General features: G+C 43.4%; 1 pseudogene; it reads left to right on the top strand.

Moving 5' to 3' along the window:
- Positions 1 to 42,385: 42,385 nt before the first annotated feature.
- Positions 42,386 to 45,668, top strand: LOC119271285 (annotated as a pseudogene).
- The last annotated feature ends 16,774 nt before the right edge of the window (positions 45,669 to 62,442 follow it).

The raw sequence follows: 62,442 nt of genomic DNA on the forward strand, positions 1-62,442 counted from the left end.
GTCCGACCAAGTTTAACCATTCGGTCCCACCGAGTTTGGCAAGTTGTGTGTAACGGTTAGATTTTGTGTGGAGGCTATATATACCCCTCCACCACCTCTTCATTCGTGGAGAGGGCCATCAGAACGAACCTACACTTCCAACTTACTTTTTCTGAGAGAGAACCACCTACACTTGTGTTGAGACCAAGATATCCCACTCCAACCACATGAATCTTGATCTCTAGGCTCCCCAAGTTGCTTTCCACTCAAATCTTCTTTCCACCAAATCCAAATCCTATGAGCGAGAGTTGAGTGTTGGGGAGACTATAATTTGAAGCACAAGATCAAGGAGTTCATCATCAACACACCATTTGTTACTTCTTGGAGAGTGGTGTCTCCTAGATTGGCTAGGTGTCACTTGGGAGCCTCTGACAAGATTGTGGAGTTGAACCAAGGAGTTTGTAAGGGCAAGGAGATCGCCTACTCCGTGAAGATCTACCGCTAGTGAGGCAAGTCCTTCGTGGGCGATGGCCATGGTGGGATAGACAAGGTTGCTTCTTCGTGGACCCTTCGTGGGTGGATCCCTCCGTGCACTCGCGCAACCATTACCCTTCGTGGGTTGAAGTCTCCATCAACATGGATGTACGATAGCACCACCTATCGGAACCACGACAAAACATCCGTGTCTCCAATTGCGTTTGAATCCTCCAAACCCTTCCCTTTACATTCTTGCAAGTTGCATGCTTTACTTTCTGCTGCTCATATACTCTTTGCATGCTTGCTTGAATTGCATTAAGATTGCTTGACTTGTCCAAAATTGCTAAAATCTGCCAAGAACGAAAATTGGGAAAAGGCTAGATTTTTATTTGGTTAAGTAGTCTAATCACCCCCCTCTAGACATACTTTTGATCCTACAAGTGGTATCAGAGCTTTGGTCTCCATTTGCTTTGATTTCCGTAGCTTTTGGTGGTCATAGCCTTGGTTTCACAACCTAGGAGAGTATGGCGTCTAGCGAGGGAAATTACCGCCGTAGAGGTCCTTGCTTTGATGGCACTAATTTTGCTAGTTGGAAGCATAAGATGAAAATGCATATTCTTGGACATAACCCCGCCATTTGGGCTATTATGTGTATTGGCTTGCAAGGTGAATTCTTTGATGGGAGAGAACCGAACTGTGAAGCTACCGCGGAAGAGTTGAAGATGCTACAATACAATGCTCAAGCTTGTGATATCCTCTTCAACAAATTGTGCCCCGAAGAATTCAACAAAATCAACCGTCTTGAGAATGCAAAGGAAATTTGGGATACTTTGATTGATATGCACGAAGGTACCGACTCCGTCAAGGAATCCAAGTTGGATGTGCTTCAAAGTCAACTTGACAAGTTCAAAATGAAGTATGGTGAAGGTGTCGCTGGAATGTACTCTAGGCTTGCTCTTATCACAAATGAGATTGCCGGCTTAGGAAGTGAAGAGATGACCGACAAATTCATCATCAAGAAGATCCTAAGATCCTTGGATGGAAAATATGATACTGTATGCACATTGATCCAAATGATGCCAAATTACAAAGATCTCAAGCCAACGGAAGTCATTGGAAGAATTGTTGCTCATGAGATGTCACTCAAGGATAAGGAGGAGCTCCATAACAAGTCAAATGGTGCTTACAAAGCCTCATGTGAAGCTCCCACATCATCAAGTGAGAAACAAACCTTCAATGAAGAATTGAGCCTAATGGTGAAGAACTTCAACAAGTTCTACAAGAGTAGAAGCAAAGAGAGAAGTTCCAAGTCAAGGTCCTACAATGACAAAAGATCTTCTAGTCGAGAGCGAAACTATTACAATTGTGGAAGACCCGGACACTACTCCAATGAGTGTACGGGCCCCTACAAGAGAAGAGAAGATTCTCCCAAAAGAAGAAGTAGAAGAGAAGAATCACCATAGAGGGAGAGAAGGAGTAGGGATGATCGTTATGAACGAAGACCCTCTCGGAGAAGCAAGGATTCGGAAAGGAAGGACAAGTCATCAATGAGCTACACAAAACAAAGACATCAAGCTCATGTTGGTGAATGGGTATCCGGCTCCGACTCCGACAATCACTCTGAGAAAAGCTATCACTCCAACTCCGAATATACTCAAGATGAAGGTGTTGCCGGTCTAGCACTTGTGTCAACCAACTCCTACGACATATTTGATTCACCAAATGAAGGAATTGGAAGATGCTTCATGGCCAAAGGTCCAAAGGTATCACACCCCGAGTATGTTGATTTCAATAGTGATGAAGATGACATGTTAGGTGATGATGATTTACTTATTAATCATGCTAATCAAGATGAAACGAATGACAATGATAAGGAGAAGATTGAGTCTCTAACTAAAGAACTAAACACTCTTAAGTTAGCTCATGAAACTATCTTAGGAGATCATCAAGAACTTTTAAGGACTCATGAGAAATTACGTTTTGAGAAGCTCAATCTTGAGCAAGAGCATGAGTTCTTAAAGGAAATCAATGATGATCTTCGCAAGAAAAGTTCTTCTTACATTGCCAAGCGTTTACTCTTATCCACTTAGATGCCTCAAGTCAAGTCTAGTAACAAGAACAAGAAGGATTCTTCCTCTAGTAGTAACAATAATCATGCTAAATCCAATATTATTGCTTCTAGTAGTTCTCTTGATTGCACTAATCATTCTCTTAGCCAAGTTACACTTGAGCAAGAAAATAGCTTATTGAAGGGAATCATAGAGAAAGGTGTTTACAAGAGCCTTGCCGGGAGTAAGCAATTCGAGTAAATTGTACGCAAGAAAGGAAGGCACCGGAAGAATCAAGGTATTGGTTTTGAACGAAAGTTCAATGCCAATGGAGTTGAGTGGGAAGAAGATAAATACCCCAAGACGAAGTTTGTTCCTCAACAAGAGAAGTATGATCCTACTTCTTTCAAAGGGACACAAGCTCAAGATGATCTTCCACCACAAGACCACAAGGAAAAAAGGCAAGGACAAGCTTCAAGAGGAAATTGATGCATTTGAAGAAGCTCCTAAGGCCTTGGTCAAGTGGGTTCCCAAGACTACATCAAGTTCCACTTCATCAAGTACAACTACAACTCCGAGGATTCCCATCAAGATGGTGTGGATCCCGAAGAAGAAGAAGAAGAAGAAGAACTAGAGAGTTCTTGAGGGTGACTCCGCCAACATACTTCACTCTTATCATTTTGGCAAGAACAAGTGCAATCAACTTCCACATCTTGCACTAGCTCAAGGAGTCACAAACCCTCTTGTTGGTAAGAGAAGGGACAAAGTAACCTAATGCTCTCATAGACATCATCTTGTGTGTGCATCACTCTATGACTATGGATATCCTTGTTTGTTCCTTGTGGGACTAACCCGTGTAAGTATTAAAGTGCAACTCACTCCAAAGGATAGCTCCGAATGATCTACATCAACTTAGAGAATCCACATCTTCAACACCTACATGAAGTCATCATTGACAAAACCCAAGGTTAGTTCATCCCTCTTAGGGGGGATCTCACATCTAGGGGGAGCTTTACACTAAGAATTGAGCTAAAGCAACTCTAATGGTGTGAACACAACAACGCTTTATGTAAAAGTGGTAACCCCACTTGTGCTTAAACAATGAGTATGACCTATGATCAAATGTTCTCATTTGACTCCTAAGTCAAAATATACTCATATATAGATGACCTAGTCATCGCCAATTGCTTGATAGATGCTAGAATTGTTTGTGCATGCTTTGCCACATATTTCATTTGTCATTTTATTGTGTGAGCATGTTGGTTGCATAATTTACTCATTCGAGGACATCCACTTGTTGTTTTGATTGGTTGGTTTCTTTTTCTCTTTCCAAGTGGATGGACAAGAATGCCTAAGAACCTTCTCTAGCTATCTATGCTCTTCTCGCCTCAAACTCTATTCATGCTGCATCACAAAGTTTGATCAAGTCAGATTCGAACCACTCTGTGTGAGGAGCACTCAGAGTCCCCGATTCGTCATAGACTTAAACTTCCAAAACTTCTTTGTGTGTTTCGGTCTGACCGATTCATCCATTTCGGTCATACCGAGATCACTAAGTCGATCTAGGTTTTTAATCTCGGTGCAACCGATTTGAACTTTTCGGTCACACCGAGTTGCAGTAACTGCTCGCAGTTATGCATCTCGGTGCCACCGAGTTGTTTCAGTCGGTCACACCGACAGGGTCAGGCTATATATACCCACGGGCCAAAATTTGGAAAACTTTCCGAACCTCTTCACACGCGCTTAGCCTGCTCTGCCTCCCTGGGTCTCCGGATTGTCCTCCTCATCGCCAGCCGCCTTCAGTCGCTGGTCTCCGCCGCTGTCAACGGGATCGTCTCCGCTGTTGCCGCCGTAGCAAGTCCATCACCGAACTAGGGTATGGACTTGATCTTTGTGTTGTTCTCACTCCGATTCCCCAACATATTGTTTTGCCATGTATCTTGCCACGATTGAGATCACTCTATCCAATGAAAACACTCCGTAGTTTAGTTGTGGATTGAAAATTTAGGGTTAGGTTTCCGCCGAAACCATCTCGGACCGACCGAGTTGTTGAAATCGGTTCCACCGATTTGGCTCGGGCCATTGCACATGTGATTCTCAGTCTGACCGAGAATTGCAAATCGGTGTGACCGAGTTCGAGTCTTTGTGAAACCCTAGTAGTCTCGGTGCCACTGAGTTGTGACTCTGTCTGGCCGAGTTCACTAGTTTAGGTTCCAACAGCTGCTTCGGTATCACCAAGATTTCAAATCGGTAGATCCGAAATGCTTTCTGTGGAAAACTAAAACTAAGTTTTTGATTCATTCTTTTGCAAAAACCTCTGCACTTTGTGATGCTCATCCACTCTACCTCATCCATAATCTATTCACAAGGACTGATGTCAGTGTTTGCATCATGTCAGATCAGAGTGGCAGTCAGAACAAGTCTGAGGAGCAAGTGAACTTGAGTGAGGGCACTAGTCCCTCTAGCAGCTTTGATGAAGGAAGCAGAAGTACCCCCAGCAACTTGCCTAAGGCAGCCACCAGGACCAGAAAGAAGAAAACCTCATATTCAGAGGATGAGGACTATGTGGCTGCTGAGGGAGAGGCTACCTCAAAGAGGAAAGTCCTGAAAAAGGAATATGGAATAGCTGCTGCCACTAAGCCAGGGATGAAGCAAAAGGTTCCTGCCAAGACAGCTCCCATGTCAAAAGCCAGAACATCCACTCAAGAGACTTTGGGATCTGCACCCAAAGAGTAGGTTGTGGCAGAAAAGAAAAGACATGAAAGGGTCAAGAAGACCACTGCCAGAGTGCTTGGGAGATCTTCAATAATGAAAGACTCTGAAGAAGAGGAAGAGGAAGAGGATGCAGCACCAGCACCCAAAGCATAAAAGCTTATGGGAGATGCTATAAGGGTAGGGGCTATTCCATCTAAGCCTAAGACTGCTCCTAAGACTGTTGCTCCAGCTCCAAAGCCAAAACCAAAGAGGAGCATCAGGAACATCCCTGTTGAGGAGAAGAACAAGGCCCCAGTGCCTCAAGCTGCCGAAGAAGAAGATGATTCTGTCGTGTTAAGGAAGTTGAAGCCCAAAATTCCAGACCACAATGATGCTCATCTAGTTGCAGAGAACATGAAAATCAGGAAGGATTTCGGTCTAAGGCTATGGAGAGAATCTGATCCATATGCCACCAGGAGAAGGACTGCTGTGGACTACAGGTTCCATACAAAGGAACAACAGGACTTTTGTGATACTATCTTACTTGACAAGAAGCCCATAGTGTGTGACATGAGATGGGTCGATTGGACATTCATTGAGGAAAATGAGGATCACTTCCCTGGTGTATATGACAGCTTCAAGGCTTGTGGAGTTGATGAGTTTGTGGCTCAGAAGCTCACAAAGTGGAATGATGAGCTCATCATGCATTTCTACTCCACAGCTCATTTCTACCGAGATGGAAGAATTGTCTGGATGTCTGAAGGTACTAGGTACCAGTCAATGGTTGCTGAATGGGCGAAATTGATCAATGCTCCCGAGGAGAGTGAAGATGACTTGGATGTCTACGCCAAGAAGAAGAAGGATCACAACACCATGGCACACATGTACAAAGAGATCCTAGATGCTGCTCTTGAGACACACAAGTTTGGATCGGTACATTACCTTCTGTTAGGCTTGCCAACAATCAACTGGATCCTCAGGCACACTCTCTTTCCAAAGTCAGGTGATCACAAGATGATCAGAGGCCATGCAATTAACTTGCTTCACATATTTGATGTGCCTCAAAAGTTCAAAGTCATGAGCCTAATTGTGGAAACCATTAAGAGAACAGCTGCAGATCAGAAGAGGAGTTGTGGGTATGCCCCATAGATCCAGGAGCTAATCAACTCCAAGATGGGCACTGGCACATATCTCCTGGACAAGGAACACATGCCCATCTACCAGACTTTAGGGACAACACCGTGGTGATGGATGAGAATGAACCATCTTCTATGCACGCACAAGCCAAGAAGGAGAAGGCAAGGGCTGAAAAGGCTGCAAAGATGCCAACCACTGAAGAGGCATCTCAGTATCTTCTGAAGAGCAAGCAAGATCAGCTTGGCTACTTGATTGCCTCCACTCTGAGGATTGAGAAGGGATTGGTTACCCTGAATTAAAACCAGGAGAGCTTGGAGAGGATCATGGAGCAGAAGTTCTATGACTTAGATGTGAAGGTCACTGAAATACAGTCTGTTGTTGAGCAACTTCAGGAGGAAGTGCAGGTGAAGAAGGGCAAGACAACCACTGATGCTTTTTCTAGAGTGCCCAGAGGTCAGAGGTCTGCTGCTATACCTGTCACAGACACCAGAGCAACTTCATCTGCACCAGCTACAGCTTCAATGCCACCAGCTCCAGCACCTACTCAACCAACTCCATCTACATCAACTAACGCCTTCGCCCTTGGAGTTCTGTCTACACCACCACCTGAAGACCAAGCCTGAGAGTCGATCTAGCACTATGCATTTTATGAACTTTTTGGTAACTTGTTGCCAAAGGGGGAGAAAATGTATAGATCATAGGCTTCGAGAGAGAGTGTTACTTTTGTTCTCTCTTGCATTTCTCCTTGGTGGTTGAGCTTTATTATCTGCTCGTTTGAGATACTTTATAATTTATGCTTGTGTGTGATACTTGGATGATCATGTGTTTGATCATATACTACCTTTATGCTTGTTGGATGACATTATCCTTTTATATTCCATAAGATCACTTACTTTGCTTGGTGATGAGTGCATGTATTTTAATTACACTACTAGGAAAAGGGCTATAGACGAAATGGATACTAATGGCGCACCTGACATGTGGTGCGCCACTACAATATAGCAGTGGCGCACCATGTGCAGGTGCGCCATTAGTGTGGAAGACACTAATGGCACACCGGATACATGGTGTGCCATTAGTAACAAATTTTTTTCATTTTTCCAAACATACTAATGGCGCATCATGTAGACAGTGCGACATTACTAGTTAAAACTAGTAATGGCGCACTGTCCACAGGTGCGCCATTACTAAGTTTTTCCCCCTAGCTAATGGCGCACCGCCAGGGGGTGCGCCATTAGTAATCTTCGCCCTAGCTAATTCGCCCGATCCCCTTCGTCCCTCCCACCACTTCAACCCTTGCTCCACACCCGCTCCGACGACCCCCGCGCCCCGCCTCGCCGTCTCGGGCCTCGCCGCCGACCCACTGCACTGCCGCCCCACCCACTGCGCCGCCGCCCCACCCACTGTGCCGCCGCCTGGTCTCCTCCGCCCGTAAGCCCCTCTCCGCCTCCGCCCGTCCATCGCCTTCGGCCTCATGCCCCACCCGTTGCCGCCCCACCCGTTGCGCCGCCGCCCAGTCCCCTACGCCTCCACGATCTCCGCGGTGAGTCCCTCAACCGTTCCCCCCTTCGATCCGCCTCCATAGGCCACCGTAAGCCGCCGACATCGACCTCGCGCTCACCCTATAGCCGGCCCGTGTGCCCCCGGGCTGCTCCTGCCCTTGGGCACGCATCCGCCTACGCGCCCCTGGCCATCCCTCGCCCGTGCTCGTCTGCCCGTTGTCGCTCGCGCGCGCCCGTGCTGACTGTTGTCGCGCCGCCCCCGCTGCTGCTGTTGCTCTGCTGACTGCACTACTGCTGTTGTTGATGTTCGCTGCTTGGCCGCTGCTTGCTGCTGCCTTGGCATTGCTCTTTCCCACTGCTGATCATGCTGCTGCTGCTAGGAAGAAGAGTAGGAGCCATTGTTGTTGTTGTGCCTTTGGTCAGCGCCGAGCATGTGGTCCATGGAGTAGCAGGGTGGTGAGCTTGCTGCTTGTAGGTGGTGCTGGAAGGAGTAATCCTGTCCATTAGCCTATTAATCCTGCGGGCGGGCGTGCGGCGGCGGCTAAGTCAGAGAGTCGGGCCAGATGGTTGGATTACCTTCTACATAGGCAGCAGCATGCATAGGGAGTTGACATGTTCTCAGCTGTTGCTTCAATCCAGTGCTCCTCATAGGATTAAGAAAAGCCAATTAAGCAAAAAGACAGCACCATCATAGATCACACATCCCTCAAGGAAGAACCACTTTCGGCTATCCATGAAGAACCACTTTCCTGCTTGTCTGTAAAGTGGTTGTTGGAGTCCAGAACACTTAAATAGTTAGTCAAATGAATTGCTTGCTTGCTAATTTTTTTAGCTACTGTTTTTATTAAAAAATTATTGGAGTTTATATCATATATATTGCTGGCATGTATTTCATATGTTCTGTAGCATTAAGGCTACATAGCATGCCATTTTTGTGCCTTGTATTAATTGCTTTCCCTACATGTTTGCATGTTTAAGTGAGAAAAGAGGAAGAAAGGAGAATCAGGGTAGGGTTTCATGGCTAGAAAATATATTGCTGGGTTTTGTCTCCGACCATCGTGTCGTGATGATATTGGGGGGTTTTGTCTCCGACCATCATGTCATGATGATATTGTGGGGTGTTGTGGGGTTGCAGCGGGGCAGGGGTGGGATAATGATTTTGCAGGTACCCCGAGAGGCCCTTGAGTTTGCCGGAATGTCGATTAACTTCCGTTTCGGCAAATTCGGGTACTCCATATGTCCTATTTTCAGCAAAGGTCATGCTGAAATTTTCCGTGAATTTTAGCATGACTTTGCTAACAATAGGACATATGGGGTACTTGCGACTAATGCGTGGGCCTAGGTATCTTAGTACTTAATTAAGTAGGATCAACTGCCTCTTGTGTTATACATATAGAAGTGTGATATCAACTCATAGTTATTACTAATGTCAAGAGATGATGTAGTTTTGATGAGGGTATGCTTATCACCATGGATCTTGGTAATCCTGACATCGACCAAGACAATATGGACATTTGGGTCCTTGTTGATATGCCTCTAGTTCTACCGCTATGTGAGTTTCTCAAACATAGTTATTAGCTAATTTATATTGTTTATTTCAAAATAGTTGACAGCTTATTTCCATTCACAGCTTATTTTTATTGTTCAAAGAATGTGCGGGAGATGGTAGACAAAACCCACTACACCGATGGCTCCGAATTAACAACTTACAAGGAGAAAAATCATCTGGTCGGATTTTGTACTGACATTGAGAATTACAGTATCCACAATCAAACTCCTCAAAATTATGGTCAATATGTGCCACTAGTGCATGTGTTCAACTACGGTAACTACCATGGAGATACCCTGGTAAGATTTTTACTATTACGACATCTGTGCATCTTTTACATACTTCTAAAACTAGTACATCATTGCTAACTATGAAGTTATTACTATGTTTTTCAACAGATAATCCCAGAGAATTGTGTGCCTCATTTGATGTATTAGAAAGGTAGTCTAAATGTTTTGAACATACAGCCAGGTCATCCTACGAATCTCAACTATCCATACAATATTTCTAAAAGAAGTGGAGACATGAAAATCAAAGGATGGAAAAATGTATGGACAGTCGTAAGGAGGTTCTTGGAAGCAAAAGGAAGCGAAGCGCAAGAGTTGGAGACAGGATGTTCTCCATTCTCCATAATGGAGAGTCAGGGTCTATATTGTTTTATGCTATTTAACCTTAAATAGGGTATTTAGGTCCTGCATAATACTGATGATCATGTGCTAAGAACAATTAAGTAGGGTTGGTTCGATGACTATCAAGATGATGATTGTTTGACTTGTTATTAATAACGAGTAGAAGTTGTATGATGATGATTAGTAGGACTTGTTAGGATTAGTATTACTTCCGACAAACTCGCTACTCGCGGTCTCGAGACTTGTAATGTTCTATATTTGTTCGGTCTTTTGAATTCGGAGACTAATATGATGAATTGTATTCGGAGAGTAATCTTCTATTGTATTCGATGAATCTGCTCTTGCTGTGTGGTGCTGTCTATATTCTGTCCAATAATATATTTTGTAACCTGTGCAAAAATCAGAAAAGTAAAAAAACCTAATATTCATACTAATGGCGCATCACCCCACAGTGCACCATTAGTATGCCAGATACTAATGGCGCATGTTGGTCTATATTAATGGCCCACGGCGTGGTGCGCCATTAGTATACCAGATACTAATGGCGCACCTGTGGTGCGCCATTAGTATATAATACTAGTGGCGTGGTACTAGTGGCGCACCAGTAGTGCGCCATTAGTAGGCAAAACTGGTGCGCCACTAGTAGGCCTTTTCCTAGTAGTGTTATTATCATTTTGAGTGCTCCACCAAGATGTATGTGACATGGAAGAGTAACCCATGATCCTAACTCTTTGTGCATTTGCAGTCCAAAGCAAATCTTAAACTATGCACAAATTTAGGGGGAGCTCTTGCTTTTCACATACTTCTCAAAGCGACAATGTTTTTCACTCTTATTATCATTTGTCGAAGCTTTGATCTATATGTTGTCATCAATTACCAAAAAGGGGGAGATTGAAAGTGCAACTATCCCTAGGTGGTTTTGGTAATTCCTAACAACATATAGCTCATTGAGCTAATGCTATTTCAAGATTAATATCTCAGGAAAGCTCAATTATTGGCATGGCATGGATGAGAAAAGTGGACCCCTCAAAATGCTAAGGACAAAGGATTGGCTCAAGCTCAAAGCTCAAGACTCTACATTTTCCATTTTAGTGATCCAATATCACATTGAGTCTATAGGAAAAGCCAATACTATCAAGGAGGGATGAGGTGTTGCTTAATGAGGTTCTTGCTCAAAATGCTTAGTGATATGCTCCAAAAACCCCAACTACTTTCTCACATCCACATATGACCTAAACCAAAAGTAAAACTCGGCCCCACCGATTCTTCCTATCCGGTGCCACCGAGTATCAAATGCCATAGCCACTGCCACAAACCCAAGGCAAATCGGTCTCACTGATAGTGATCTCGGTCTCACTGAGATGGGGTTGTAATCTCTCTGTTTCCCTTCGTAACATTTTGGTCTCACCGAGATGAGCGATCGGTCCCACCAAGATTACAATGTAACAATCTGTTTTCCCTTCGTAACATTTCGGTCTCACCGAAATGAGTGATCGGACCCACCGAGTTTACCTGACCAACTCTCTGGTTAGCTTGTTACCAAAATCGGTCTCACCGAGTTTGTGTAATCAGTCTCACCGAGATTACATTATGCCCTAACCCTAATCATATCGGTCCTACCGAGTTGCATGTCGGTCCCACCGAAAATCTTAACGGTCACTAGCTTTGCTGAATCGGTCCGACCGAGTTTAACCATTTGGTCCCACCGAGTTTGGCAAGTTGTGTGTAATGGTTAGATTTTGTGTGGAGGCTATATATACCCCTCCACCACCTCTTCATTCGTGGAGAGAGCCATCAGAACGAACCTACACTTCCAACTTACTTTTTCTAAGAGAGAGAACCACCTACACTTGTGTTGAGACCAAGATATCCCACTCCGACCATATGAATCTTGATCTCTAGCCTTCCCCAAGTTGCTTTCCACTCAAATCTTCTTTCCACCAAATCCAAATCCTATGAGAGAGAGTTGAGTGTTGGGGAGACTATCATTTGAAGCACAAGAGCAAGGAGTTCATCATCAACACACCATTTGTTACTTCTTGGAGAGTGGTGTCTCCTAGATTGGCTAGGTGTCACTTGGGAGCCTCCGACAAGATTGTGGAGTTTAACCAAGGAGTTTGTAAGGGCAAGGAGATCGCCTACTCCGTGAAGATCTACCGCTAGTGAGGCAAGTCCTTCGTGGGCGATGGCCATGGTGGGATACACAAGGTTGCTTCTTCGTGGACCCTTCATGTGTGGAGCCCTCCGTGGACTCGCGCAAATGTTACCATTCGTGGGTTGAAGTCTCCATCAACGTGGATATACGATAGCACCACCTATCGGAACCACGACAAAACATCTGTGTCTCTAATTGCGTTTGAATCCTCCAAACCCTTCCCTTTACATTCTTGCAAGTTGCATGCTTTACTTTCCGCTGCTCATATACTCTTTGCATGCTTGCTTGAATTGTATTAAGATTGCTTCACTTGTCCAAAGTTGCTAAAATCTGCCAAGAACTAAAATTGGGAAAAGGCTAGATTTTTATTTGGTCAATTAGTCTAATCATGCCCCCCCCTCTAGACATACTTTCGATCCTACAACGTCTCCAACGTATCTATAATTTTTTATTGTTCCATGCTATTATATTATCAACCTTGGATGTTTTATATGCTATTTTATATGAATTTTGGGACTAACCATTAACCTAGAGCCTTGTGACAGTTCCTGTTTTTTCCTTGTTTTAGAGTATCATAGAAAAGGAAATCAAACGTAGTCCAATTGACCTGAAACTTCACGGAACTTATTTTTGGAACGGAAGCAATCCAGGAGACTTTGAGTAGACGTCTGGGAAGCCTCGAGGGAGGCACGAGGCAGGGAGGCGCGCCCCCCACCCTCGTGGGCCCCTCGTGGCTCCCTGGCCGACTTCTTTTGCCTATATATCCATATACCCTAAAAACTTCGAGGAGCACAATAGATCGGGAGTTCCGCCGCCAGAAGCCTCTGTATCCACCAAAAACCAATCTAGACCCGTTTCGGCACCCAGCTAGAGGGGGAACCCCTCTCCGATGGCCATCTTTATCATCCCGGTGCTCTCCATGACGAGGAGGGAGTAGTTCTCCCTCGGGGCTGAGGGTATGTACCAGTAGCTATGTGTTTGATCTCTCTCTCTCGTGTTCTTGAGGAGATACTATCTTGATGTATCGCGAGCTTTGCTATTATAGTTGGATCTTATGATGTTTCTCCCCCTCTACTCTCTTGTGATTAATTGAGTTTTCCCTTTGAAGTTATCTTATCGGATTGAGTCTTTAAGGATTTGAGAACACTTAATGTATGTCTTGCACGTGCTTATCTATGGTGATAGTGGGATATCATGTGATCCACTTGATGTATGTTTTGGTGATCAACTTGCGAGTTCCGTGACCTCATGAACTTATGCATAGGGGTTAGCACACGTTTTCGTCTTGACTCTCTAGTAGAAACTTTGGGGCACTCTTTGAAGTTCTTTGTGTTGGTTGAATAGATGAATCTGGGATTGTGTGATGCATATCGTATAATCATACCCATGGATACTTGAGGTGACATTGGAGTATCTAGGTGACATTAGGGTGTTGGTTGATTTGTGTCTTAAGTTGTTATTCTAGTATGAACTCTATGATAGATCGAACGGAGAGAATAGCATCATGTTATTTTACAACGGACTCTTGAATAGATCGATCAGAAAGGATAACTTTGAGGTGGTTTCGTACCCTACCATAATCTCTTCGTTTGTTCTTTGCTATTAGTGACTTTGGAGTGACTCTTTGTTGCATGTTGAGGGATAGTTATATGATCCAATTATGTTATTATTGTTGAGAGAACTTGCACTAGTGAAAGTATGAACCCTAGGCCTTGTTTAAACACATTGCAATACCATTTATGATCACTTTTACCATTTGCTACCTTGCTGTTTTTATATTTTCAGATTACAAAAACCATTATCTACTATCCATATTGCACTTGTATCACCATCTCTTCGCCGAACTAGTGCACCTATACAATTTACAATTGTATTGGGTGTGTTGGGGACACAAGAGACTCTTTGTTATTTGGTTGCAGGGTTGCTTGAGAGAGACCATCTTCATCCTACGCCTCCCATGGATTGATAACCTTAGGTCATCCACTTGAGGGAAATTTTCTACTGTCCTACAAACCTCTGCACTTGGAGGCCCAACAACGTCTACAAGAAGAAGGTTGTCTAGTAGACATCAAGCTCTTTTCGGGCGTCATTGCCGGGGAGGTTAGCGCTTGAAGGTATATCTTTAGATCATGCAATCGAATCTTTTAGTTTCTTGTTTTATCACTAGTTTAGTCTATAAAAGAAAATTACAAAAAATGGAATTAAGGGTACCTCATATGCTTCATCTTTTTAATATCTTTCGTGAAAATAAGGATTCCGATAACTGTGCTCAAGTGCTAGAAGAAGAATGCATTAGAATGTTTGGCACTAAATATTTGAATGATGAGCATGATTGCAATGTGGTTAGTATGAATTCCTTGAATATCCATGATGCTAATGATATGCAAAGCCACAAGCTTTGGGAAGCTATGTTTGATGAAGATGATATTTTTTGTCTCCCAAGTTTTGATGAGCAAATTTATTATGATGATAGCATGCCTCCTATTTATGATGATTATATTGATGAAAGTGGGTTTGGAAGAGTGTCAACTTTAGGAAGTGATGATCCCACTATTTTGGAGGATATTTAATCTTATTGTGATTATTATAAAAGTGGATTTGGAGAGGTAATGACTTTATTTAGTAATGATTCCACTATTTCGGAAGAGGTTCCAATTGATTATGAGAACAAAGTTGCTACCTATGATGATTATTGTGATGACTTGTATGCTATTGAGAATAATGATATCCATGAAACTTTTCATCATGATTTTAACTTTCAATTGGATTATGCCTCACATGATAGTTATTTCGTTGAGTTTTCTCCCACTACTATTCATGTGAAGAAATTTGCTTATGTGGAGAATAATAAAAATTCTATGCTTGTAGATCATGAAAAGAATGTTTTATGTGATAGTTATATTGTTGAATTCATTCATGATGCTACTGAAAATTATTATGAGGGAGGAATATATGCTTGTACGAATTGCAATAATATCAAGTTTCCTCTCTACATGTTGAAAATCTTGAAGCTATGCGTGTTTTACCTTCCTATGCAAGTTAATTATTGTTCCCACAAGTTGTTTGCTCACAAAATCCCTATGCATAGTAAGTGGGTTAGACTTAAATGTTCTAGTCATATTCTTCATGATGCTCTCTTTATGTTACAATTCTTATCTTCTATGTGAGCATCATTGAAATCATCATGCCTAGCTAGGGGCGTTAAACGATAGCGCTTATTGGGAGGCAACCCAATTTTATTTTTGTTCCTTGATTTTTGGTTATGTTTAGTAATAAATAATTCATATAGCCTCTGTTTAGATGTGGTTTTATGTATTAATTAGTGTTTGTGCCAAGTAAGGCCTTTAGGTTCTTCTTGGGTGATTGTTATTTGATCTTGCTGTAAAAAACAGAAAGTATGCGCTCACGATAGTAATTTTAATTTCGTACCAGAGAGCGATAAAATAACAATTCCACTTGAAGTTGATTAATAAACAAATTTCCTAGGACTTCCTAATTTCTCAGGATTTTTGGAGTTACAGAAGTATTCGAAACCTACAGATTACTACAGACTGTTCTGTTTTTGACAGATTCTGTTTTCTATGTGTTGTTTGCTTATTTTGATGAATCTATGGCTAGTAAAAGAGTTTATAAACCATAGAGAAGTTGGAATACAGTATATATTACACCGATATGAATTTAGAATGAGTTCACAACAGTACCTAAGTGGTGATTTATTTTCTTATACTAACGGAGCTTACGAGTTTTCTGTTAAGTTTTGTGTTGTGGAGTTTTCAAGTTTTGGGTGAAGATTCGATGGACTATGGAATAAGGAGTGGCAAGAGCCTAAGCTTGGGGATGACCAAGGCACCCCAAGGTAATATTAAAGGACAACCAAAAGCCTAAGCTTGGGGATGCCCCGGAAGGCATCCCCTCTTTCGTCTTCGTTCATCGGTAACTTTACTTGGAGCTATATTTTTATTCACCACATGATATGTGTTTTGCTTGGAGCGTCATTTTATTTTCTTTTGTTTTGCATGCTGTTTGAATAAAATACCAAGATCTGACATTATTAAATGTTAGAGAGTCTTCACATAGTTGCATAATTACTCGACTACTCGTTGATCTTCACTTATATCTTTCAGAGTAGTTTGTCATTTGCTCTAGTGCTTCACTTATATCTTTTTAGAGGACGGTGGTGGTTTTATTTTATTGAAATAGATGAACTCTCATGCCTCACTTATATTATTTTGAGAGTCTTTTGGAACAGCATGGTAATTTGCTTTGGTTATGAAACTAGTCCTAATATGATGGGCATCCAAGATGGGTATAATAAAAACTTTCATATAAAGTGCATTGAATACTATGAGAAGTTTGATACTTGATGATTGTTTTGAGATATGAAGATGGTAATATTAGAGTCATGCTATTCGAGTAGTTGTGAATTTGAGAGATACTTGTGTTAAAGTTTGTGATTCCCGTAGCATGCACGTATGGTGAACCGTTATGTGATGAAGTCGGAGCATGATTTATTTATTGATTGCCTTCCTTATGAGTGGCGGTCGGGGACGAGCGATGGTCTTTTCCTACCAATCTATCCCCCTAGGAGCATGCGCGTAGTACTTTGTTTCGATAACTAATATATTTTTGCAATAAGTATGTGAGTTCTTTATGACTAATGTTGAGTCCATGGATTATACGCACTCTCACCCTTCCACCATTGCTAGCCTCTCTAGTACCGCGCAACTTTCGCCGGTACCATAAACCCACCATATAACTTCCTCAAAACAGCCACCATACCTACCTATTATGGCATTTCCATAGCCATTCCGAGATATATTGCCATGCAACTTTACACCGTTCTGTTGTTATGACACGCTTCATCATTGTCATATTGCTTTGCATGATCATGTAGTTGACATTGTATTTGTGGCAAAGCCACCATTCATAATTATTTCATACATGTCACTCATGAGTCATTGCACATCCCGGTACACTGCCGGAGGCATTCACATAGAGTCATATTTTGTTCTAAGTATTGAGTTGTAATTTTTTAGTTGTAAGTAAAAATAAGTGTGATGCTCATCATTATTAGAGCATTGTCCCAGTGAGGAAAGGATGATGGAGACTATGATTCCCCCACAAGTCGGGATGAGACTCCGGACGGAAAATAAAAGAAAAAATAAAAAAGGCCAAAAAATAGAAAGGCCCAAATAAAAAAATGAAAAAATGATGAAAAAATGAAAAAACAAATGAGAGAAAAAGAGAGAAGGGGCAATGCTACTATCCTTTTAGCACACTTGTGCTTCAAAGTAGCACCATGATCTTCATGATAAAGAGTCTCCTATGTTGTCACTTTCATATAGTAGTGGGAATCTTTCATTATAGAACTTGGCTTGTATATTCCAATGATGGGCTTTCTCAAAACGCCGTAGGTCTTCGTGAGCAAGCGAGTTGGATGCACACCCACTTAGTTTCTTTTTGAGATTTCATACACTTATAGCTCTAGTGCATCCGTTGCATGGCAATCCCTACTCACTCACGTTGAAATCTATTGATGGGCATCTCCATAGCCCGTTGATACGCCTAGTTGATGTGAGACTATCTTCCCCTTTTTTGTCTTCTCCACAACCACCATTCTATTCCACCATAGTTGTTATATCCATGGCTCACGCTCATATATTGCGTGAAGATTAAAAAAGTTTGAGAACATCAAAAGTATGAAACAATTGCTTGGCTTGTCAATGTGGTTGTGCATGATTTAAATATTTTGTATGATGAAGATAGAGCATAGCCAGACTATATGATTTTGTAGGGATAGCTTTCTTTGGCCATGTTATTTTGAGAAGACATAATTGCTTGGTTAGTATGCTTGAAGTATTATTATTTTTATGTCAACATTAAACTTTTGTCTTGAATCTTAGGATCTGAATATTCTTGCCACAATAAAGAGAATTACATGGATAAATATGTTAGGTAGCATTCCACATCAAAAATTCTGTTTTTATCATTTAATTACTCGAGGACGAGCAGGAATTAAGCTTGGGGATGCTTGATACGTCTCCAACGTATCTATAATTTTTGATTGTTCCATGCTATTATATTATCAACCTTGGATGTTTTATATGCTATTTTATATGATTTTTGGGAACAACCTATTAACCTAGAGCCTAGTGTCAGTTCATATTTTTTCCTTGTTTTAGAGTATCGCAGAAAAGGAAAATCAAACGGAGTCCAATTGACCTGAAACTTCACGAAACTTATTTTTGGAACGGCAGCAATCCAGGAGACTTGGAGTAGACGTCAGGGAAGCTTCGAGGGAGGCACGAGGCAGGGAGGCATGCCCTACCCCCTATGCGCGCCCCCACCCTCATGGGCCCCTCGTGGCTCCCCTGACCGACTTCTTTCGCCTATATATATCCATATACCCTAAAAACTTTGAGGAGCACAATAGATCGGGAGTTTCGCCGCCAAAAAGCCTCCGTAGCCACCGAAAACCAATCTAGACCCATTCCGGCACCCTGCTGGAGGGGGAATCCCTCTCTGGTGGCCATCTTCATCATCCCGGTGCTCTCCATGACGAGGAGGGAGTAGTTCTCCCTCGGGGCTAAGGGTATGTACCAATAGCTATGTGTTTGATCTCTCTCTCGTGTTCTTGAGGAGGTACGATCTTGATGTATCGCGAGCTTCGCTATTATATTTGGATCTTATGATGTTTCTCCCCCTCTACTCTCATGTGATGAATTGAGTTTTCCCTTTGAAGTTATCTTATCGGATTGAGTCTTTAAGGATTTGAGAACACTTGTTGTATGTATTGCACGTGCTTATCCATGGTGACAATGGGATATCATGTGATCCACTTGATGTATGTTTTGGTGATCAACTTGCGAGTTCCGTGACCTCGTGAACTTATGCATAGGGGTTGGCACACGTTTTTGTCTTGACTCTCCGGTAGAAACTTCGGGTCACTCTTTGAAGTTCTTTGTGTTGGTTGAATAGATGAATCTGAGATTGTGTGATGCATATCGTATAATCATACCCACAGATACTTGAGGTGACATTGGAGTATCTAGGTGACATTAGGGTTTTGGTTGATTTGTGTCTTAAGGTGTTATTCTAGTACGAACTCTATGATAGATCGAACGGAAAGAATAGCTTCATGTTATTTTACTACGGACTCTTGAATAGATCGATCAGAAAGGATAACTTTGAGGTGGTTTCGTACCCTACCAGAATCTCTTTGTTTGTTCTCCGCTATTAGTTACTTTGGAGTGACTCTTTGTTGCATGTTGAGGGATAGTTATATGATCCAATTATGTTACTATTGTTGAGAGAACTTGCATTAGTGAAAGTATGAACCCTAGGCCTTGTTTCAACACATTGCAATACCGTTTATGCTCACTTTTACCATTTGCTACCTTGCTGTTTTATATTTTCAAATTACAAAAACCATTATCTACTATCTATATTGCACTTGTATCACCATCTCTTCGCCGAACTAGTGCACCTATACAATTTACCATTGTATTGGGTGTGTTGGGGACACAAGAGACTCTTTGTTATTTGGTTGCAGGGTGGCTTGAGAGAGACCATCTTCATCCTACGCCTCCCACGGATTGATAAACCTTAGGTCATCCACTTGAGGGAAATTTGCTACTGTCCTACAAACCTCTACACTTGGAGGCCCAACAATGTCTACAAGAAGAAGGTTGTGTAGTAGACATCAGCACCCACGATGCGGAGGCCTCGCCCTCTTCCATGTCCAAGGAGCCAATGATCATCGATATCTCCGACAATGAGGAGTAGCTTGTCTTATTAGCTCACTATAAGGACCCATGCTCAGTTTGCTAGCTAATGCCTTTCCTTAACAAATTCTAGTGAATTGTGCTATCTACTTTCACCATGCAATCTTCTTTTATAGTGTATAGGTTCTATATGTCTTGCAATGTGGTGTCCAATTAACTGCTTGATTCAATTCTGCAAATGTGATGTTCAATTCTTCAGGGTGCAATATTTCCAAGTTGTTAAGTATTCTTGGTTTGGTTAACTGTCTGATCTTCTATTAGGAGTATGTTATATTCTTCAATTGGTGTTTAGTTAACTGCTTGGTTCATTTGTTGTGGCTTGGTTCACTTGTTGTGGTGTTTAGTTAACTACTTGGTTCAATTCTGCAATGTGATGTTCAATTGTTGTGGCTGCATTCTCTTATTGTATACCATGTGAGGAATAAATCGAATTTGGCTGTACTAAATACATGAGAAACAAATACAATTGCTATATTTCCAAGTTGCTAAGCATGCTTGGTTTGGTTAACTGTCTGATCTTCTATTAGGAGTATGTTATATTGTGCAATGTGGTGCTCAGTTAACGTTTGGTTCATTTGTTGTGGTGTTTAGTTAACTGCTTAGTTCAATTCTGCAATGCGATGTTCAATTGATGTGGCTGCATTCTCTTATTGTATACCATGTGAGGAATAAACCGAATTTGGATGTACTAAATACATGAGAAACAAATACAATTGCTATATTTCCAAGTTGTTAAGCATGCTTGGTTTGGTTAAATGTCTGATCTTCTATTAGGAGTATGTTATATTGTGCAATGTGGTGCTCAGTTAACATTTGGTTCATTTGTTGTGGTGTTTAGTTGACTGTTTGGTTCAATTCTGCAATGCGATGTTCAATTGTTGTGGTTGCATTCTCTTATTGTATACCATGTGAGGAATAAATCAAATTTGGCTGCACTTAATACATAAGAAACATATACAAGTGCTATATTTCCTAGTTCTTAATCATGCTTGGTTTGTATAAATGGGTTTTCCATGTGTCTTGAATTAATCTGATGAATCTGGAATGTGCTTATTTTTCATCAACATTCCCTTACTTAACCTGATGACTAACTAGCTTATATGTGTTGCAAGGAAACAATGGGAAGCACTGAGTTTACAAGATGGTACTAACTATTATACCTTGCCTTTTTTATTCCTTTGCCCCGTTTCCAATATAGAGAAGATATTTATGCACATCCTTGTTTTCAGGGCTCACTGATGATTACCTCTCAAACCACCTAAGTGGTCAGGATGCGAGGAAAACTTTCATACAACACCCACGGTTCAATATTGAAGTGTTCCTGAAGAGGTTGAATGATGGACGGTCAATCATCCACAGGCACTGGCCTAAATTTGCAAAGACCTTCAACATGAATGAAGGCTCAATACTCGCCTTCCGCTTCAGCAGTTTTCCAGATGACATGCATCTCTCTATGTACCATCTATGATGCTAATTTCGGAAGGTTCTAGATGTTGCATGTGAAACTTGCTGCTGGTGCAGTTGTGTAATGGGGTAGCTAAGTGCTGAAGCTATATCATGTTGTACTCCAATGTATTTCAATTATGAAATCCTGCTTCCTTAATATGTAAATGGAATGTATTATGTGCTTAATATGAATGTCAATTAGATTAGTAAATGGATTGTTAATAATAGGCCAATTTGCCCGCTAATTGGCCAATTAGCTTGCTAATTGGGTTTTCTTATCGCAAACGGTTAATGAGAAAACATCGTGGGCGATGACCTAAGGCAACGCACACAGTTTTTAGGAATAAACTGTGTTGGATCAATGAACAATCACACACGATATTCTCTTCAAAATGGTTTGCATTACGCCACCTTGTGCAAACGTTTTCCTTCTAGTGACTGTGTGGGATGTATATACAAACGGAAACGTTTAGTGGTGACTGACTGTGTGGGATGTACTTACGATCAGAAATGATTTTGCATGTATAATTGTATTTTTAGCACTACTATATGTATTTCTATATTTGAGTGCTCGCCGGTCGCACACGACCTCATTTTGCCGAGCGTGTGTGCCAGGAGGGCATATCCCCAACGTTTTCTGGGTTGTGTGGGAAGGACCCCCCTATCGCCCACACTCACTTGACGACGGTTCCAAATGCCGTCGCGGAAAGGGGTAAAAAAACCGTTTGTTTAGGACCAACGCGCATCAGTGGTGCGTGATCGTGCGCCGGCCCCAAACACTGGTAGCACAACTTATAAATTGACGGATGGGGTACTAGTTACAGTGATGCATATAATTAAGCAAAGGGATCGCACATTTCTGTATTGACTGGAAGGAGAATGCAATAGCACAATAAGAATTAAAGCCACGATGATGTGATTGCAACGGTGGTTATAGGAGGCAAGAAGAAAGATGCATCCATCAACGTACGACCTCCTCCTCATCAACTCAGTGCGTCGGGCCACCGACTGACGGATAAGGAGCGGTGGCTTTTGTGGCGTGGTCAAGGTGCTTCTCAGCAAAGGCATCCAAGGCTTCCAGCCAGTTGAGGAAGGCCAATGTCGTAGCGTCCTCACTGGTCTTGTAGATACCTATGTACACGATTTGCTTGTACATGTGGATGTGTAGGTTGACGAATTCTTGCAAGGCGAGGCACCTCGCGGCGAGCGTGACCTCCAGGTAGACATTCTTCGTGGCGCCGGCGGGCAGTCGCAGGGCCACCAGTGCTTGAAAGAGGTTCCGACCATGGCGGCCGATTTGGGTGGCAGGCAATGAGGAGCCCGGATGCGTGGGCTAGAGGAGTACGTCGATGTCGTCCGCGAGCTTCTTGATGACGATGAACTTGTTGGTGGTGGAAACGATCATCTAGTCAAACTGAGAGTCGTAGCTGGCATCAACGGTGGCCATCCACCAGTCGGTCGCCAACACGGTCTGGAGATGATCCTCGGTGCCATGCCACAGGCCGGCGTCATGGACCATCTGGCACAGCCGCTGGCTGCTCGCGCGCATCGCCGCCTGATATGTCTCCAACGTATCTATAATTTTTGATTATTCCATGTTGTTATATTATCAATCTTGGATGTTTTATAATCATTTTATAGTCATTTTATATCATTTTTTGGTGCTAACCTATTGACAGTGTCAAATGCCAGTTGCTGTTTTTCCATGTCTTTTACATCACAGAAAATCAATATCACACGGAGTCCAAATGCCCCGAAACTTTACAGAAAATTCTTATGGGCCCGGCTATGCCTAGGGGGTGCCCCGAGGGGGGCACAACCCACCAGGGCATGCTAGGAGGCCTAGGCGCGCCTTGGTGGGTTGTGCCCACCTCGGGTACCCCCCGGACCTCCTCTTTGTTCTATAAATACCCCAATATTTCCAGAACCCTAGGGGAGTCAACGAAATATTCATCCAGCCGCCGTAGAGTCCAGAACCACCAGATCCAATCTAGACACCATCTCGGATGGGGTTCACCACCTCCATTGGGGCCTCTCCGATGATGCGTGAGTAGTTATTTGTAGACCTTCGGGTCTGTAGTTAGTAGCTAGATGGCTTCATCTCTATCTCTCTTGATTCTCAATACAATGGTCTCTTGGAGATCCATATGATGTAACTCTTTTGCGGTGTGTTTGTTGGGATCTGATGAACTTCGAGTTTATGATCAGTTATATCTTTTTGTATCCATGAAAGTTATTTGAGTTTCTTTGATCTCTTATATGCATGATTTCTTATAGCCTTGTATTTCTTCTCTGATATTTAGGTTTTGTTTGGCCAACTTGATCTATTTATCTTGCAATGGGAAGAGGTGCTTTGTAGTGGGTTTGATCTTACGATGCTTGATCCCAGTGACAGAAAGGGAAACGACACGTATGTATCGTTGCTACTAAGGATAAAACGATGGGGTCTATCTCTACATAGATAGATCTTGTCTACATCATGTCATCGTTCTTATTGCATTACTCCGTTTCTCCATGAACTTAATATAGTAGATGAATGCTGGATAGCGGTCGATGTGTGGAGTAATAGTAGTAGATGCAGGCAGGAGTCGGTCTACTAATCTTGGACGTGATTCCTATATAATGATCATTGCCTAGATATCGTCATAAATATTTGAAGTTCTATCAATTGCCCAACAGAAATTGTTTTACCCACCATTTGCTATTTTTCTTGAGAGAAGCCACTAGTGAAACCTACGGCCCCCAGTCTTCTTGCTCATATTATTTGCCTTTGTGATCTACTTTTCTCTTGCATTTATTTACAGATCTATTAAACCAAAAATACAAAAATACTTTGCTAAACTTTATTTTATTTGTGATCTATTTATTCAATCTATTATAACTTTCTCCCGTCCACGCACCAATTTCTGGCGTCGTTACCCGAAAGGGATTGACAACCCCTTTAACACGTCGTGTTGCGAGTGGTTGTTATTTGTGTGCAGGGGTTGTTTACGTTGTGTGGCTTGGTTCTCCTACTGGTTTGATAACCTTTGGTTCATATATGAGGGTAATACCTACCACCATTGTGCCGCATCATCCCTTCCTCTTTGGGGAAATATCGACGTAGCTTCAAGCGACATCAATAGGAATTTCTGGCGCCGTTGCCGGGGAGGATCTTCAACATATACCAGGTCCTAATCACAAATCTCATCTCCTTGCAATTTACATTATTTGCCATTTGCCTCTCATTTTCCTCTCCCCCACTTCACACAAATTTGCCATTCTATTCGCCCCTCTTTTTCGTTCATTGTTTTCTCACCATGACCGACCTTAAAAGAGCTAAGGGTTTTCTCCCGAGTCTTAATGTTTTGTATAGCCCCTTTGTCCTCTCCAAGCTCATAAACAATGATGCTATGGAAGGATCTACCGGGGTTGTTAAGGAAATCTTAACCATTGTGATGAAGATGATCCCGGAATTTTTTGCTATTTACTTGATGAATCTTTGAAAGATGCTTGAGATAGGTTGTTGAGAATTCGAGCTAGCTATGTGCCCCAATACTAGATAGAGATATACTTGAATATTTTTATGATGGTTTACCTTCTTCCTTCAAGCAAGTTTTAGATTCTATATTTGAAAATAGTTTATTGAAGGGGATGTCGTTGATATTTATGAGAAGATGAAAGCTATATTTGGGCACCCCGAAGGAGAAAATGTTGAATCTACCACTCTTATGTGCTTTTATCAAAATGAAAAAATTAAATCGATGAAGGCTAGTTTAGATAAGAATTTTCGTGACATGCTTAATATTTCTTCTGCTATCAATGGCCATGTGCTTTCACAAAATAGAAAATTAAATGCCATTGATAGAAAATTTTCCCTTTCTTTCCAAAGTACAAAGATGACAAAACTTAGATCCTTGCTTTATGCCAAGCTAAGGGTGTAAAACTATAGCGCTTGTTGGGAGGCAACCCAATGAATAAAATTTTCTTTTTTTTCTTTTTTGCTTCCTGTTGTTGTGTATCAGCACAATTATGCTACTGTTATGATTGTGCTTTTTTTAATTAGTGTTTGTGCCTAGTAAAGCCTTTAGAATCTTCTTGGGTGATAGTTGTTTGATCTTGCTGAAAAAACAGAAACTTTTATGCTCACAAAATTAATTTTCATTTTTTACCAGAGAGCGATAAAATACCCATTCCACTTGCAATAGATCAATATACAAATATCTCAGGTCATCCTACTGTTTTAGAATTTTGGGGGTTACATAAGTATTCGAAATAATCAGATTGCTACAGACTGTTCTGTTTTGACAGATTCTGTTTTCTTTGTGTTGTGTGCTTATTTTGATGGCTCTATGGTTTTCTTTGATGAGTTTTTTCCAAAGAAAAGTTGGAATACAGTAGATATAATACAAAAACAAAATATGAATTGGTTTGACACAGTACTTATAGTAGTGATTTATTATTCTTATACTAACGGATCTCATGAAGGTTTTGTTGAGTTTTGTGTGATTGAAGTTTTCAAGTTTTGGGTTATCTTACGATGGATGAAGGAAGGATGGAAGAGCCTAAGCTTGAGGATGCCCCGATATCCCAAGCTATTATCCAAAATGAGCAACCAACTAAGCTTGGGGATGCCCCCGAGTGGCATCCCCACTTTCTTCCAACGACCATCGGTATTTTACTCGAAACTATTTTTATTCATCACATGATATGTGTTTTGCTTGGAGCATCTTGTATGATATGAGTCTTTGATTGTTTTATTTTTTGCTTTAAGTCATCATTCCTTGCTGGACACACCTATTTGAGAGAGCCAAAATTATGTCATGACTTGTTAGAATTGCTCTCTATGCTTCACTTAAATTTTTATGAGCAATGGACTTGCTCTAGTGCTTCACTTATATCTTTTTAGCACGGTGTGCTTTTGTATTTTTGAAGAAATTCTCTCTTGCTTCACTTAGATTTATTTGAGAGTTAGTAAAATTTTCAAGAAATTCTCTCTTGCTTCACTTAAATTAATTTGAGATAAAGAAATATTATGCTCATGATCTTCACTTAAATTTGTTTGAGCTTGTCAAAAGCAACACATGAAAATTAGTCCCAAAGTGATAGATATCCAAGAATGATATAATAAAAACTTTCATGAAGATCACTGGACAAAATAAACTTGATTCTTAGTAAGAGTTTTGAGATATGATGATGTGATGTGTGAGTTATGTTGGTGAGTAATTATGCTTTAGTAAAAATATTGGTTTTAAGGTTTGTGATTCCCTATGCAAGTACTAAAGTCAATAATCATGCAATGAAATTATATCCTACTTGTGGTGCATTATTCAATGTTATTTATGTTTAATGCTTGCTTATGAGATTATCTGTTTCTTGGTTGGTTGCTTCTCAATCTTTTGCTAGCCTTCATTTTGCACTAAGTATGATCACTACTTGTGCATCCAAAATCCTTAAACCAGTTTTGCCACATGAGTCCACTATATCTACCTATATGCGGTATTCGTTTGCCGTTCTAAGAAAATTTGCATGTGCCATCTATAATTTTCAAAATAAACTTCTTTTTTGTGTGTTTGTTTCGCTCGCGGAGCGGTGAAGGGTAGCTAATATTTTCCATGCTAGATGTGTTATTCTCAAGATGAGTGTTTATTCACTTGTCATTGCACGAGAGTAAGGCCAAGGTATTAGGGATGCCCAGTCCCGAAATGCAAAAAAATTGAATTTACTTTATGTTGTCAAATAATAAATTCCTTGGAAAGTGTTGGTATGGAGGGCAACCGTGGATACGGCTGGCCTTGGAAAGTGAAAATATGGTGGAGAAAGGAATAAACTTTATTTTCTGTTTGGGAACCGCCTATGATATATCTATGCATGGAAACTATTGGGAACTCTAAGTCGTTTTCGTTGGTGGGATGGATACACCTCCCAAAATGTTTTTATCTAGTTTTTTGCTTTGAGCTCTGGCACCTCTACAAATCCCTACTTCCCTCTGCGAAGGGCCTTTCTTTTACTTTATGCAATTTTTATTTCGAGTCTCCATCTTCTCTTATAGAAGCACCAGCTAGGAGGAAATATTATCGTACTTAAGTATTGGGTGTAGCTAATATTCGAATGTGTTTCATGAATGGAACAATGTTTGAGCATGATGGGCTAGGGATAACTTATTTTAGCGTTGATATTTTGAAAGACATGGTTGTTTGTTGATATGCTTGACTATCTAAATTATCATGTCAAAACTAGACTATTGCTTTGAACAACTAAAAGTCCAATTGACCATGCTTAAAGAAAATTATATGATATGACATGATAGGCAGCATTCCACATCAAAAATTATGTTTTTATCACTTACCTACTCGAGGACGAGTATGAGTTAAGCTTGGGGATGTCGATACGTCTCCAACGTATCTATAATTTTTGATTGTTCCATGTTGATATATTATCAATCTTGCATGTTTTATAATCATTTTGTATCATTTTTGGTACTAAACTACTGACATAGTGCCAAGTGCCAGTTGTTGTTTTTTACATCGCAGAAAATCAATATCAGACGGAGTTCAAATGCTCCAAAACTTCACAGAGAATTTTTATGGGCTAGAAGGAACACAACGGGCCCTGGTTGTGCCTGGGGGGCGCCCTGGTGGGTTGTGCCCACCTCGGGTACCACCCAGGACCGCCTCTTTGCTCTATAAATACCCCAATATTTCCAGAACCCTAGGGGAGTGAACGAAATATTCATCTAGCCACCGCAGAGTCCAGAACCACCAGATCCAATCTAGACACCATCTCGGATGGGGTTCGCCACCTCCATTGGTGCCTCTCCGATGATGCGCGAGTAGTTCTTTGTAGACCTTCGGGTCCGTAGTTAGTAGCTAGATGGCTTCATCTCTCTCTTGATTCTCAATACAATGGTCTCTTGGAGATCCATATGATGTAACTCTTTTTTGCGGTGTGTTTGTTGGGATCTGATGAACTTCGAGTTTATGATCAGTTATATCTTTTTATATCCATGAAATTTATTTGAGTTTCTTTGATCTCTTATATGCATGATTGCTTATAGCCTCATATTTCTTCTCCGATATTTGGGTTTTGTTTGGGCAACTTGATCTATTTATCTTGCAATGGGAAGAGGTGCTTTGTCGTGGGTTCGATACGGTGCTTGATCCCAGTGACAGAAAGGGAAAAGACACGTATGTATCGTTGCTACTAAGGATAAAACGATGGGGTCTATCTATACATAGGTAGATCTTGTCTACATCATGTCATCATTCTTGTTGCATTACCCCGTTTCTCCATGAACTTAATACACTAGATGCATGCTGGATAGCGGTCGATGTGTGGAGTAATAGCAGTAGATGCAGGCAGGAGTCGGTCTACTAATCTTGGACATGATGCCTATATAATAATCGTTACCTGGATATCGTCATAATTATTTGAAGTTCTATCAATTTCCCAACAACAATTTGTTTACCCACTGTTTGCTATTTTTCTCGAGAGAAGCCACTAGTGAAACCTACGGCCCCCGGGTCTTCTTGCTCATATTGTTTGCCTTTGTGATCTACTTTTCTCTTGCATTTATTTTCAGATCTATTAAACCAAAAATACAAAAATACTTTGCTGCACTTTATTTTATTTGCGATCTATTTATTCAATCTATTACAACTTTATCCCGTCCACACACCAATTTCTGGCACCGTTACTCGAAAGGGATTGACAACCACTTTAACACATCGGGTTGCGAGTGGTTGTTATTTGTGTGCAGGGGCTGTTTACGTTGTGTTGCTTGGTTCTCCTACTGGTTCGATAACCTTGGTTTCATATCTGAGGGAAATAACTACCGCCGTTGTGCTGCATCATCTCTTCCTCTTTGGGGAAATATCGACGTAGGTTCAAGAGACATCGCTGCCATGGGTCTAGAGTGAGCACTTTTGCACTTAGTGTAGGTTCTTAGGCAAATGCTTAGGTGTGTACGATGTGGTAGATACATTGGAATGGAGGGGCACCTTTATATGAGTGCAAACTGCGTTGCATTCACATCGTGCTGCCTCTTTTCGTGGTCCTCCTCCCATTACTTCCCTCATGCATTCACGATGCTAATTGAAGGAGCATGCATCATTGGTCGTTCAACATTTCGGGAACCGCTACCCTCTCCATCGCCTGCATTAAAGTCGTATTGGCAATTGCGCTGCCCGCTGTCAAATTGAATTACTGCGCCGCCCACTGCACGCCCGGCTGAACACGCCGCCTCACCTTCATCTATGCTTAATTACTGAATTTTAGTTGCAAAAATTAGATACTGGTAGCGATTTTTAGCTTCATATTTTGACAAATTGCAGTGTTACAAGGTTGACAAATGGCAATGTTACTAGATCAACAAATGTCAATCTTTCTTGTTTGACAAATGGCAACATACCCAATTTGATAGATGCAAATCTTACCAAATTGTTTGTAAGTGGTTGCACACGGGTCATCCAAAAGAACCGTTTGCGTTGAAGAGATGCACAAATCCTTCTCTCACTTTGCATATGGGTGTTCTATCTAAAACGTTTGCAATCAAGGGCCATTAAAACCTATAGCCATTAAAAACCAAGACACGTGGCGTCACATGAATAGTTAATAGAACGCACATAGTTCGAATTATACAAACGTTTGAGATATTAAAGTGACAGCTATTTTTTTCAAAATGCCTTTGTTGGCTATTATTCGAGTGCGCCTTCTCTCAAAATGGACACGAAAAATACCACAGCATGTCGGGTGCCATTCCATGATAGCATGCCAAGTTTCATGAAATTCAGACGAGTTCTGGATTTACTAGAATTTAAAAATAAAGTATCTCAACATTTTGCCGGCAATCAATGGTGCCCTGGTGTTTGAAATTCATTCCCATTTATTGCATGGGACCGAAGCATACACCCAAGGACAAAGATTTGATTTTTCAACCAATTTATATGCACTGGAGCATGTGCATGTAGTTCAAATTTAAATTATGCACATAAATGCATTGAAAACTCAGTTAATGCATAAAAATGTCCAAATGAACCCCGGAAAATCACAAAAATTGACACAACACTCCTGTTGTTCTATGTTGACACGAGAAAATTTTTGAAAGCAATAAGAGGCAATGGATATCATTTCGTCCCCAAAGGTTGGACGTTCCATATTGAAACCATCATGCTTGTTGTGAGAAGTTCTGGTTTGTGAGAAGCATATACTCAAACCTGCCCGAAATGGGACAAAATTTTTACCACGGCATGTTGATGCTGCTCCATGATAGCATGCCAAGTTTCATGAATTTCAGATGAGTTTTGGATTTACTAGAATTTAAAAATCAGGTATCTCAATGTTTGCGGCCGAGTAATGGTGGCAGGGTGTTTGACATTCATTCCCATTTCTTGCATGGGACCTAAGCATGCAACCAATGACACATATTTCAATTTTCAACCAATTTATATGCATTAGAGCATGTGCATGTAGTTCTAATTTGAATTATGCACATATGCATTGAAAACTCAATTAATGCATAAAAATGCCCAAACGAATCCCGAAAAATCCCAAAAATTGACATGTTGATGCCGCTCCATAATAGAATGCTAAGTTTCATGAATTTCGGACGACTTTTGGATTTACTAGAATTACAATAGCAAGTACGTCGACGTTTGCTGGAGAGCCACGGTGTCGTGGTGTTCGAAATTCATCCCCATTTCTTGCATGGGACATAAGCATAAACCCATGGACACATATATTATTTTACAACCCATGTTGGTGCATCGGAGCATGAGCATGTAGTTTAATTTTGAATTATGCACCTAAAATGGCTAGAAAACCAATTTAATGTATAAAATGTCTAAACGAACCATGAATAATTCCAATTCTTTTACGACACACATATAGTTGCATGTTCACTGCAAATAAAAGTTCTAGTAATTCAAACACCGTCCATTGCTGTTGTGACCCCAATATGTAATTCAAATCAAGACAAAAAATTAAGTAGATCCCACACAGTTTATTATAACCAACCGTGTGAGATGCAGCACAAAATATCTTGGAGCACCGTCAGAGTATAGTACGCATACGGCTTACGCGAGAAGGTGCGATGGCTATAGTCCACAGCCCGCTCTGAATAAGGGACCATGTCTGATGACACTTTGCGCGCCAGCTTTTTTGCTGAAGCGATTCCAAATTTTCGGCTTCCGCGAAAATATCTACCTCCCTGCCCCCTCCCCCTTACCAAAAGCCACATTTCCCCTGTTTCCGCCTTCCTTTCCAAGTTGAAACCTTCACTCCTTGCTTGCAGCTTCGCCTCCTCGTCGACGACCCTGCTTCACGCTGCTCGACCTCACCTATCCAGGAAGGTAATCCACACCCGACCCCCATCCTCCTCCTCCTTCCACATCCCACATGCCCCGGCCACCGACGCGACACCTTCCACCCAAATCACCGACCCCTCCACCAAATAAGCATCGCCCTAAGCCATGGTTCACACAGTATAGCTAGGATCTCGAGGACCATTTGGCAGCGGAGAAGCAAATCGCGGCCGCACGCGCGGATGAGGTCGCGATGGCTGCCATTCGTGCCGACCCCCAGATCTTGGAGGAGCACCTCGTCGTCGAGGCCACCATTGGCGCCTTGCACGCCGACATCGCGACGCGGTTGGCTGCTTTAAACGATAGTTCGTGGCATTTTATCGAGGCCACCGTCAGTGCCTTCAACGAAGACTACGAGGTGTTTTCGCAGCGTGCATGTGCTTACCTCATCTCGGGAGCCATCAGGTTGGTGCCCGGAGCGGCTCAGGCAACTCACCACAACGACGAGGGCACCCACGATGCGGAGGCCTCGCCCTCTTCCATGTCCAAGGAGTCAATCATCATCGATATCTCCAACAATGAGGAGTAGCTTGTCTTATTAGCTCACTGTAAGGACCCATGTTCAGTTTGCTAGCTACTGCCTTTCTTTAACAAATTCTAGTGAATTATGCTATCTACTTTTACCATGCAATCTTCTGCTCTAGTGTATATGTTCTATATGTCGTGTAATGTGGCGTTCAGTTAACTGTTTGGTTCAATTCTACAAATGTGGTGTTCAATTCTTCGGGGTGCAATTTTCCAAGTTGTCAAGCATGCTTGGTTTGGTTAATTGTCTGATCTTATATTAGGAGTATGTTATATTGTGCAATGTGGTGCTCAGTTAACGTTTGGTTCATTTGTTGTGGAGGTTAGTTAACTGTTTGGTTCAATTCTGCAATGCGATGTTCAATTGTTGTGGGTGCATTCTGTTATTGTATACCATGTGAGAAATAAATCAAATTTGGTTGTACTAAATACATGAGAAACAAATACAATTGCTATATTTTCCAAGTTTTTAAGCATGCTTGGTTTGGTTAATTGTCTGATCTTCTATTAGGAGTATGTTATATTGTGCAATGTGGTGCTCAGTTAACGTTTGGTTCATTTGTTGTGGTGTTTATTTAACTGCTTGGTTCAATTCTGCAATGCGATGTTCAATTGATGTGGCTGCATTCTCTTATTGTATACCATGTGAGAAATAAATCGAATTTGGTTGTACTAAATACATAAGAAACAAATACAATTGCTATATTTCCAAGTTGTTAAGCATGCTTGGTTTGGTTAACTGTCTGATCTTCTATTAGGAGTATGTTATATTACGCAATGTGGTAGTCAGTTAATGTTTGGTTCATTTGTTATGGTGTTTATTTAACTGCTTGGTTCAATTCTACAATGCGATGTTCAATTGTTGTGGCTGCATTTTGTTATTGTATACCATGTGTGGAATAAATTGAATTTGGCTGCACTTAATACATGAGAAACATATACAAGTGCTATATTTCCTAGTTCTTAATCATGCTTGGTTTGGATAAATGGGTTTTCCACGTGGCTTGAATTAATCTGATGAATCTGCAATGTGCTTATTTTTCATTAACATATTTTACAGATAGGATGCGAACCCTTACTTAACCTGATGACTAATTACCTTATATGTGTTGCAGGGAAACAATGGGAAGCATTGAGGTTTACAATTGAGGTTAGCACGTGCATGGTCCGTTGTCTAATAGAACATTATTGTGCAATTGCAGGAACCATTCTAATATTTAGGTTTTAAACAATTTGGTCTTGCACATGTAGGTCCTACTGCGAGAGGTTTTGACCCACTGTTCGACCCTTTTTGCATATGGGGAAATGAGTTGTCCATGAATATCAATCAAGTCAAGAAACTCATAAATATTGTTAGGATAAAGAAATTAGCGGCAAAAAACAACAAAATCTTTGTCTGCACAATGACGAAGACATCAGTTCACTACAAGATGGTACTGACTATTATACCTTGCCTTTTTTTATCCCTTTGCCCCATTTCCAATATACATAAGATATTTATGCACATCCTTGTTTTCAGGCCTTTCCAAAGCAGGTCACTAAGGATTACCTCTCAAACCACCTATATGATCAGGAGGCGAGGAAAATTTTCATACAACACTTATGGTTCAATATTGAAGTGTTCCTGAAGAGGACGAAGGATGGATGGTCAATCTATTGGGGAACGTAGTAATTTCAAAAAAATTCCTACGCACACGCAAGATCATGGTGATGCATAGCAACGAGAGGGGAGAGTGTGATCTACGTACCCTTGTAGACCAAAAGCGGAAGCGTTAGCACAACGCGGTTGATGTAGTCATACGTCTTCACGGCCCGACCGATCAAGCACCAAAACTACAGAACCTCCGAGTTCTAGCACACGTTCAGCTCGATGACGATCCCCGGACTCCGATCCAGCAAAGTGTCGGGGAAGAGTTCCGTCAACACGACGGCGTGGTGATGATCTTGATGTTCTACCGTCGCAGGGCTTCGCCTAAGCACCGCTACAATATTATCGAGGATTATGGTGGAGGGGGGCACCGCACACAGCTAAGAGAACGATCACGAAGATCAACTTGTGTGTCTATGGGGTGCCCCCTGCCCCCGTATATAAAGGAGCAAGGGGGAGGCCGGCCGGCCCTTGTGGGCGCGCCAAGGAGGAGTAGGATTCCTACTCCTAGTTGGAGTAGGTTTCCACCTTTCCTAGTCCAACTAGGAGAAGGGGGGGAAAGGGGGGAAGAGGGGAAGGAAGGGAGAGAGGGGTCGCGCCCCAAACCCCTTGTCCAATTCGGACTGGGCTTGGGAGGGGCGCGCACCACCTCCTGGTCCTTTCCACTAAGGCCCATTAAGGCCCATTGCTTCTTCCTCGTATTCCCGTAACTCCCCGGTACCTCCGAAAATACCCGAATCACTCGGAACCTTTCCGATGTCTGAATATAGTCGTCCAATATATCGATCTTTACGTCTCGACCATTTAGAGACTCCTCATCATGTCCCCGATCTCATCCGGGACTCCGAACTCCTTCGGTACATCAAAACTCATAAACTCATAATATAACTGTCATCGAAACCTTAAGCGTGTGGACCCTACGGGTTCGAGAACAATGTAGACATGACCGAGACACGTCTCCGGTCAATAACCAATAGCGGAACCTGGATGCTCATATTGGCTCCCACATATTCTACGAAGATCTTTATCGGTCAGACCGCATAACAACATACGTTGTTCCCTTTGTCATCGGTATGTTACTTGCCCGAGATTCGATCGTTGGTATCTTAATACCTAGTTCAATCTCGTTATCGGCAAGTCTCTTTACTCATTTCATAATACATCATCTTGCAACTAACTTATTAGTTGTAATGCTTGCAAGGCTTATGTGATGTGCATTACCGAGAGGGCCCAGAGATACCTCTCCGACAATCGGAGTGACAAATGCTAATCTCGAAATACGCCAACCCAACATTCACCTTTGGAGACACCTGTAGAGCTCCTTTATAATCACCCAGTTACGTTGTGACGTTTGGTAGCACACAAAGTGTTCCTCCGGTAAACGGGAGTTGCATAATCTCATAGTCATAGGAACATGTATAAGTCATGAAGAAAGCAATAGCAACATACTAAATGATCGAGTGCTAAGCTAACGGAATGGGTCAAGTCAATCACATCAGTCTTCTAATGATGTGATCCTGTTAATCAAATAACAACTCTTTTGTTCATGGTTAGGAAACATAACCATCTTCGATTAACGAGCTAGTCTAGTAGAGGCATACTAGTGACACTCTGTTTGTCTATGTATTCACACATGTATTATGTTTCCGGTTAATACAATTCTAACATGAATAATAAACATTTATCATGATATAAGGAAATAAATAATAACTTTATTATTGCCTCTAGGGCATATTTCCTTCACAATCATCCACAGACACTGGCCTAAAGTTGCAAAGACCTTGAACATGAATGAAGGCTCAATATTCGCCTTTCGCTTCAGCAGTTTTCCAGATGAGATGCATCTGTCTATGTACCGTCTATGATGCTAATTTCGAAAGGTTCTAGATGTTGCATGTGAAACTTGGTGTTGGTGCAGTTGTGTAATGGGGTAGCTGAGTGCTGAAGCAATATCATGTTATACTCAGATGTATTTCAATTATGAAATCCTGCTTCCTTAATATGAAATGAAATATATTATGTGCTTAATATGAATGTCAATTAGGTTAATAAATGGATTACTAATAATAGGTAAATTAGCCCGCTAATTGGGTTTTCCTATTGCAAATGGTTATTGATAAAACACCATGGGCGATGACCTAGGCAACGCACATAATTTGTAGGAACAAAATGTGTTGGATCAATGAATAATCACACACGACATTCTCTTGAAAACTATTTGCGTTACGCCACCTTGTGCAAATATTTTCCTTGGAGTGACTGTGTGGGATGTATATACGAACAGAAACGTTTAGCGGCGACTGACTGTGTGGGGTGTACTTACAATCGAAAACGATTTTGCTTGTATAATTGTATTTTTTTAGCACTACTGTATGTATAACCGTATTTGGTCGCTCGCCGGTCGCACACGACCTCATTTTACCGAGCGTGTGTGCCAGGAGGGCATATCCCCGACGGTTTCTGGGTCGTGTGGGAAGGACCCCCCTATCGCAGTCACTCACTAGGTGACGGTTCCGAACACCATCGTGCAAAGGGGTTAAAAACCGTTTGTATAGCACCTCGCTGTACCAGTGATATCAGCAATCATTTGCTCACAACACACGCGGCTTGTTAACAGGAATCGTATGTGTTGTTATCGGTCTTCCCACACATTTTCGATTACAGACCTGTTTGCCGCGTGTCACACAAATCTTGTTAAGTTGAACCGTTTTTGTTCTCTTGGCCCAAGCAAGCAGTTCATCCGAGTGAACTGTATGCCGTATATCACACACACCTTCATCTGGCTGCCCGTTTTTGTTGTTCCGCCTCATCACAAATAGTTTATCCGAGTGAACTATATGCCGTATATCACACATGCCTTCATCTGTTTGCCTGTTTCTTTTGTTTGCCTCATCGCAAACAGTTCATTGAACTGAACCGTATGCCCATCATCGCACACACAACTAAAATATGAATCGTGTTTGATGTATCCTTCATCGCAAATGGTTTGCATCTTTTTTATGGTTATTTTACATCACCGTTTGCGTTTAATGCATCGCACACAGTTTCGTCAAAGGGTCTCTGATCGTAGTGCCGCGTTAGCAGCATCCTGCAGTAGTGAATATAAAGTGTTGAGAAAAAAGAGGTTTGGGAATGGTGGCTGCTAACAAGGCTTGAAGGTTGCTCGACCCCTCTTGATAGCGCGGTTTTTCTGTGACTCGAATAAATTGAAACCAAAGCTTCGATTCGCCAGAAAACCACGCCTTTTACCATTCTGTAGTGTGTGTGTGTGGGGGGGGGGGGTGTTAACCATCTCCTCAATCAATCTCCGAGGAACCAATGACCCTAGTTACACCTTAGCAACCATCATTAGTTCCACTAATCACATTTCCATCACACCAAAAATACTATTTAAATATAAATCCACTTCCAGCTTACAACGCTTCAAATGAACTATATGCAAGAAATACTATTTAAATATAAATCCACTTTCAACTTTCAACCATCATTAGTAGAAGTGTGAAGAAGTGTAAGATATGCGAAAAATACTACTCCCTCCGTCCCAAAATATGAAATGTTTTTGCAAGCTAAAACAACTTGCAAAAATGTCTTATATTATGGGGTGGAGGGAGTATTTGTGAACTAGTGTAATCCACTTTATAAATATGCAAGAGATACTACAATCTTTAGAAATACTATTTCACTATAAATATAAATCCACTTTCAACTTTTTTCACTTAACAAAAAGAATTAGTGATGAGTTGGCTACTAGATCATGGTGGATGCTTTGGCCTGTTTCTAACAACTTTGGATAAAATCTCTACCCTGCATCCCTTAGAAGGAATTTTATTGTTTGTCTTATAGCTTTTGCGTACAAATAAAGTTGTAGTTCAAATTTTTTACCAACAGTGGTGCTAGCCCAAATGGCTAGTGCCGCTAATCTCAATGGCAGAGTCATGAGATCGACTCCAACACTTGCATCATTTTTGGCAAAAGAAATAGTAAGACGTTCATTGGACCGACCACGTCATATGAAAAAATAGATCACGCGAGAGAGCAAAATGCGGTCAACACCCACCTACCCTACACGAACCGCAAATCAAGTGGAAACGGAAACCTTCCCATTAAATAGCTAATTATTGCCCACGACTCTACGCAACCGCTTGATTGCGATCGAAGGGCTCATGGGTCGTTTGCTCGCATCCCTAAACGCGGAGTTCATTTTGGCGTTACTTGTGCTCTCACCTGTAGCAATTAATAGCAACCACAATTATAAAAACCATTATGATTAAGATAAGTGTGACAAGCAAACCCATCCGGGATCCCTCAAATAAAGTTAAATCATCCCGGTCGACGTTGTTCTCTTGTCTTCTCGAAGAATCCTCCGCGAGTCGGGATCAACCTCCACGGTCCCATATGCGTGCTTCCTCTTTTATAGGTGCAGAGTGCATGGCCGGCGGCAAAAACATGATGACTGTGTTGGTGTCAGCGGAGGTGGAGGCCGAGATGGACCTAGAGTTATCATCTCGCATCGGGGTGCCCAACTTTGAGTTCGCCTTCAATTCGGAGGTCTTTTCCAACATGGTGATGCAGATAGAGGTCATCACCGGCGGCGACGTCAGTGGAGGGTCTCTCCTCATAGGCGATGACAATAAGAAAGGTGCGTGGATCCCACCCCTGGGTTCGATATGTTTGGCCATTTGGAATTGCATGCATATTTAATTCGATGCATACGTTAATTTGTGTGGGCATATGGGGTTGTTGCGCTTGATTTGATTTGATTTGAAATGGTCGGGTAATTTTGTTTCAGCTCAGGCTGACCCTTCATTCAGGCAGTTTACCGTGTTAGTGTAACATGGGGGCAACAGAGGGAATCCATAAGTTATGTGCTTGTGCGTGTGTTGATGTGGTGTACACCTATGTTAGTGCGACATTTTCTTTGTTCACCTATGTTAGTTTGTTTTGTGTGCATCGAAACATTTAGGCTTTGTTTGGACGTAGGGGATATAGGACCCGGGGGAGACAATCCACAATAGGGATTTTTCCCATCACACAGGAATCCGTGGTAGAAAACCATGGCCCCGCTTACCACCATTTGGTTCACTCATGATGGGGGAAAGACGGGGAAAAGTTTGTCCTCTAGCACAGACCAGCGCCAGGGTCACGGGCAGGAGTGCGCTAACTTGTCTAGAGACAACATGTAAGAGACGAGGAACTCCATCCACGAGTGGAAAGACATTTTTTCCTCCCAGGGAATTCACGAGAAAGCGAAGAAATTTTTCTGTTCCACCTCTCGACCAAATGGTACGGCGGAAAAACCGGGGAAGGTCTACCACCGGGTGGGAGTTTCCAAGGAATGGATCGGGATCCCATCCCCTGCTGCCAAATGAGGCCTTAAGGTCATTGTTAGCCTGCTTGATAACTACTTTTGTTCAAGTAGTTCAAATACTTGTTGCATAGAGATAAATTTGGCACTAGCACATATGCGGTTACACTAGACTGCTAGTATAAGTTTTGCACGTGAGATCTTATGTCGATGGGTGATCGTCAAGATCAGAGATTGTGGGGATCCCCTTTTAGAGATTCAGTCGGGGGTCAAACACTTCAGATCACTTGAGAGATTGAGCCTTTGTTTATCCAGGTTCATGTCAGCAAGAAGGTGTAACACTCGACGTCCTAGTGCTAGTTCTTGCTTCTGAAGACAAGTGGTGTGTGTGTGTGTGTGATAACAAGGTTTTCCTCCTCCCTTGAGGCTCCAGTTTGTCCCTTATTTAACATGAGAGCAGCCATAGTATACACTCTTTGGCGCATGTGGTGTGATCGGGATCAAATGCCCCCTCCTCTCGACCTGCCCGGGCCTATCCAAGCCTAGGCACCGTGTATTTCATAGGAATTGGTGGCGTTGCCCTTCAGCAGTGCAATGCTATCTCTTTAACTGTGTCGCTGAATCCATCCGTCATGAAAAAGGTGGATGGAAACCATCTAATGACAACTCCAACACGCCGACGCATTTTGTCTGTGCATGTCCATTTAGACCGAAATGGACACAAAAAATGGCCCAATGTGCCGACACAAACAAACGACCATCCTTTTTCATCTGTCCGGGACCCATTTCTAGCCTGAATTTGGGCCGGATTTCCGTCGACGCACGCATGATACGGACGCGCGCCACATCCACCCTTGTCCTTCTCCTGACCCGCCCCTCGGTGATGACGTCCGTTTGATCAGGTTCGCATCGCGGCATGTTGGGGTCGCACTTTGGAGTTGCCCGTTCTGGTCAGGTCCCGCCCCGCGACGTCTTGCATCTATAGTCCTCGTACTTGCTGGCCACGTCCAACTCAGTCCTAGAACTTGCGTATTGCTTCAATACGGTCCCGGTACATGAAAATACGTGATCAATACGGTCCTTGATGTTGAAACGTCAGTCCTAGCTCTACACGCCACATACGTATCTCGTATTTCTGTAGTGAAGGCCACGTCTGTATGCGGCCCATATGTCAGTGGGCCGAGTGGGCCGAGAAATAAAATGAAAAAAAGAGGCAAAGGGGGATTCGAACCCACTAGCTGTGCCCAACCACTACCCGAGCCGGCCACCAGACCAAGTGCATGATCTTGTTTGACATGGGGATGCACCATATATTATAAGCATATCACTGTTTCTTTAAAAAATTATACGTGAATTTTAAAATATTCATGAGTTTTTATTTAAAAAAAAGTTCATCGATTCAAAAAATGTTCATGATTATAAAGTAAAACGTTGTGTCTACAACAAATGTATGTAAATTTTAAAAAATAATCAACACAATGCTTGGGAATTTTAAAATTATAATTCGAAGATTTTAAAAATCTGGTTCAAAAATGTATTGATGGATTCAAAAATGTTCGTCACAAAAAAAATTCTGACTCTCAAAAGGTTTTCAAGAAATATTTTGCCTATGAAAAAAAACTTGTTTACGAGTTCCAAAAAACATGTGCGCAGTTTCACAAAAATTCACTAACTTGTCAGCGTAGTCCGCCGTATTGCATACAGAAGTTTTGAAATTGTGAATATTTTTTAATTCATTATTTTTCCAAAGGCGGTCCACCATTTTAAAAATTGGTCTGAAGGTTTTTCGAATTCAAATTTTTTTATCGAATTAAAAAAATGTTGACCATATTTTTGAAGTTACAAAAATTTTCTTAATTCATGAACTTTTAACAAATTCGTGAATAATTTTTGAAATGGCTTACATTTTTTTTGGAACTCGTGCTCATGTTTTTTTGCAAAGGCGAACATTTTTGTTTAATTCTTGAATAGCTTTTGAAATTAAGAAACATGCTGTCTGTGATGAACAATTTTTTAATTCATCAATTATTTTTTTGAATCAGTGACCATTTTTTTCAAAATTTACGAAATAAAATTTTCTAAATCCCAACCATTTTCTTGAATATTTTCATAAATTCAAGTATTTTTTGTATATACAAACTTTTACTTTTGAATCGTGAACATTTTTTGTATCAATGAACATAAAAGAATCAATTCATGAATTGAACAGAAAAGAATCAATTCATGAATACTAAGTGTGTGTGTGCGCGTGCGATATGTGACGAGATGCATATATATTTAGTCTTTTGTACAAGTTGTGAACATGTTTTTGGAGTTTTCTAAGTTGCACTCCCTATATATATGTGAGGAGATGCACTCCCAAAATATTCACCATATTTTTGAAGTTGTGAACATTTCTAAATTCATGAGCTCTTTACAAGTTAGTGAATTTTTGTGAAACTGCGCACATGTTTTTTGGAACTCGTAAACAAGTTTTTTTCCATAGGCAAAATATTTCTTGAAAACCTTTTGAGAGTCAGAATTTTTTTGTGACGAACATTTTTGAATCCATCAATACATTTTTAAAATCTTCGAATTATATTTTTAAAATTCCCAAGCATTGTGTTGATTATTTTTTAAAATTTACATACATTTGTTGTAGACACAACGTTTTACTTTATAATCATGAACATTTTGTGAATCGATGAACTTTTTTTAAAATAAAAACTCATGAATACTTTAAAATTCACGTATAACTTTTTAAAGAAACAGTGATATGCTTGTAATATATGGTGCATCCCCATGCCAAACAAGAACACACACTTGGTCTGGTGGCCGGCTTGGGTAGTGGTTGGGCACAGCTAGTGGGTTCGAATCCCCCTTTGCCTTTTTTTCATTTTACTTCTCGGCCCACTCAGCCCACTGACATATGGGCCGCATACAGACGTGGCCTTCACTACAGAAATAAGAGATACGTATGCGGTGTGTAGAGCCAAACTGACGTTTCAACCCTAGGGACCGTATTGATCATGTATTTTTATATACCGGGACCGTATTGAAGCAATACGCAAATTCCAAGACTAAGTTGATCATGCCCAGCAAGTACGAGGACTATAGATGCAATTATCTCTTCCAGGTGGGCGCGACGCCTAGTGTTGACGAGGGTCTTAACTTCCCGGCAGTCCTCGAGGTCGTTCCTGGTGGAAAGATCCACCGGGCACCACCTGCCGGTGCCCCCCTCGAAAGCGTTGGTTCCTCTCTTACGGTCCAGGACGTCGCGAAGGTCGTCGATGCGGGCGGTGTCGGATCCACGGGCCCTGCGATTTCCTGGATCCACGGGCGCATGGGGGACTCCTCCTCCAACGCGGCACCGGCGGGTGTCGGAGGAGAACGCACATGGTCTGGAGCGCGGCCACCTTGGTGGCCTCGCCAGCGCCCGGCCGACGGCGCGCTGGTGGGGGCTCGACGAGCAGGCACCGCCGGGGGGAGCTGAGCCCCCTGCCGCTAGAAGACTGGCTGAGCCGCAACGATGTCCCATGCCATACCCAGTGGTTCCCAGCGTGCTGGCGGCGAAGGCCGCTGCCGCCGCTGTGCCTGCGATCGACGGGAGGGCATGGTTGATGATGATTGATACAACAAATATTTAATATTTGGATTTAGCTGTGGTGTTCAAACACATCTATCCCCTGTCCCTGCAACAGCAGAATACAATCAATCCACTGCAACTGAGACTAGCCACTGGACAATGGATGCGAACCATGCGACTCAGAAAACTTGAAAAGATGCTATTCCAGCTGACACCTAAAGTTCTACTACTTGATGTCCTTTAAGGAATTGTAGGTTTTGAAATCCTAGTATTCATGTTACAATTCCTGGTCAAGATTGCAGTGAACCTTTACAAAAGGCATTGCCTAAGTTCGGCTTGTGACAAATAGTTATCTGACGAAGTTATATGAAATTCCAGTAGGATCCTTGGGATAACATCTATGATCTCTTTCCTCACTGAGCTACAAGCATGTTTAGGTTGCTTGCTGCAGCTAAATTGCCGTTCAATTTTTCTGATATTATTTTTACCATTTACGACATAACTGAAGAGTGATTAAATGAATCTGCACCATTGAACAGAGTGTTTCAAGTATTTTCACAGAAGAAAAATATGTCCAATGGTTTAATTGCTTACCTTTTACTTCTCCTAGTTGTCTTGTATTTCACTGATCTTGGTATTTTGCAGCTGATAATGGACAGATAGACTGTTTCTCAACCATGGCAAGTACACCAATTTTAACAGTAAAGACCCTTCATATCAATTCAGCGATTCTTGCTGCAAGAAGTCGCTTCTTTCTAAAGGTAATTTTATAACCATGTGAAATACATTTGTATGATCAGTTCAAGTTTCTGATAAGCTTCATGTTTCTTAGCTTTTCTCAAATGGCATGAATGAATCTGATCAGACGCATCCAAGAATCAGGATTGCTGATTCAGGTAATGTGATAGCTTAACTGTAACATTCTTCCTCTTATATTTTATTCTTATTTGCTACTGTGGTTGTGCTACTATTTCTTGTCATAAGAGTATTTATGGTAAATAAAAGATTATTTTTTATAGTCTCTGCACTTAAATTTACTGGTAATTCAGCATGCACACTGTATATATTGCATGTACCATGCACTATCTAAATATCCACTGATATGTGTCGTCTCTTTTAGTCATCGATGTGGGAAAATCGTGGATTAATTAACTCACTCCTAAGTAGGGAACTCTCTCTTAAGTTTATGTTTTCATATGCAATTATCAGCCATTGGATCTGATTGTATTGAATGATTGAGATCGCTTGGATTCCTCCCAACTCGTATGTTTTCTCTAGTAGTATACATATAATTTTTCTGTGATTGGAAAAAAAGTTAATCTCCCATGGAGCGTTTGTCAATACTGTAAGTCAGTAGTCAACTTCGAAAATTATTTAGGGTACAAAAAGAGTGTCCTTTTTTTTGCTTATTTGTTGAACTGTTCTCTTATGATTTTTCTGTTTTCATTCTACTTGGAACAGAGGAAAAGGCCTTTATGGAGCTTTTAAGCTTCATGTACAGTGGAAAGTTGACAACAATTGAGCCCACTCTTCTGCTCGACATCTTAATGGCTGCCGACAAATTTGAGGTTCTTTCTTGCATGCGGTACTGCAGTCAGCTGCTCAGAAGCCTGCCTATGACCACAGAATCTGCACTGCTATAGCTTGACCATCCATGCTCCCTTTCAATGGCTGCTGAAGCTCAGAGTGTGGTAGGTGCAGCCAGGGAATTCCTTGCTGAGGAATACAAGATTTTAGACAAGTGAGTGATCCCCATTTGATGGAGCAATTTTTATTTTTCATTTTGGAGAAAAATGTAGGCATTGGCCATTGTAATGTGCATGAAGTGTACTCATGGCATGGTTTGTCCCATTTCAGGTTTGAAGAAGTGATGAACATCTCTCTTTCTGGAATCGAGGCGATCTTTTCGAGCACTGACATACAAGTAGCATCTGAAGATGCGGTATATAACTTCTTGCTTGAGTGGGCCCGTGCGCGATACCTGGAACCGGAGGAAAGACGCGAGATCTTGAGCAGCCGTTTGCTTCCGCTGGTACGCTTCAGTCATATGACATGTGCCGCACTTCAGGAGATCCTAGCATGCACTGATGATGATATAGACCGTGAGCAAGTAACCAAGCACATCAATGAGGTCCTCCTCCACAAAGCTTACCCAACCCAGATGGAAGGTGCTCTTGCAGCAGATGTATCAACTCTCGATTGGCAATCTGCTGAGCGAACTTACGGGTCCAAACATGTGAAAGCGGTTGCGTTTGATCGACCTTACCCACAGGTTATAGTTTACATGGATCTAACGCGCGCCGAATGCTCCGGATTCTTCCCATCAGGAGTTATATTGTCGGACTGGTTCAATCTCGCAGGTCAGAAATTCTATCTCATGGCAAACTGTGTACTGGATGAGGAGACAGAGTTGTACAGCTTTTGCCTCTGGTTAGGGATATATGGAAATTCTATCTCAGGCTCGTCGTGTTTCGATATTGAGTTTGCTGCAAGGACAAGATCGTCAGGAAAATTCTTGAGCAAGTACGGCGGTAGGCACACATTCAGCGGGTCTTTGCTGGAGGGATGCGATGATCTTTTTGGAGTTCCATGGTCGACGTTCATTGCGGACGACAGCCTCTTCATTGACGGCGTGCTGCATCTGAGAGTTGATCTGACTGCGGTGGAGCAGCCTGAATTACAGACCTGATGGTATTTCACTCAGCAAAGTTAGGGTGTGTCTTGAGCCCTGCATGTGATACTGTGAGCTGCTGCAGCAGCCAGGAAGTTTAATCCCTGGGCATTGTCCGGGGTAACCTGAATCATGTGTTGTTGTTGTTGATCGGTTGCTACTGCAAGTCAGTAGTAACATGTGTGTGTGTGTGCGCTGACTGCTGACTTTTGTATGTTGCTATCATACTTCAGAATTTTATTTATGCCTGTGCGAATGGTCTCTGTGCTGGGAAAGTGATTTTGTTGGCTGAATGATGCAAGGAGATTCCGACTTGGTGCTTCAACTGCTTCCATCTGACTTACTGTAGTGTTTTTCTTTTCTAAATGTTAGTCCACACACTTGCTGAATCTTGAATCTTCGTTGACAGTCAGCGGTTCAGGGCTTGCATTGCTACAAGGTCATCCGTCCCAATGATCACATGGATCGTCCCTCTTCTTTTCGTTCGTCCTTCGAATGTCGACGGATTTGTGAAGTTCTTAAGCGTGGATGCTGATTGGTGCGCTCCCCCCCCCCACCCACCCACACACACGAGCGCCAGAGGAGGCGGAGGGGGCGGCGGAACCCTAGCCGCCGGTCCAGGCCACCATCCTTGCCCCCTCATGTCCTTGTTGCAGCCTTGGTGCGCTGACGGGCAAAGCTTGGCTAGCATCGGCGACAGAGGGGTGCCTTCCTTCGCTCGTTCGGCGCTTGGTGGCGCAACGTGTGGACGAGATGTGGCGGCACCACGGCAGCAGCCGGCGGTGGTGGCGCGGTTTGTGGGCGGCGGCATGAAAGGGTTGTGGTTTGCGGGTTGCGGGGGTGCGCACTATGTCATCGGAAGGGATGGGACGGGTGCGTCTCGGATCTGCCTTTCCGGGGATACAGACAGCTCGGCTCGTTGTGGTGACGGGGCTCGGCTTGTCGCTAGTGATAGCGTGCTTGCCGGCCTCCGGTCAGGCCTAGTCTTGTACTCCGACAAGGGTGTGCGGGCTACGGTCAGCGTGGGTTGGTGACCTTTGTTGCGTACCTGCAGTGGTGGTTGACAGCGATTGTGGTTTGGTAGGGGTCGCGTTCCGGCTATGGTGGGTGCACCAATGATGGGCGATGTTGCGGCAGCTCTGGCGACAGTGATTGGTGTGCGAGTGGTGGTGGCTCCTTTCTTCTCATGGGTTCGGGCCGGCATGGGATGTCCGCGCGGTGGAGATGTCCAGGACCTGGGGCTCGTGCTCGGGCAGACCAGATTGGGGCCTGGGGCGGGTCGGAGCTCCTGCTTTGGGTAGGCGATGGTGGTCTCAGTCCGAGAGATGCGCACAGGTGATGTGTGTCGGTGTCAAAACCGGCGGATCTCGGGTAGGGGGTCCCGAACTGTGTGTCTAAGGTTAATGGTAACAGGAGACAGGGGACATGATGTTTACCCAGGTTCGGGCCCTCTCTATGGAGGTAATACCCTACGTCCTGCTTGATTGATATTGATGAATACGAGTATTACAAGAGTTGATCTACCTCGAGATCGTAATGGCTAAACCCTAGAGGTCTAGCTTGTATGGCTATGGTAATAAATATCTCCTCCTCTCTGGACTAAGTCCTCTGGTTTATATAGACACCGGGGAGATCTAGGGTTACACAAGGTCGGTTACAAAGAAAGAAATCTACATATTCGGTCGCCAAGCTTGCCTTCCACGCCAAGGAGAGTCCCATTCGGACACGGGTGCAGTCTTCGGTCTTCATATCTTCACAGCCCATCAGTCCGGCCCATGGCTAACAGGTCGGACGCCCGAGGACCCCTTAGTCCAGGACTCTCCCAGTAGCCCCCAAACCAGTCTTCAATGACGAGGTGTTCGACACATAGATTATCTTCGGCACTGCAAGGCGGGTTCCTCCACCGATGACTTCCGAGTAGTGTGTTCGGCATTCCATTTAATGTTGTACTCCTCGACTTCTATGCATCAACAACTTCAGTTTCCACGTGTCGAGCGAATGCGAGAGGTCAGGGTATTTTTGCATATACCACCCCGACCGTACCACAAATATGCCTATTTAAAGAGAATTGATCTCAGATCCATTCCACACCCCGCGAAAAATCCTTAGAGCTTGCTAAGAAAAACCACCCCAACATGGCTAGCGCTCCCGGCTCTTCCTCTCGTCCCCACGGCTCCAAGAAGGGTGATTGGGAGAGATGTTCCGTATCCCACAGTCAGCTGGCGAAGCTGCAAACACAGGGCTTTCTTCCCCCCGCGGACTTGGTCCCCGTACGAGCAGGGATGACGTCCTTCAAGGGCGGGGCTCAAACGGAGAGCTTCCCCAATCCGTCCAAGGGAGAGCGAGTATGCTTCGTCCCCTTCTTGTTAAGAGGTGTTGGATTTCCGATCCATCCCTTCCTCCGAGGTTTGCTGGAGTATTACGGCCTCCAACTGCACAGTCTCACTCCCGCCTCTATCCTCATATTGCGGGTTACGTCGCTTTATGCGAGCTATTCCTGGGCTGCGAGGCCCATTTCAATTTATGGAGGAGACTGTTCTTCGATTTATGGAGCAATATATATAATGATGTATGGAGTTATAGCTGTGTCATACCTCAAATATTTGTATCTTGAGACTGGCCCGACAGGGGGCTGACGGACAATTGCTTTTTTCCTAACAGACTGACCGTGTACTTGATTTCTTCAGCGAGTATACCGGGTCTGAGCTGATTATTCGGCTTTTGACTTTCTCATTTTGTCGGTATACCCATCTTTGGTAATACGTTGTGATATGTTTTATCACTGCCGCTGAGGTTAAACTGTTGAGGTTGTAAAGGAATCTTGGATCTGACAGAACAGACTTGGAGATTCCACACTAATCATGTCAAGCAAGTTAGCGGGATATGAAAATCCTTGTAAATAGAGTAGGCCGCTGAAGGTGTATGTCTTTGTGGATCCATATAGAATTATGGCCTCCAACTGACTTGGGTATCCGGACCCTGATGGTCGTGCAAAAATCATCATACCTTTGTTGTCAGTCTCACCTTTTAACGGTCATGATTTTCTTTGTCAGGATACCTTACTAAAATAACTTGACCACACCTGTCCTTGATTCTTCGTATGACCAGGGACGTGATTAGTGCAATATGGTTGGCATTATTTCTTTGTGCCTGTTTTCTGACCTGAGTCCGCACACATATGACATATGTTCGGGGCTTATAGCTGTATAGAGCTCTTTGTTGAGTCCAATCATATAAGAGGGTGACAAGGTTTCCTGATCTCACCTTGCCTGGTGCGGGAATAATGACCTTGATGACCATTGGCAGCACTAGGGAATCTGTTATGTCATCCCCAGATCTTGTCGATCATGGTATTACATGAGATGTATCTCTGCACATTTTCCTTTGCCTGACTCGTGAGGTTGTGGGATCTGTACTTTCCTTAGGTATATCTATTGGATCCTTGCCGCATCTCGTATGAGTGACTGATGAGACTGGGGATGCATGCCCACCATATATAAAAATCATATGCAACCAAACACTTGATTCTTGCGGTAGGCATATGTTTTGACTGTATTGTACCTCCGACAAAAAATATTGCAAATCTGATCCTTGATCTGCAGAGAAAAGCCATTCGTGTAGCTTGCCGAGGAAGGCCCATTAGCTTCTGCTCGAAGCTTTTTGTTTGGGTAGCATGCAGAAGAAGCCTCGATAGCTTACACATGAAGCTTGACATGAGTATTGTGTAGGAGAAGCCTGAGTTCCGTACTTGAGAAGCTTCTCCTCGGTTTTGCTTGTTGAGAAAAATTCATTTCCGTCTGTCAGAAGCTTTTACCGAGGTATCTTGTTGAGAAAGACCGGATTTCTTGGACCGGAAATTATTCACATATCATGCTGAGGAGCCTTGCATCATAAATTTCTTCTGATAACGTGTGGAAGAATACTGAGTTTCTTATATCCAAAACTTCATACTGATATGCAGACTGAAATCCACACACATAGACACCCATGATATTCTATGGCTGAATATTTACATGAGAAAATTTGTTTAACTGTCTTCCTTGAGCATATCACATTCTGACTTTATTTCGAATGATAACATATTTCAAGCATCAGGCATTGCTGAGCCAAAATTTTGTATATGACCCATACCTTTGACTGAAAATATACCGTTGATCTTGTACCTGACTTGTCTTTCTGCTGGCTAGATCATTACTGCTGTGAGGATTTTATACTGATACAGACTTGAGTTATTAGTACTGTTGTGAGGAGTGCACACTAATGCAAAATTTCATTATCAGCCTCACGATCAGGTATTCCCCATTTTACTGCAGTCGGCTGAGAATTCCATTCTGTTTATCTGAGCTTCCAAATATTTGAACTCCGTATTACTTCTTCGAGTCCGGTGTCAGATGATGAGCAACTCTTTATAGGGGAAAAATAATGTAACACCGGGGCCCAAAAGAAAGAAGCAAAAGAGAACTCAACTAAACAAAAGCACACAACAACAATCAATTCATACACAATCAGTGTCACATATTACTTCTAGTCACACAATATGCATGCCTACTTAAGCACACAAATATCGCGGGATCTCTGGTACTACGATCTAGCATGCTGTGAGGATGTGCACGAGGATGAATAAATGTGTGGAGGAATTGGTGTGAACAGCGCTACACCAAGTGCTAGCTTAGCCAGGTAGCAACCTGGACTAGCTCGGAGGCGAGGACGTACTTGGTAACCATGTAGCAGGACACGAATGTCGTGACCACATTATTATCTAGCGGACGGAAAATATCCGTACTCGTCCAAGAAATAAGGATAGCGGGGAAACCGAGTCTGCTGGCATTGCCCTTTCTTGATAACTAAGACCATTAAGGGTTGCCATCACGACAAGAAAAAGGACGATCCGGGGTAGAAACATGTCAACCACCGAGACAAAACGGGGCTGAAGGAAGGAATTCGACGCGATAGCGGAGCACCATTTTTGCCAACAGTGTCAGGATCACTTGGCATCACTCTGCTGGGATAGAAATGACACCAAGCACCGAAGAACAAGCAAGAAAAGAAAACCGGGGAATGCAAAGACTGAGCTGTAGTGGATCCGAACCGATGCCATCTACACTCACCAAATAAATCGTCAACAGCCAATAATAAGGCTATATGCATGCTGTGCAACAAACAAATGTAGCAACCATATGCAATAAACAAGCCAAACTCTATACTACAGATTTCTACTGGTTTCTACCGCTCATGCTGACTAGGGCGTCCTACAGCCAGACCTGCTCTCATACGAAGCCTGTGGCACCCCGACTCAGAGAAACCGGAACGCCCCGTATTCCAGCCCAGAGATCGAGGAGAAGTCTCTGGAATACGACACTGCTTGACATAGAACAAATTAGCTCTTATTACAGGAATAATAATACAAGGGTATGATGTTACAAAGAAACACATCAGCACGGCGACACTACGCCTGCGATACTACACTTGCTCTATGCTAGCAGCGAAACAACTCGTAGCAGCGGAATACTTCTAGCAGCAGAACAACGACGAAGGTGGTGAACTCCACTCCGCAGGGACTCTGGCTGGGACACGATCTAGCTCGCACGCACGGCATCCATCGACAAAATTCAAGCAATCATGGCATCACCTGCAATCTGGCATGACATGCCAGGTCAGTACATTGAATGTACTAGCAAGCTCACAACAACCATAAACATCAAGGCAAGACAATAACATAGCATTTAACAGGTTAATTAAATTAACAACCATTATGATGAAACAACTACCAAGCATGGTATGAAACTAATACAATACTGATAAATCACCATCTTAGATCTCCATAACCATATCTCTCTTGGCTAACCGGCCAAGCAGTATACCATCTCGATCACCTTGTGATCAAAACCAAACGGTGATCATTCCGGCGATCACAACCATGACCAACACTTGGCCTCAATGGTGATCTTTCCGGCGATCACTACCACGACCAACACTTGGTCTCCAACATCAACATCCTGCCAATCTGTACTGCTCAACATATCAACATATAAATATATCACCTATAAGTCATTATGTCATGTGAGTGTTGATCGAACGGTGTGACCTAGTACGAACCCTTGCCCATGACCGAGGACGCGACTATCGATAGATTTAAATACACTCTGTAGAGGTAGCACACTGTACCCACACCACGGAACCCATGGCCTCGCACTCCCATTCGGGTGGACCAACGGCGTTCCGACAAAACCGATCTACTGCCATGACACTCTCCCGTCCACTCCGACCCACTCCCAACTGGGCTAGTCCTGGGTGGCCCCGTGTCTACCAAAGACACAATGACCACCGTCGTGGCCAAAACGTCCCTCACGGGGACCGTGCACATAACAACAACAACGGGCACACAAGGCTTATGTCCGCCTACCTGATCAGGGTAGCCGGCAATCTCATTTGTGATAAGAGCAAGCCTAGAGTATATTTCAGCGACACCTTCACCATCCTTCATTTTGAACTTGTCAAGTTGACTTTGAAGCACATCCAACTTGGATTCCTTGACGGAGTCGGTACCTTCATGCATATCAATCAAAGTATCCCAAATTTCCTTTGCATTCTCAAGACGGCTGATTTTGTTGAATTCTTCGGGGCACAATCCGTTGAAGAGGATATCACAAGCTTGAGCATTGTATTGCAGCATCTTCAACTCTTCCACGGTAGCTTCACGATTTGGTTCTCTCCCATCAAAGAATTCACCTTGCAAGCCAACACACACAATAGCCCAAACGGCAGGGTTATGTCCAAGAATATGCATTTTCATCTTATGCTTCCAACTAGCAAAATTAGTACCATCAAAGTAAGGACCTCTACGGTGGTAATTTCCCTCGCTAGACGCCATACTATCCTAGGTTGTGAAACCAAGGCTATGACTTCCAAAAGCTATGAAAATCAAGGCAGATGGATACCAAAGCTCTGATACCACTTGTAGGATCAAAAGTATGTCCAGAGGGGGGGGGTGATTAGACTACTTGACCAAATAAAAATCTAGCCTTTTCCCAATTTTAGTTCTTGGCATATTTTAGCAACTATGGACAAGTCAAGCAATCTTAACACAGTTCAAGCAAGCATGCAAAGAGTATATGAGCAGCGGAAAGTAAAGCATGTAACTTGCAAGAATGTAAAGGGAAGGGTTTGGAGGATTCAAACGCAATTGGAGACACGGATGTTTTTGTCGTGGTTCCGATAGGTGGTGCTATCGTACATCCACGTTGATGAAGACTTCAACCCATGAAGGGTAACGGTTGCGCGAGTCCACGGAGGGCTCCACCCACGAAGGGTCCACGAAGAAGCAACCTTGTCTATCCCACCATGGCCATCGCCCACGAAGGACTTGCCTCACTAGCAGTAGATCTTCATGAAGTAGGCAATCTCCTTGCCCTTACAAACTCCTTAGTTCAACTCCACAATCTTGTTGGAGGCTCCCAAGTGACACCTAGCCAATCTAGGAGACACCACTCTCCAAGAAGTAACAAATGGTGTGTTGATGATGAACTCCTTGATCTTGTGCTTCAAATGATAGTCTCCCCAACACTCAACTCTCTCTCTCTCATAGGATATGGATTTGGTGGAAAGAAGATTTGAGTGGAAAGCAACTTGGGGAAGGCTAGAGATCAAAATTCATATGGTAGCAATGGAATATCTTGGTCTCAACACAAGTGTAGGTGGTTCTCTCTCAAAAAATATAGGTTGGAAGTGTAGGTTTGTTCTGATGGCTCTCTCCATGGATGAAGAGGAGGTGGAGGGGTATATATAGCCTCCACACAAAATCTAACCGTTACACATAACTTCCCAAACTCGGTGGGACCGAATGGTTAAACTTGATCTGACCGATTCAGCAAAGCTAGTGACCGTTAGGGTTTTCGGTGGGACCGACGTGCAACTCGGTATGACCGATATGATTAGGGTTAGGGAATAACATAATCTCGGTGAGACCGATTACACAAACTCGGTAAGACCGATTTTGGTAATAAGCTAACCAGAGAGTTGGTCAGGTAAACTTGGTGGGACCGATCGCTCATTTCGGTGAGACCGAAACATTACGAAGGGAGAACAGAGAGTTTACATTGCAATCTCGGTGGGACCGATCGCTCATCTCGGTGAGACCGAAATGTTACGAAGGGAAACAGAGAGATTACAACCCCATCTTGGTGAGACCGAGATCCCTATCGGTGAGACCGATTTGCCTAGGGTTTGTGGCAGTGGCTAAGACATTTGAAACTCGGTGGCACCAGATAGAAAGAATCGGTGGGGCCGAGTTTGACTTTTGGTTTAGGTCATATGTGGATGCGAGAAAGTAGTTGAGGGCTTTGGAGCATATCACTAAGCATTTGAGCAAGAACCTCATTAAGCAACACCTCATCCCTCCTTGATAGTATTGGCTTTTCCTATAGACTCAATGTGATCTTGGATCACTAAAATAGAAAATGTAGAGTCTTGAGCTTTGAGCTTGAGCCAATCCTTTGTCCTTAGCATTTTGAGGGGTCCACTTTTCTCATCCATGCCATGCCAATCATTCAGCTTTCCTGAGATATTAATCTTGAAATAGCATTAGCTCAATGAGCTATATGTTGTTAGGAATTACCAAAACCACCTAGGGATAGTTGCACTTTCAATCTCCCCCTTTTTGGTAATTGATGACAACATATAGATCAAAGCTTCGACAAATGATAATAAGAGTGAAAAATATTGTCGCTTTGAGAAGTATGTGAAAAGCAAGAGCTCCCCCTAAATTTGTGCATAGTTTAAGATTTGCTTTGGACTACAATTGCACAAAGAGTTAGGATCATGGGTTACTCTTCCATGTCACATACATCTTGGTGGAGCGCTCAAAATGATAATAATTAAAATACATGCACTCATCACCAAGCAAAATGAATGATCACATAAAAGGATAATGTCATCCAACAAGCATTAAGGTAGTATATGATCAAACGCATGATCATCTAAGCAAGCACAAAGTATGAAGTATCTCAACCAAGCAAATAAATGAAGTTTAACCACCAAACAAAAAGAGAGAATAAAAAGCAACGCTCTCTCTCAAAGCCTATGATCTATACATTTTCTCCCCCTTTGGCAACAAGTTACCAAAAAGTTCATAAAATGCATAGTGCTAGATCGACACTTAGGCTCGGTCTTCATGTGGTGGTGTAGACAGAACTCCAAGAACGAAGGCATCCTTCGATGTAGATGGAGCTGGTGGAGTAGATGCTGGAGCCGGTGGCACTGAAGTTGTAGCTGGTGCAGATGAAGTAGCTCTGGTGTCTGGAATAGGCACTGCAGCAGACCTCTGACCTCTGGGCACTCTAGCAAAAGCATCAGTGGTTGTCTTGCCCTTCTTCTCCTCCACTTCATCCTGAAGTTTCTCAACGACTGACTGGATCTCAGTGACATTCACATCTAAGTCATAGAACTTCTGCTCCACGATCCTCTCCAAGCTCTCCTGGTTTTGAGTCAGGGTGGCCAGTCCCTTCTCAATCCTTAGAGTGGAGGCAATGAAGTAGCCAAGATGATCTTGCTTTCTCTTCAGAAGGTACTGAGATGCTTCTTCAGTAGTTGGCATCCTTGCAGCCTTTTCAGCCTTTGCCTTCTCCTTCTTGGCTTGTGCGTGCATAGAAGATGGTTCATTTTCATCCATCACCACAGTGTTGTCCTCAAAGTCTGGGTAGATGGGCAGATGCTGCTTGTCCAGCAGATATGTGCCAGTGCCCATCTTGGAGTTGATCAACTCCTGGATCTGTGGGGCATACCCACAACTCCTCTTCTGATCTGCAGTTGTCCTCTTTATGATTTCCACTATTAGGCTCATGACTTTGAACTTCTGTGGGACATCAAAGATGTGAAGCAAGTTAATTGCATGGCCTCTGATCTTCTTGTGATCACCTGACTTTGGCAAGAGAGCGTGCCTGAGGATCTAGTTAATAGTTGGCAAGCCTGACAAAAGGTAATGTATAGATCCAAACTTGTGTGTTTCAAGAGCAGCATCTGGGATCTCCTTGTACATGTGTGCCATCATGTTGTGATCCTTCTTCTTCTTAGCATAGACATCCAAGTCATCTTCACTCTCTTCTGGGGCATTGATCAACTTAGCCCATTCTGCAACTGTGGACTGGTACCTCATACCTTCAGACATCCAGACAATCCTTCCATCTGGGTAGAAGTGAGCTGTGGAGTAGAACTACATGATGAGCTCATCATTCCATTTTATGAGCTTCTGAGCCACAAACTCATCAACTCCACAAGCCTTGAAGCTATCATATACACCAGGGAAGTGATCCTCATTTTCCTCAATGAATTTCCAATCAACCCATCTCATGTCACACACTATGGGCTTCTTGTCAAGCAAGATGGTCTCATAGAAGTCCTGATGTTCCTTTGTATGGAACCTGTAGTCCACAGCAGTTCTTCTCCTGGTGGCATATGGATCAGACTCTCTCCATAGCCTTAGACCAAAGTCCTTCCTGACTTTCATGTTCTCTGCAACTGGATGAGCATCATTGTGATCTAGAATTTTTGGCTTCAACTTCCTCAAGACAATAGAATCATCTTCTTCTTCCATTGCAGCTTCAGACATTGGGGCCTTGTTCTTCTCTGCTGCTGGGATGTTCCTGGTGCTCCTCTTGGGTGCAGTTTTGGGTTTTGGAGCAGCTGGCTTAGGAGTTCTTTTGGGCTTAGATGGAGCAGCCCCTGATCTTATGGCATCTCCCATAAGCTTTTGAGCTTTAGGTGCTGGTGCAGTATCCTCTTCCTCTTCCTCTTCTTCAAAGTCTTTCATGACTGAAGATCTCCCAAGCACTCTGGCAGTGGTCTTCTTGACCCTCTCTTTCCTTTTCTTTTCTGCCACAACCTGCTCTTTGGGTGCAGATCCCAAAGTCTCTTGAGTGGATGCTCTAGCTTTAGACGTTGGAGCTCTCTTGGCAGGAACCTTTTGCTTCATCCCTGGCTTGGTGGCAGCAGCTGTGCCATATTCCTTCTTCAGGACTTTCCTCTTTGAGGTGGTTTCTTCTTCCTCAACCACATAGTTCTCATCCTCTGACTCTGAGGTTCTTTTCTTGCTGGCCCTTGTGGCAGCTTTTGGCAGATTGCTAGGTGTGCTCCTGCTTCCATCATCTGAGCTGCTAGAGGGACTAGTGCCCTCACTCAAGTGAACCTGTTCCTCTGACTTGTTCTGACTATCACTCTGATCTGACATGATGCAAACACTGACAGCAGACCCTGTGAATAGATTATAGATGAGGTAGAGTGGATGAGCATCACAAAGTACAGAGGTTTTTGCAAAAGAATGAATTAAAAACTTAGTTTTAGTTTTCTATAGAAAGCATTTCGGATCTACCGATTTGCAAACTCGGTGATACCGAAGGAGCTTTTGGAACCTAAACTAGTGAACTTGGTCAGACCGAGTCACAGTTCGGTGGCACCGAGACTGCTAGGGTTTCACAAAGTGCCGAACTCGGTCACACCAATTTGCAATTCTCGGTCAGACCGAGAATCACATGTGCAATGGCCTGAGCCAAATCGGTGGAACTGATTTCAACAACTCGGTCGGTCCGAGATGGTTTTGGTGGAAACCTAACCCTAAATTTGCAATTCATGACTAAACTACGGAGTGTTTTCGATGGATAGAACGATCTCAATCGTGGCAAGATACATGGCAAAGCAATGTGCTGGGGAATCGGAGTTAGAACAACACAAAGTTCAAGTCCATACCCTAGTTCGGCGATGAATTTGCTACGGCGGCAACGGCGGAGACGATCCCGTTGACGGCGGCGGAGACCAGCGACAGGAGGCGGCAGGTGACGAGGAGGATGATCCGGATACCCAGGGAGGCAGAGCAGGCTAAGCGCGGGCGAGGAGGTTCGGAAAGTTTTCCAAAATTTGACCCGTGGATATATATAGCCTGACCCTGTCGGTGTGACCGAGTGGAACAACTCGGTGGCACCGAGATTCATAACTGCAAGCAGTTACTGAAACTCAGTGTGACTGAAAAGTTCAAATCGGTTGCACCAAGATTGAAAACCTAGATCGACTTAGCAATCTCGGTATGACCGAAATGGATGAATCGGTTAGACTGAAACACACAAAGAAGTTTTGGAAGTTTAAGTCTATGACGAATCGGGGACTCCGAGTGCTCCTCACACGGAGTGGTTCGAATCTGACTTGATCAAACTTTGTGATGCAGCATGAATAGAGTTTGAGACGAGAAAAGCATAGATAGCTAGAGAAGGTTCTTAGGCAGTCTTATCCATCCACTTGGAAAAAGAAAAGGAAACCAACCAATCAAAACAACAAGTGGATGTCCTCAAATGAGTAAATTATGCAACCAACATGCTCACACAATAAAATGACAAATGAAATATGTGGCAAAGCATGCACAAACAATTATAGCATCTATTAAGCAATTGGCGATGACTAGGTCATCTATATATGAGTATATTGACTTAGGAGTCAAATGAGAACATTTGATCATAGGTCATACTCATCGTTTAAGCACAAGTGGGGTTACCACTTTTACATAAAGCGTTGTTGTGTTCACACCATTAGAGTTGCTTTAACTCAATTGTTAGAGCAAAGCTCCCCCTAGATGTGATATCCCCCCTAAGAGGGATGAACTAACCTTGGGTTTTGTCGATGATGACTTCATGTAGGTGTTGAAGATGTGGATGCTCTAAGTTGATGTAGATCATTCAGAGCTATTCTTTGGAGTGAGTTGCACTTTCAATACCTACACGGGTTAGTCCCACAAGGAACAAACAAGGATATCCATAGGTTAGTCCCACAAGAGGGTTAGTCCCACAAGCATTAGGTTACCTTGTCCCTTATCTTACCAACAAGAGGGTTTGTGACTCCTTGAACTAGTGCAAGATGTGGAAGTTGATTGCACTTGTTCTTGCCAAAATGATAAGAGTGAAGTATGTTGACGGAGTCACCCTCAAGAACTCTCTAGTTCTTCTTCTTCGGGAGCCACACCATCTTGATGGGAATCCTCAGAGTTGTAGTTGTACTTGATGAAGTGGAACTTGATGTAGTCTTGGGAACTCTCGGTGTCAAAACCGGCGAATCTCGGGTAGGGGGTCCTGAATTGTGCGTCTAAGGCGGATGGTAACAGGAGGCGGGGGACACGATGTTTACCCAGGTTCGGGCCCTTTGATGGAGGTAATACCCTACGTCCTGCTTGATTGTTCTTGATGATATGAGTATTACAAGAGTTGATCTACCACGAGATCAAAGAGGCTAAACCCTGGAAGCTAGCCTATGATATGATTGTCTGTCGTCCTACGGACTAAACCCTCCGGTTTATATAGACACCAGAGGGGGCTAGGGTTACACAAGGTCGGTTACAAAGGAGGAGATATACATATCCGTATTGCCTAGCTTGCCTTCCATGCCAAGTAGAGTCCCATCCGGACATGGGACGAAGTCTTCAATCTCGTATCTTCATAGTCCAACAGTCCGGCCAAAGGATATAGTCCGGCTGTCCGGAGACCCCCCAATCCAGGACTCCCTCAGTAGCCCCTGAACCAGGCTTCAATGACGATAAGTCCGGGCGCAGTATTGTCTTCGGCATTGCAAGGTGGGTTCTTCTCCAAATCTTGAATATCTGTTAAGTAGTGTCCGGCTCCCATAAATGTTGGACTTCTTGGCTTCTGTGCCCAATAAGGGCCATCTTCCACACGTCGAGCGAATGCGAGGAGCCAGGGCATTTTTATGTTCGCCCCCTAGCCAGGTAAATAAATTGTCTATTAAAGGGATAGGGATTCTTAGATCCAATCCACACCATCCTCCCCCAGCGAGAATCCATCGGAGGGCGCTCGGAAAAAATCCATTCCATCATGGCCGACCACCGCAGCTCCTCCTCCCGCCCCCCGTAGCCCCAGGCCCGGTGATTGGGAGAGGTGTTCCATCCCGCACAGCCGTTTAGTAGAGCTGCAGACCCAGGGATTCCTCCCTCTAGCATATATGGTCCCCGTCCGAGCCGGGCTCGCCACCTATAATGGCGGGGAGCAAGCGGAGAGCTTCCCCAACCCCTCTAAGGGAGAGCGGGTATGCCTCGTCCCTTACTTACTAAGGGGACTCGAATTTCCAATTCATACATTCCTCCGCGGGCTCCTGGAGTTCTACGGCCTCCAATTGCATAATTTTACCCCTGCTTCCATACTACACATCGCCGGTTATGTTGCCCTTTGTGAGCTGTTCTTGGGCTGCGACGCTCATTTCGAGTTGTGGAAGAGGTTATTTTGCCTTCTGCCCCACACACAGAAGGGTTCACTTTATCAAGTGGGCGGAGCCGAAATATGGCGGATTGCCGAAACCAGATACCTATCCGGTATTCCGAAGAAGTCGTCTGAAGACTGGCCTTCGGAGTGGTTTTATATGGAGGACGTCCCCCTTCCAGACCCTGTTCGGCAGGGTCTTCCTGAGTTCAACAATGCTCCTTTGAAGAAACGCCGAAGCTGGCGCCCACTGAGCCCCCAGGAGGAAGACAACAGAGAAGTCCTCTACCTGATGAACCGGATTAAAGCGTTGGCTCAATCAGGATTGACAATTATCGAGGTTATGTCAATATGCATAATGCGGGGAGTGCAACCACTTCAATATCGAGGGCACCCCCTGTGGTGTTTTAACGGGGAAGATGATGCCACCCGTTGTGGGTGTAAGGGACCGGACTCCGCTGCTGCTTTAGCAAAAAATTTGTCCGAGTTGTTCAAGGGAGAGGAAGAGGAGTTCATCTGTATCAAGCCACAGGATGGATTCTCCATGTACAACCCTCCAAGCTGAGTGAGTTATACCTGTTTACTCCCATTCTTCCCGCATTCTTCGTCATAGGTACTCACCTTGCCATTTTACGGCATGAACTACGAAAAGCTATAAGGGAGGTCAACAGCCCATCTCCACAACCAGAGGACCCTGGCCGGGCCCTCGGTCCCGGACTCGAAGAGGATCTGGACATATTCGTGGAGCTGATAGACAGACAATTCTATCAATTAAGCCGCGATAACGCCATGGTGGCCATAACGGCCGACTATCCCGGACTGCTCCCTGCATCCCACATAAGAAAAATCAAAATCCCAACTCCAAAAATAGGATCCCCTTTTAGACACTTCACCTACCATGCACATATGGTGTTTTATAGGGAAGGCATTCGGGACGCCATGCCGAACCCGCAGCAACTCGCCAACAAGAGGCACCGAAACCGGGTAGGCCAAAAAGGAAGGCGGCCAGGACGGAGACGCCGGCGCAGAGGTATGACATAAAACCTCGCTCCATGGTTGTCGTCTTTCTCAAAATGCAATGATGTCCATGCTTCTTTAATAGAAAAAATGCTCGCCGGACTATATCCGGAGAGGCTGCCGATCACGCCTCCACCAGTCGGACTCCAGGGCTGGACATAGAGGCGGAAGCCAACATGGGGCGGACGCCGGATGCTCCTCCTACAGAGGATGCGGATAGACTATCCTCTACAAATTCAGAAGTGGAGAGCGCCATGAATCATAGGCGTCGCCGGGCCGTACTCCGTGACGCTTGTTTCTCGCCAGAGGCATTTGATGCCTTCAATTCCAGAGACGCGTACATCCGTGCTGCTCAAAATGGTCTAGCCAGAGCCACGGACCAGTATGTAAGGGATATACAGGTAAGCAAATCTGACGATTATATGTATCAGTAGCCCCTGAGACTTGAAACAGTTGACACAACTAATTTAAGGATCATTATTTGTGCAGGTTCTTACAGAGAAGAATTCCCAATTGTCTCAAGAGCTGGATGAGTGCAAGGCCCAGCTGGAAGCCGCTGTTGCCGCATTGAAGGAGTCCAAAAAGGGTCCCCCTGGTAACTCTTTTGTCTATTGCAAAGAATATCTGTACCAGGTAGTATGCGGCATGTATGCACACCTAACAATAGATGTTGCAGGTGGCCCCGGAGTGAATCCGGAGGCCGTGGAGGCGGATACGGCACGTGATGATCGACAGCGAAATGCTGGTGAGCGCGTGCTGACGCGAGTCAGGCAGGAGAAAAATGATCTCCAAGACGCCAATATCCGGCTGGGCGTGGAACTGAAGGATGTCCGAGCCCAGCTTGCGGACTCCGTGAAAGAGAATAAATGGCTGCGGCGCGGCATTTTTAGTAAGTGCTTGAACGAAGTTTCTAAAGGAGTTCGGCGAAAAAGCCTGTTAACAGCGTTATGTCTGCAGGTATGCTGACGTGTCATCCCGCGGAGGAGATGCCCGGGTCTTCGGGTGATCTTCTACCAGAGCTCTCACAACTGCACGAACAAGTTCGGCAGGTGATGCAGAGTATTGCCCAAGCCTTGTGGCCATCCATGTCCCCGCCAGGAGGCATGGGGGAGCTTATAGAGAAGCTCAAGGGAGCGCGGCGATGCTTCCGATTATGGAAGATATCAGCCTGCCGACAAGGCGCAAGGGAAGCCTGGGCTATGGTGAAGACACGATATACCAAGCACTACAAAAAAAGACACATCCGTGACATTTTGGGCCGAACGAATTTTTTCTCTGTCATACATATGACACTTCTATGACGATAATTGTGAAAAAACCCGGTATCATCATAGATGTGGCGGGCTCCTACTTCTATGACAAAAAATCATGACAGAAAATGGGCTTTTCGTCCTGGGCGGGCCGGAGACGCAGCTGCATGACATTCTTTGGGCCATCCATGACAGAAAAACCATGGTAGAAGCGAGGGCGAGGAAAATTTCGGGGAGTTCCCGGTTACGGTGGGAGGTCGGGGGCCGAGCGATGCACGTTTCTCTTGTTCACGTACGCGCGTGTGTGCGAGGTGTTGGCTCTAACTGAACCCGAGCGAGGCGTTGGGCTCTAACTGAACCCGAGCGATTGCACTGCAGGCTACGCGTTACTGAACCCGAGCGATCGATCGATGGCTATTAACTGAACCCGATCGAGCGATTTCTTCGCTACTGCTGCTAACTGAAGCCGATCGATTGGATG

The sequence above is a fragment of the Triticum dicoccoides genome, chromosome 3A (assembly GCF_002162155.2).
Source record: "Triticum dicoccoides isolate Atlit2015 ecotype Zavitan chromosome 3A, WEW_v2.0, whole genome shotgun sequence".
In the NCBI taxonomy this organism is placed as follows: domain Eukaryota; kingdom Viridiplantae; phylum Streptophyta; class Magnoliopsida; order Poales; family Poaceae; genus Triticum; species Triticum dicoccoides.